General features: G+C 39.7%; 2 protein-coding genes across 2 annotated transcripts; one reads left to right on the top strand and one right to left on the bottom strand.

Annotated features, from left to right (window-relative positions):
* Positions 1 to 24,706: 24,706 nt before the first annotated feature.
* LOC139743242 (spermatogenesis-associated protein 20-like) lies at positions 24,707 to 43,578 on the bottom strand. Its single transcript, XM_071653738.1, has 14 exons — positions 43,475 to 43,578; positions 42,999 to 43,063; positions 42,407 to 42,561; positions 41,565 to 41,708; positions 40,628 to 40,826; positions 33,345 to 33,475; positions 32,349 to 32,453; positions 31,303 to 31,377; positions 30,453 to 30,662; positions 29,695 to 29,887; positions 28,743 to 28,911; positions 27,758 to 27,966; positions 26,724 to 26,923; positions 24,707 to 25,818 (listed from the first exon to the last, which is right to left on the bottom strand). Exons 1-14 carry the CDS (start codon positions 43,576 to 43,578, stop codon positions 25,567 to 25,569), a joined length of 2,211 nt encoding a protein of 736 aa, XP_071509839.1. The 3' UTR covers positions 24,707 to 25,566.
* Positions 43,579 to 50,928: 7,350 nt separating this feature from the next.
* On the top strand, positions 50,929 to 54,686 carry LOC139743240 (THUMP domain-containing protein 1-like). The gene is made up of 5 exons (XM_071653736.1): positions 50,929 to 51,043; positions 51,644 to 51,776; positions 52,389 to 52,525; positions 53,007 to 53,234; positions 53,735 to 54,686. The coding sequence occupies exons 1-5, from the start codon at positions 50,939 to 50,941 to the stop codon at positions 54,299 to 54,301; spliced, it is 1,170 nt and encodes a 389-aa protein (XP_071509837.1). The 5' UTR covers positions 50,929 to 50,938; the 3' UTR covers positions 54,302 to 54,686.
* The last annotated feature ends 5,709 nt before the right edge of the window (positions 54,687 to 60,395 follow it).

Genomic DNA, 60,395 nt, shown 5'->3' with positions numbered 1-60,395 from the left:
TTTGTCTTGAAGCGTCTTTCTGTCGCTCTAAGACAAACGGGTTTTCCTTACCAGATAGATATCTTAATGTCATGTTTTAAAGAGCCTTTCGCCGATATAGTGTCATGATTTGTTATTGTCCATCGCAGGCCCCTGATTTTCAACTTTAAACCTTGTAATATGAATGCTATACATTGGATATTTTCGTGACATATTGTCTACAAATTAAGAAAAATAAAACAGGTATAATTATGTAGCAACTGAATGACAAACTGCCTTTTATCGACGTAAATGAATTATTTTGAATAAGGTATGATATGTAGGTTGGCGCATAATCAATTAACAGTTTAGTATTTGATTCCAGCCGTTAATAGATGAAACCAAATAGCAAATATGGTTCCAGCATCCTGAAATGCTACAATCAAAGAAAAACCCGGTATATTTCAGGTTTTGCTCGTATTCTTTTGGATAGTCACCCTAAACACTAGTGGGATCAATTTTATGATAACATCTCACACGCGTAATTACAAATTAAGTTGATTCCATCTTTTACCTCTCCTGTCATTTGGGATGAGTTGTCAGTTCGTGGGGTTACCCCCGATGGATTTGGGTCGCCACGCGGACAGGTCGCCGTCTCACAGTCCTTGTCATCCCGTTCGGATGAATCCAATTTGTTCTGGCACCGCTCATCAGTGGCCGGTGGAGCAGATAAAACCAGGCCATACTTTGCAAATGGAGAGAGCTGTGAAGAATATGAAGGATGCAGTTAATCAGAGACTATAGTTGGAGTGGTGGATCCAGAATAGGGCGCACCGGGCGCGCCCCCCTTTTTTTTAAACAAAAGAAATAGAAAGAAAAACAAAAGGAGAGGGGGGCGTGCGCCCCCCGTTTAATTTTATAAAGGCGCCTCCCCTTGGCGGATTTCCTGCATTCACCCCTGTACAACTGTAGTTGTTTACTTATTATTGTAGTCACAATGCTCTAAGTTTGGCTATACATAATGTCAAGTCGTCAGAAATGTGTGCTACAGCGGTCGTCTGTTGGAGATAAATCTTATCCTAGCAGTATAATGTCCTCTTAATCGCTGTTGGGAAAACTTGCATGTATGATGCATGTATGGGATGAGGCAAGAGAGGACAAGAGAGGATAGGTCATCTAAGGTTTCAGTGCGCACCTGTAGTAAGTTTATTTTACTACGATATTCTCACGGTATTTACTCTGAATCTTACCGGCCAGTGATCCTGTTCTTCTGATCTATGAGAGACATCGGGCGGGCAAGAGGACATCATTTGACAGTCTTCATACTCGGAGGAATGAAATGATGCCTCTCGAGAGACGGTTGCCATGGTGATCGAGCTCTCAATCTCTGTGATCCAAGGTGGAGCTGTCAGCAATCTCGGCTGTGAAATAATAGTTTAGGTAAATGCTGTATGATAACCTTTTTTATGATAATCGGAGCTCTTGAGAAACAATGTCTACCATTGATGCTATAGTAATGATGATGTAGCTAATTCATGGTTGCAGTAATTGTGATTTGATATGGGATATTATCGTAATTGCCTGAAATTGTGCCATTCTATCCATGAACGTTATCCGTGACGTGCATATAACTCTTTGTTATCCTGCATGCGCAATATGTACAATATAAATCTTGTTGTTTCATCCTTTGCATTTGATAGTACATGCAGGAATTTTTGGTCTCTCTGATGTGTCTTTATTGATATCCGTAAAACATTGCAATAAATACGTTCAATAAATTAAAAAAAAATGTGTAGGGAGAAGTCACACAATGTGATTCCCTACAAATATCACGACTTGAAAAAAAGATAAGAGACGGGATTATGTTTCTGTTGTGTGTTGGCTGGCGCAATTGCTTTGTGGTAGTTGTACGATTCTTTAACATGGCATCAGTCCTTTACGTAAGGCGTTTAGAATTTTGAAAAATCTCCCAAGGTTTTTGTTTGTATGCTAACGGTTGACTTGCGCATTGTCAGCAACCAAAGTGGATGCGACATAGATTACGAGGCAATAGGTACAGAACAGTAGTAACGGACGACAACATTAATTTCTCATCTTCATCATGCACCACCACCTTATGTAATCCCTTAATGTCTGATATAATACAGCGGGTATACACGGTGGAATAATTTCCTGTAACTCAAAATGCTTTTCTGCATTACTTACCTGGCAGGGAGAAGCACCCGGGGTTTCCCCCGATCTACGGAGGACGTCAGGCGGGCAGGATGACGTCTGGTAAACTTCACCCTCCTCGCTTTGACGATATTCGGACCACGTCGAGCTCCCGGTGCTTTCGTCGATGGTAGACAAGTTTCTACCTCCCGGGATTTCCGGCGGAGCAGACTTGGTGGTGGTGGTGGTGATCTGCTGCGGCTAGGTCAAAGTACATCAGAATGACTAATGATAAAATGTTGATTGTCATCACTTTTTTTTTATCGATTGCATCTTGAAGAAAGTAGATTCCATATTCTAATAGTGGGCCTCCTCCCAAGAAGTGCCCACATACTACAAGCGTTGTCTTTCCAGTGGGTTCCTCCATTTTTCGCAGATTGCAAATAGTTCACTGCACTTTGAGTATTCGTTACATGAATGTATCATTACTACAAGGTTTCACGTACTATTGTTGAATAATCTGTTCATTCCCCATTATCATGTTTACGTTAGTCTTCGTTACAAATGAAAGTGAAATGTATGTTATGTTTTTGTCGAAAAAACGAAAAATAAATTTTAATCGAACTGAATTGAAATATTATCAGCAGATAGACGTAACAAAGCTAAGTATTTATGGTATCGATGGATTGAAATAAACGGATCGATATATCTACATATATCTAGATCCGTACGATTAATACCCCTTAACTTGCTTCCGTTAAGATAACTGCGTCGATGTAACCTGCTGCAAAATAATTACCTCGACGCTACCGTTGTTGGTGGTCTCTTCCCGTTTGCGGCAAATATCTGGTGGGCAGCTGGTGTAATCGGCCTCATCCGAACTGACCGAGTCAGATGACACGCTCACAGAGCTGTAGCTGTAGCTGCTGGAATCGGACAAGCTACTGGGATATCCGCTCGAATCACTCGAGTCACTCTGTTCGACATCATCATCATCGGAAGTCGCCATGGGAATATCGGTGGATTGAGCAAGGGATGTGTTGGAAGACGACAACGCCACATCCGCTGATGGTAAGCCTACCAGCAGCGAGTTGAAACTGGAGTCCAGCCGGGCTCCAGCTTGCGTTGAGTGGTCGTTGGATGCCGTAGGCGGCGCATCTATTTCTCCCGCCTGGCGCAGGTCCGGCATCGCTGTCGAGACCGACAGGTCTGGGGCAGACTTGCTGGGAGCATGACGACGGAGCTGTTTAATCTAAGATCGAAATGTATCATCAGTGAAAAGACATGTTCAAGTTATACACTAGCGGACCTGTTATCATAATTTTTAATTCCTTGATCATATACATTCATTTATTACTATCATTCGAGAAGTGTTCATCATGCAGTAATTTTAATGTAAAGTCTGGAGAAAATCATTTTCCAGCATAAAGCCTATATCTTATCTATAAATCTTTTGAACACTTTTTGTTAACTTCATGGGGGTATGCTTCACACACACGCCTCTGTTTGAACGAGATGGAAAAGTTTTTATTAACACCCCTGTCTGTTTGGGGATTTCTACTATGTAACCTACCTTTCCGGCAATCTGGGAACTCTCCTTTTCAATCCCTTGGTCAGGTCCCGCCCCCACAAACTTTTGACCAATCAGAGGAATGTCCCAGGACACACCCCCAGAGCTGACTTGGAAGGCGGACATGCTCTTACTTCGCCCACTCAAGCCAGCCTCCTTTAAGCCGGCGTCCTTGACAGCTGATCTGTCGATGACCTTTGAAAGAGAAGGGGGAGGAGGAGGTGGTGATGGCGGAGGATACGTCGCCATGCAAGTCTCTTTGTTGCGAGGTCGAATCTTTTCATCAGAGGTTCTTGCGGAATTAACCTGTTTTGACGGATAAAAGTTGAGAAGAGTGGGTATCACTTTTATGTGGCGAAGAAAGAAACAACAACAACGCTAACTGATTTTTCCTTTCACGGTGGCGAAAAAATTGGCAATGCAAATAGCAGCATCTTACAATCAGTGAATCCAGGGAGGAATAATGGGCGAATCATTAACGCTTCGCCCACTCTCCAATGTGCCATTAATTTTGAGGTGGCTTTAAAAATTGGCACAGGTTAACAGCATGAAATTGATCATACTGCATCAGAAAGAAACGATCAGCGGTAAAACAACATAACAATCTAGATGTTTCTATAATTGATTCTATTTTAAAGGAAAGGTTTCAAACAATTATATTACTGCTTATCTTTCTTTCTTTTTGAGGGGAGGGATAGTTAATGTGTTATGAAAAGGATGTCATGCCAGATGAATATCATTGCAAAAATCTCACCTCTACTTGGATCTGATATCTAAAAGACTCGAGTCTTGTCAGTTGATAGGTACTGAACAGTATACTTAAGAACGACAACATTAGTTTCTCTTCCTCATCAATTCATTACATGCACCATCACCTTATTTAATCCTTTGTATGTGTGATATGATACAGCGGGTATACACGGTGGAATGCTTTAATGTTACTCCAAAAGTTTATCTGCGTCTTCATCTCTTATACCTGGCAGCGAGAAGCACCCGGGCTTTCCCCCGGTCTACGGAGGATGTCAGGTGGGCAGGATGACGTCTGGTAAACTTCACCCTCCTCGCTTTGACGATACTCAGACCACGCCGAGCTCCCGGTGCTTTCGTCGATGATAGACAAGCTCCTACCTCCCGGGATTTCCGGCGGAGCAGACTTGGTGGTGGTGATCTGTAGCGGCTAGGTCAGAATACGTCAGAATGATTAATGATCAATTTTTGTTGATTGTCACGTCTTCTTTTTTAATACCGAGATTTTTCATTACATCTTGAAGAACTTCGTTGATATTGTTGTTTTGATTGCAGAAATGCATCGGCAGATGAACGTAACGAAGCGATCAAAGTATAAATATCGTGTCGATGGATGATGATAAACGGGGCTAAATGTGTAAAGACCGCGACAGTTAATACCCGTTTAATGGATTTCGTTAGAATAACAGCGTGAGTTATGATCTGCTGTAAAATAATTACCTCGACGCTACAGTTGTCGGTGGTCCCTTCCAGATTGCGGCAAAGATCTGGTGGGCAAGACAAATGATTGTAATCGGCCTCATCCGAACTGACCAAGTCAGATGACACGCTCACAGAGCTGTAGCTGCAGCTGCTAGAATCGGACGAGCCACTGGGATATCCGCTCGAATCACTCGAATCACTCGAACTCTGTTCGACATCATCATCCTCGGAAGTCGCCATGGGAATATCGGTGGATTGAGCAAGGGATGTGTTGGAAGACGACAACGCCACATCCGCTGGTGGCAAGCCTACCAGCAGCGAGTTGAAACTGGAGTCCAGCCGGGCTCCAGCTTGCGTTGATTGGTCGTTGGAGGTTGTAGGCGGCTCAGCCTCGTGGATGGCTTGTGGAAATGCTGTCTGCCCTGTCGTTGTATAAAGGACGAGATGAGACATTTCTCCCGCCTGGCGCAGGTCCGGCATCGCTGTCGAGGCCGACAGGTCTGGGGCAGACTTGCTGGGAGCATGGCGATGGTGCTATTTGATCCAAGATCGAAATTTATTATCAGTGAAAAGACATGTTCAAGTTATACCCTAGTGGACCTGTTATCATAATTTTTAATTGCTTTATCATTTCGTTCATTTGTTACTATCATGAATGTTTTCATTAGAGGTTCTTGCGGAATTAACCTGCTTTGGGGGATAAAAGTTGAGAAGAGCAGATATCACTTTGTTGTGGCGAAAAAAACAACAACAACAGCAACAACAACAACAACAACAACAACTTATTTTTCCTTGCATGGTGGCGAGAAAATTGGCAATAGCAAATAGCAGCACCTTACAATCAGTTAATCCAGAGAGGAATTATGGGCGTATTATTAATACTTCAACCACTCTTCAATGTGTCATTGATTTAGAGGTGGATTTGAAAATAAGAACAGGTTGACAGCATGAAATTGATCATACTGCATCAGAAAGAAACGATCAGCGGTAAAACAACATAACCATCTTGATCATTTGTAAAAATGATCAAGTTGGTTATGTTGTTACAAATGATTTAAATAATCTATATTAAATATAATAGCTATAAAAAACCCTCGAATAATATATTATTTACTCATTACTTATCTAGCGATCCACGTCCCACAAGCTGTGCTTTTTAGTGGATCACTATTTTCCATAATCGAATCTATTTTCCGCACGTCCACGAAGTATATATGTATTGTTCCTCCTAATTGTTGTATGTATATATAAACATATGTTGCTATATAATTCATCTCAGATACTACATGAATCTTTTGCAAATGTTTGAACAATATCATTTCACGACATGTATACTTTGTACTATGTTTTGATTTTCGTTGATGGGAAATTTGTACTATGTTTTTTTGATTTTCGTTGATTGATTGGAAATAAACTATGATTGAATTGAATTGAAGTGATTGAATAGAATTGAATTGAATTGAACCATCTTGATGTTTCTAATTGATTCTATTTTAGGGGAAAGGTTTCAGATAAATCATAGATATTACTGTTTATCTTTTTTTTAGGAGAGGGGTAGTTAATGTGTTAAGAACAGGATGTAATGCCAGAGGAATATCATTGCAAAAATCTCTCTTAATTGATAGGTACTGAACAATAGTAAAGGACGACAACATTAAATCATCTTCAACATGCATCACCACCTTATTTGATCCCTTGAATGTCTGATATAATACAGCGGGTATATACGATGGAATGATTTTCTGTTACTCCAAATGTTTATCTACATCTTCATCTTTTATACCTGGCAGCGAGAAGCACCCGTGCTTTCCTCCAATCTACGGAGGATGTCAGGTGGGCAGGATGACGTCTGGTAAACTTCACCCTCCTCGCTCTGACAATACTCGGTCCACGTCGAGCTCCCGATGCTTTCGTCGACGGTAGGCAAGCTCCTTTCACGAGAGATTTCCGGCGGAGCAGACTTGGTGGTGGCGGTGATCTATTGCAGTTTGGTCAGAATACGTTTGAATGACTAATGACAAATTGTTGATTGTCATAATTTTTTTATTCGATAATTTTCCATTGCATCTTGAAGAACTTTTATGGTGTTGTTAAAGTAGATTGCAGATTACGGGCCTCCTCCCCAGAGGCGGCCACACACTACTGGCTTTGTATTTCCAGTGGGTCCCTCCATTTTCCGCACATTGCAAATTGTTCAATGCACTTTGATTGATTACTTCAATATTCGTTACAATCATTACAACAAGGTTTCACTTACCATTGTTAAATAATCTGCTTCATTTCCCATTTTAGTGTTTACGTTATTCTCTGTTACAAAAGAAAGTGAAATAGATGTTATGTCTTTGTCGAAAAAATGAAAAATAAATTTGAATCGAATTGAATTGAAGTATTATCAGCAGATGGACTTAAGATGGACTTAACGAAGCTAAGTATGTTTATAGTATCGATGGATTGAGGTAAACGGAGCTATATATATATATCAATATCCGTACGATGAATATCCGTTAAATTGCTTCCGTTAAGAAAACTGCGTTGATTATGACCAGCTGTGAAATGATTACCTCGACGCTACCGTTGTTGCTGGTCTCTTCCCGTTGGCGGCAAGGATCCGGTGGGCAAGACAAAGGACTGTAATCAGCCTCAACCGAACTGACCAAGTTAGACGACACGCTCACAGAGCTGCAGCTGCAGTTGCTGGAATCGGACAAGCTACTCGGATATCCGCTCGAACCACTCGAACTCTGTTCGACATCATCATCATCGGAAGTCGCTATGGGAATATCGGTGGATTGAGCAAGGGATGTGTTGGAAGACGACATCGCCACATCCGCTGATGGTACGCCTACCAGCAGCGAGTTGAAACTGGAGTCCAGCCGGACTTCAGCTTGCGTTGACTTGTCGTTGGATGTTGTAGTCGACGCGTCCTCGTGGATGGCTTCTTGAAATGCTGTTAGACCTGTCGTTGTATGAAGGACGAGATGAGACATTTCTCCCGCCTGGCACAGGTCCGGCATCGCTGTCGAGGCCGACAGGTCTGGGGCAGACTTGCTGAGAGCATGACGACGCTGTTTAATCTGAGGTCAAAAGGTATCATCAGTGAAAAGACAAGCTCAAGTTATACTCTAATTTACCTGTTAGTATCATAATTCTGAATTCCTTGATCATTTCATTCGTTTATTGCTGTCATTCAAGAAGTGTTCATCATGCAGTAGCAGAAATGCATCAGCAGATGAACGTAACGAAACTATTAAAGTACGAATATCGTATTGACGGAGCTAAATGTGTAAAGATCTCCTTCGATGAATACTCATTAAACTGTTTTCGTAAGAATAACTACGTCAGTTAAGATCGGCTGTAATGTATTTACCTCGACGCAACAGTTGTCGATGGTCTCTTCCAGATTGCGACAAATATCTGGAGGGCAGCTGGTGTAATCGGCCTCATCCGAACTGACCGAGTCAGATGACTCGCTCACAGAGCTGTAGCTGCAGCTGCTGGAATCGGACAAGCTACTGGGAAATCCGCTCGAATCACTCGAGTCACTCGAACTCTGTTCGACATCATCCTCGGAAGTCGCCATGGGAATGTCGGTGGATTGAGCGAGGGATGTGTTGGAAGATGACAACGCCACATTCGCATCCGATGACTCGCTCACAGAGCTGTAGCTGCAGCTGCTGGAATCGGACAAGCTACTGGGATATCCACTCGCCGAGTCACTCGATTCACTCGAACTCTGTTTGACATCATCATCGGAAGTCGCCATGGGAATATCGGTGGATTGAGCAAGGGATGTGTTGGAAGACGAAAACACCGCATCCGGTGATGGTAAGCCTACCAGCAGCGAGTTCAAACTGGAGTCCAGCCGGGCTCCAGCTTGCGTTGATTGGTCGTTGGAGGTTGTAGGCGGCGCATCCTTGTGGATGGCTTGTTGAAGTACTGTTGGCCCTGTCGTTGTATGGAGGACGAGATGAGACATTTCTCCCGCCTGGCGCAGGTCCGGCATCGCTGTCGAGGCCGACAGGTCTGGGGCAGACTTGCTGGGAGCATGACGACGACGCTGTTTAATCTGAGATCAAAATATATTATCAGTGAAAAGACATATTCAAGTTATACACTGCTTGACCTGTTATCATATTATTTTTTTTATTCCTTTATCATTTCATTAGTTTATCACTATCATTTACAAGAAAGTGTTCATCATGCAGTAATGTCAATATGAAGTCTGGAGATATCTATTTTTCCAGCGTCAAGACAACACTTTATTTATAAATCGTTCGAACACTTTTTGTTAAATTCATAGGGGTATTATTTAACTTTACACACACGCCTTCGTTTCAACGAGATGGAAAAGTTTTCATTAACATCCCTCTATGTTTAGGGATTGTACTACGTACTAGTAACCTACCTCTCCGGCAATCTGGGAACTCTCCTTTTCAACCCCATGGCCAGGTCCCGCTCCCACAAACTTTTGACCAATCAGAGGAAAGTCCCAGGACACATCCCCAGAGCTGACTCGGAAGGCGGACATGCTCTTACTTCGCCTGTTCAAACCAACCTTCTTTAAGCCGGCGTCCTTGACAGCTGGTCGGTCAATGGCCTTAGAAAGAGCAGGGGGAGGAGAAGGGGGAGGAGGAGGGCACGTTGCCATGCAAGTCTCTTTGTTGCGAGGTCGAATCTTTTCATTAGAGGTTCTTGCGGAATTAACCTGTTTTGAGGTATAAAAGTTGAAAAAAGCAGGTATCACTTTCATGTAAAGAAGAAAAAACTTACTTTTCCTTGCATGGTGCCGAGAAATTTGGCAATGCAAATAACAGCACCGTACAATCAGTGATATCCAAAGAGGAATAATGGTCGTATCATTAACGCTTCATCCACTCTCGAATGTGCCATTAATTTTGAGGTGGATTTGAAAATAAGCCTATGCTTGCTTTCCTATCAAGCTGAGCAGGATGACATTGATCATGCTGCATCAGAAAGAAACTATCAGCGGTAAAAACAACGTAACAATATATCTAGATGTTTCTAATAGATACGTTTTATTTTAGGGAAAAGGTTTCAGATATACGTTACCGTTTATCTTCTAACTTTTCTTTTATGGGGGGGGGGTAGGGAGGGGGTAGTTAATGCGTTATAAATATGACGTGAATGCCGCATAATATAAATTGCAAAAATCTCACCTCTACTTGGATCTGATATCTCAAAGACTCGAGTCTCGTCAGTTGATGTGCATCTCTCGAAGCCTTCCATTCGATGTAGGCGTCGGAAAGCTTGTGGTTTCGCGCTGTCCCGGTCGCGGACAGCTCATCCTCAAACAGGTGGAAGGAAACGCCCCCAGCGGTCACCTTGAAATTCGACAGACTCTTGTCCTTGTCTTCCGACAATGGACATTTTGCTTCATCCTCTGAGGCCATGGTCACCTTCACCTGTAAAGTGATGAGGAGTAATTCCATCAAATATTAGTATATATAATATGTACAGTATTATTGAAATGTGAAGGGGTTTCACAATGAAAGCTTAGTGATTGAATAAATCGTGACCCCCTTCACAAAGAAAATGGAATTAGTTACAAGTTTAATTTACAATATTTTGTGCAAAATATAAGGATAAAACAAATCAATATGAAGATACGTTACAAAAAACCGAAAATAAGAAAGTAATATAAATGAAAAAAATAAAACTCTTTTTGATAGAAAAATGGAAAGACATGTACATGTGGCATAATATTAGTAGACACCAACAGACACATTGTTTGTCACCAGTCAATAACAGTGAGTCTGATGCCTCAAATCACATTCCATTCTAGATGTATGCAAAGGAAAATTTCATCGCACGCGTACCTCTGGTTTCAAGGGATCCCCCACTCTCTCCTGACTGCAAATCGATGCCATTCTAGGCGGCGCCCTTTTCAGCCTCTGTCCAGGTTCGAAGATATCGAACGCCATTCCTCCGGAGCGGACCTTAATTGGAGACACGCCTCCAGACTCTCGACCGTGAATCTCGGCCGTTGTCTCGAGTGCTTTTGCCGGGGTTTCGCTGGCTAGCTCCACCGGAAGAAGGTATCTTGAAGTAGAGAGGGTGTCAAGCGGAGCTCCAAGCATGTCTGTCTGCTCCAACGGTAACACGTGACACGTCTGAGAAGAGTGCTCACACCAGTCGCTGTTGTCAGTCTGAGAGGAGGCCTGAGAAAGATTATATTCCAGAGTTTAGAGTAAAATGGTTTCACCTCCATGGTTGAGGCAATTATAAGTCTCTCATTATCTATCTATATAACCATATAGTAAACAAAGTTTACATGGTAGGAACAGAATATTTTCCACGAGCTTTGTTGATGATCACGTATGAAGTGAAAAACAATTATTTCCACGGCGATTTTAGGTTTCAGTTTCTCAATTATACACTTGGGTGTACATGAGAGATCAATTCAGTGCTTATTTACGTCGATGTAGGGCAATTTGTCAGTCAGTTGCATAAAAAAAAGAAATCTCGACGGAAGAAATCCATGAATTGAAAAACAAACAAGCAAACAGTGACATTGTCCTTACGTCCAGATAAATGACAGCTGGTGTAGTTTTCGGAGCATCAGGAGGAGCCCGAGAGAAGACGGCCCTGTCTGCCTGGGTGGATTGATCCTTGCTTCGATTGGTCTCCATCACTGAGGACGGCTGAGGGATGCAGTTTTAGACAAGGATACAGTTGTTTCATCCAAAGTCATAAAAAGGATAACACAATTATGTTCGCAGTTTTCTATCAAAGATTAATCATAATCCCCGTCAAACACAAGACAAGATCGGATAACTATAGTCTTCACTTGCTGTTCCGTGCCTTGCTGTACTTGTAAGTCTTCAAAAAGGAGCAGCATATAGGCCTACCATTTCAAGAAACTTCTTTCCAGTGTTCCATCTGCAGAATCAGTTTAATGTGAACATTTAGAATTGCGATTTACAACTGTAGACATCTACCTATGGCGGCTATACCAGCCAGGATTCCAGGAACGTTTCCGAACGATTTATACACTACGAATCAATCCATCTTCCCTTCTCACGCACATACGGCCTTTCTTACTTTGTACCCTCGCAACTGAAAAGATTAGCATTTTGTCTCAGTCAGTCAGTTGATTCCACCTTGCCGTGACAGAACGTAACATGTCTAATTTGAATGAAGCGATTACCTTATCATAACTGACTTCTGGTAAAAGTCTCTGATCCATGGATCTTTGGACCAGCTGCAGGCCAGTCAAGGTTTTGATGACTACCCGGATTATTTGGTCCTCCTTCGCTGCGCTGGTATCCGTCTGGGACGCCTCCTGTTAAAGGTATTATTAGGCGAGATTGGCATGTGCAGTTTAACTAATCCTTCATTACTACAAATTATCATGAAACTGCCCATCACAGAATACGCACTCTACTCTATATTTCATTTTCATTTAATTTTATTTCCACAACTTGCACAACTAGTAAAAAAAGAATGAACAATATAGGGCAACATGTCAATCATGATATGCAATACAGAGTGTGGAGGAAGAAGCAAAGGCCATTGACCTGTCCAGGCTTCTCGCTATTATCCCTATTAAAAGGTAACAATTATGATTAACACCAAGACGAAAGAACAAGAACAAAAACAAAACCCCAAAAACTATTGATATAATACTATAACATCAATAATAAAGGGTCTATTGCAGGAAGGAACTATTGCACATACATGATTTTACAATATATTTTTATGTTTTCTCTTGAATGAAGACATAGAAACACACTGCTTAATATCATCTGGAAATCTGTTCCACATCTTAGGGCCGAAATATCCTATTGTGGATCGTGAAAACTCGTACTTAAAATTGGGTAATCTATAATCTTCCTCCTGTCTTGTACAATACCTATTTGCCTCATTGTATCAATCTGATAGCATAATTATGACACGCATCTGTAATGCGAATGTAGTCAGTATTTGAGAGAAATCTATGCAAGATGAGCCAGCTCACATTTTAAACGTTTCTTTTCATATACTATGACCTACCAATCAGGTGGAGTTATCTGTGGGCAAAACAATCAACAGTTCCATGGTTCAGTACTTCTGTATTTACGTGGTGCAGAGGGCGTGAGTAAATATTTGCACTCAGGTTGATTTGAATATGTTCATTTTTTTAACGTATACACCATAAAATCTAAAGAAGTCAATCAACATTTTGTCATCTATCAGGGAGGAGCAAAGAAGAAACTAACTTGGCGCTTCAATAATATGGACATTTTGGAGGAGTGAGAACCGACTATATTTCACAAAAGTGCTATCTCATGTTCAGATAAAGCATACTAGTCCCCCAAAGAGTAGATGCGAGTATAAAACAATCAACAAAATTATTGACGAAAATGCTGAAAACAACATTCGAGGAAAGCAATGAAAATAAATGGAAATAAATAAAACAAAAGCAGAAAATCTACGTCACTCTACCTCTTTGAAGAACTTTGGAATGCAAGTCTTGCAAGGATCCGCTCGCTGGTAAAGTGGTTCCTGGCAATGTGCGAGGACCGTGTCTGAGATAAGATTGGTATTCAATCCCCGCCCCCTCGAGATCTCGACCTTCTCAGTCGATCTGATTGCGTCAACCTGAAGGGTGCGGCTGACCACGCCCTTATCCTCCGGTGCCACAGCCTTGCTGGATGGTTTCCGGCGGAAGTCCTTCTGCAGCTCTTCGGCGAGCTTTCCGATCTCCTCGATGTTCCGGAGAACGGAATCCGTCTGTCTGGTGGCTCGCTCCCGCAAAGCTGTGAACGAATCTGACGATGGTGACGGAAATAGGAATCATTTGAAACATTGAATGCAACTCAATCCCTGCATTCTTTATGCGTTTAATCAAAAGAGGTCCGGCGATATAATAATATGTTGCCTAACAGATACAAATCAAAACCTAATGTGTAGTTCATTTAAAACACGTCATTATTCTATACAAGAGTCCGCGAAGTCAAGATAGGGAGGTATCGATTGTGTTTAGACACATACTTTCTCTTCAAATCATTGGTTGGACTACGTAACGCTACGCGTCTTTTTTTTTATATAGATTACAAACCTTCATTGTGATTAATGTTTGTTTCATTCCAAGTAATTTTTGACAGCTTCTATTGAGTGCTATGATATGAAGTTTCTACATGATGACGAAACATGGACGGACAAATTAGACTCAAAACAGTGGCGGATCCGTTGGGGGGGGGGGGACCTTGAAGAGCACACGCGCGCCCCCTTTAATATTGTTTTCTTCTTGTTTAGATTAAAGTATGTATGAAATTGCACGAGAACAGGGCAGATTGCGCTGAAGCCTTTTTTTTTTCTTTTTACTTGTCAGCTGATGAAACCCAGAAGTCGCTCCCTTGCTTTGCGCTCCCCTCTCCCCTTTTACGGAATTCCTGGATCCGTCCCTGCGGAAGAGATTATCATTATGTAAATCACTTTGCGTTCTACCTTTCACTACAGAAGTGGCATGAGACGGGGGATTAGTTGGTCTTGGTCTGTTGATGAAGTTATCAATGCTCCAAGATGAACTCTCCTCTGTTGGGGGGAGTCCCTCTGGACCCACCGTCTTCGACACGTCCAGTACTGGGGCACCGAGTGCTGGGTCCGGTACCTGACCGGGCAAGTAAAACTTGACACCGGTCTCTGGACGAGCTGGATTACCATGTTCTGAAGCGATAATGAAAAAAAAGGGGGGAGACATACGGATTACTATTACTTCTCCAATGAAAATAATGATAATATTAATGATGATGATGATAATAATAAAAATAATAATAATAATGATAATCATAATTATTATTATTATTATTATTATTATTATTATCATTATTATTATCATCATCATCATCATTATTGTCATCATCATTATCATTATCATTGTCATCAGTATCATCATCTCTATTACTCACACTCGTCCCCTGGAGAAGTTAAAGTATTTTTTATGGGGCAATTTTGTTTTGCTGGTTAGTTGGTTGGTTTTCTTTTACATATGCTGCTCTGATACAGCCAGAATGGGTCTTTCGCAAGTACTTTGTACATTATGCTAAATATTTGATCGAGAGTCATTATGAGAAATCATATCACCCACCAATGACATGGAAGGAATTCTCAGTAGCGTCTGATCTTAGCACGCTGGATGTGTGCGTGAAGTTTCCGCGGCGAACGCCTTCTGAACCAGCCCAAGCCTCGTACACCTCTGGCGCCTCTCCGGGCCTTTCATTGGTGGAAAGTTTTTCCGGCCGACCAATGACAGTTGAGGTTATAGTCGGGCTGTCAGAGGAGCAAGCTGCGGTTCCGCGCCGAGCTTCAGAGATCTTGTCGCTCAGTATCAGGAAGTACGCACACTCGTGGTATGTTTCACTCATACCAGTGGGGCTGGACGTGAACCAGGCTGGGTCAACCTGAATAATTATGCATACCATGAATATTCATATTCATATAACAAAGTTTGCTCGGGTCCATCCCAACATTGTACGATTTGTTTTTCTTTGAATCTGAATCGATAACAAACATATGTTATTGGAAATAAGATTTCGTTTGAATTCAATTGAATTGAACTGAATAAAGGATAGAGAAAGAGAGTGTGTGTGTGTGTGTGTGGGTGTGTGGGTGACAGAGACAAACAGACAGACAGACAGACAGACAGACAGACAGACAGACAGGCAGACAGGCAGACACAGAGAGATACAAACAGCTGAATTTACTTTTCCATTTCTCTCGCGTCCCTGCCAAGACGTGATTAGGGACCAATAGCTAGCTGCGTGTCTGCATGCATTTGATAAACTCAGGTGCAATTTTTCTTCAGCATAAATGTTAGGTAGAAGTGGAAATAAGACAATCTTAGCCCCAGAATACGGTTGAGCAGGTGAAAGTCTGTAATTTCAGGAATATTTGGAGGGCTATGGTAACATTTTATCGTGGAGAAATTGCCATTTCTGTTCTCACAACTCCGGAAGCCAATGAAGAAATATATCGCGCGCGCAACACACACACACACACACACACACACACACACACACACACACACAAGCAAACAAACAAACAAACTTATTAACATACATTCTCAGACAACAAAACATGAAAGGAAATGGTAAAGAAGAAGAAAGCAGGACAAGCTGAAATAAAATCTTAGCAACGTTGTACACTGTACAAATATTCCCGTCATATTGCAGCATGCAGACCAAACCAAGTCACAAAACTAAGTCACAAGAAGAAAAAAAAAAGTGATTATAGGCCTATGGCAAGTGAAACAAAAATAACTTTGATCACCTTAAGGAAGCATCCATGAATTTAAATATATGGTGAAGTTCCCTAATTACGACTTCAGTGTAACCACTGGTGTTAAAGAAATAAAAAAAGAACCTTGAAGCAAAGACAAACAAAAACTACGTCATTCAAAAACAAAACAAAAAAAGCTTTAATATTTGCATAAAAACCACAACAGCAAACAGGTACAATAAGAATATTTCATCTGAGTTTGATATTCATTTCAGTATGTGTGTTCGCATGTACATACGACAAACATTTCATAAACAAGCATTGTTTGTCATCAAGATTTCCAACCATATATTTCAGACTTATTGAATTAAGTTCTATTTCTATCAAATTTGTTTGTCAATGTCGTATACTCTTAACCATTTAAAAGTATTCATTATTTCTATTCATTCGTTCACATATTTTGTATCAAACTTTATGAATTTTACTTCTTGCAAATTGTTAGCAATACGATTCATTAAATGTATCATTTGGATATGTATTTCTTGCAGATTGTTAGCAATACGATTTATTAAAGATATACTTTGAATTTGTGATCACCTTTTATTGGATGGAAATAAAGCACAATTGAATTGAATCCAATTGAATTGAACTTACCCGATTTCTCCGCCTTGTAAACAGGCGACTGGTTCGCCGTGCTTGTTGTCTGTCAGCACTACGCAGCCCACTGAAAAACGAGGAAACTTTAGACAATTTTCCACCCATATTGATAACAATATGCTGTTTCAAACTTAAAATCAGTGAAAACTGATGACTCAGTAGTAACACACTGTTTTCTCGATGAACGCTATCGGTGAAAATGATCACTTTAGTACGCACAACGGGTCTACTGTTGTCATTGGTGTTGTTAAGCGCAGGTGGATGCGCGCAAGGTATCTTTGACGTCATGAATAGCTGCGCGCGAGCTGTATATGATGTCATTAATGGTTGCGCGTTCTCTTATGGTAACCTTTTATAATCTGACATACATATGAAGAGTTTTATCGCAAAACGAGCTAATTCCATTCTTGTTAAGTTGAGATATTTGTGATTAAAGCTGAAAAAAAAGAAAATAATAAGAAAATGTTTTTTTTTTCTTTATCATAGCTTCTAGAATATTCCTTGTTATGTTACAAGTGAGGTATCACAGGAAAGGTTTTAGGTTGCTCTGTCTGACGATGAACATACTTTAAAGTGTTTAAAACGGCGCTTAGCCCATTTTGCAATGAAATTCTATCATATACTAACGATGTTCTCTAGCATAATAAATACCGATACATAATATATCTGTATGTTTCGTTCCCAGCGATTCAAATAATGTATTATCGCAAGTATACGGGGTGCGGGACCGGGATTTAAAAAAAAAAAAAAAAAAAAAAGTGGGGGAGGGAGGGACTATACAAACAGAAGCACGAAAGAGCAATGACTTTTGCCGTCAACAGGGGGAGGTATACGAGCGGGCGGAAGGTGCAGTAACCCATGACCCAACCAACCTCAAGCACTACCCCCTCCCCCCCCCCCCCCCCCCACACATACACATAAACACGCCAAAAACAAACAAACAAAAACACACAAACACAAAGAAAAATGTTCCGCTGCCCATGTGTATATTTCACGTAGGTAATTAGCAGATTCGAGTAGTAATCAGAATATGAAGATAATGCACAATCTTGTTTCAAAGAATTTCGTCGCGTAATATATCCTTGCATTCAAATCTTCTCAAACCATGTCAGTGTCCTGTCGAATATTTAAGACATCATGTTCTTGTAGTAATTTAAAAGAAACATGATTTGATCAATTTCAGTAACTTATCTTTCTGAATCGCTACGACGCAGCAGGTATTCTGAACAACTCACAATTAATGGTTCATGTTTTCACTGTCATATCAACACCAACAAATTAGGCAAACTTTCACAGTTTAATCAAGTCTAAAGATTCTTGCGTATGTATCAGTTATCACATGATTTCTCCTGTCAGGGGTACAATGGGTTTTCCAATAATGGGTCAGGGGTTTTTCAAGCAAACTACAGCAAACAAGCAAGCAGACAGATTCACACATAATCACATACACACAGACACTCATGACCAGGCAATTCCATGCTGTTTTTTTTTTTTAATTGTCTTTTTAATGAATCCAGTATACTTCTTGAAATCAATACAGTCCACTGGTTCGGTTGAACTGAACTGAAAGATTTATTGGCAGTCAAAGTGTACATACTACATGATTTCATGGCAGAGGTTACATAAAAAAAAAATGCCAGCCTGTACAGCTTGCTACTATAACATAGCATGATCAACTATTTGCTGTTGCACCTCTTTTTTTCTATTACTTATTGTATCTCCCTCTAGAATAAAAAAGAGAAGAAATAATCTTTGTGAAAAATCTTTGTGAAAACAATAATGGCAAGTGCTGTAGGACTCTTGCTGCATATCTTAATTCTATATCAGTAGCCAATTACCCTTTAATATTGAGATTCATACAGATTTTGCAGGAAGATAAATTTAAAGAACTAAAAAAAAAAAAGAAAATGTCAACACATACAGTGTAGCAGGGACAATGGCTTCCGGTAGCGGAAAATAGCAGTCAAAATTTCGATTACTTTTTTGTTTTGGTTTTAAGATTTGATTCCACATTTTTATTCTTCCGACACCTGTAAGCATCTTCTCTGTTGCTATGAGGGGGGAAAAAAGCTTACACGGTATGTGCAACATTCACCAATTATTAATCAATAATGAGGGAAATGGTAACTTTTCAAGCTAGCATTTCAAGATGAAAAATGAGATAGAGAGAGAGCAGCATCAATCAATGAAACCTTGAATACTAGTGACATCATGACATGCTGAAGGACTGGTGGGGCATGATTTCCTTCCAAACTGGCTCAAAAAAAAAATACAAGAATAATGCTTAACTGCATAATTTACCATTTGCAGATGAAACAAAAACTCAGCATTATTGCTTTAAAATAGCTCTAAAATGTGAGTTAGGGATACAAATAACCGCTGTAAAAATTTGAATCCATATAATCGATGTTAAGTATTGTTAAATACACGAAATGTGAACAATATTTATAATAAAATGTTTCCAGACTAAACCATCTACAGTTATGGTTTATTGAGGAAAATACTGATATCTCCTTATATTTTAGGCTTTATTGCAAAAATTGTATATGGAAGGATGTTTTGTGATATAACAGACCTACACATATGCATGAAATGTGATATCTTGAAAATTTTTGAAATCACTGCTCCCAAAGGTAAACAGGACCTTTAATGTATTAAGTTTCCTTCCATGTCATAGAAGGCATAACAAAATATAAAAACATATGAAATAAAACAATATCGTGTAATAGCCTGCTGTTTCATGCCACAAGAGTTCCTCTGTCAAACTTCAGTGATCTGGATTTGTCTGATTGATTTAAAACAAACCAATGTCAGTCTAGAAGACAATGATGACACAGTACAAAGGAGTAATACAGTATGTATGCTTTGCATGTTAACACCAAGTCACACTCATTTCAATTCAAGCAACTTTACATGCACAAAGACAAATCAAATCTAAGCATGTTTGATATTACCTCTGTGGAGAGCACAAACAATTCTTCCAGCCTGTCTTGCAATATCTTAGACCTCACTGAAAAGCAATGATTATCCTACTACAATCGGTAAGTGTCCAGTTTGATATACTTGACATCAGGCATCATATTTCTTTCCATCAGTGTGCTCTACTTACAACGGCACCCATAAATGGCATACAAAAGGCGTACATAAAAAGCCAAAATGCGTTCACAAAAAACACCAAGATTCATGGTTTTCATAGTCATGTATCAAATACTGCACAAAGTACAAACAACAAATTAAGAAAAAAAAACCAAACAAACAAAAGAGTATAGATGACCCTACATGTTTTTCTTTTGCCATAGCACCAATTCATTCTAATCAAGGTATATGATGTATTTGTGCTTAAAAGAACACACACATTTATATATACATATATATTTTGTGTGTGTGCAAAATTTCTTTACTTGGCTGCAATAATGATGGTGCCTCTCTAAAATCCAATTTTCCTCAACACATAGCTTGGAATAGGGAAGAAAAACAAAGCCCCTTTAAAATCATTTTCTAAAGGTGAACTATTGGGGTCCCTCGTCCTGTGGATATTACATACGTACGCATAACAAACATACTGACATCTGTCATGCCTTTCTTCACACTTGCGCTGCCACAAATAGATTGATTGATTGATTGATTGATTTAATTATTTTCCACTTTGTGTTGACACAAAACATAACTGAATTACAATGATTTTTACATTACGATATCTTATTTTTCATGATGTAACAGTCAAAACTTTAGCAACAAAAGGTGATCCAAAATAGATAGTAGAACAAAAGTGGAAGGACCTAAAATTAAGAGCATTATCAAGCATCATTGAATATCACAGACCAAGCACTAATGTTGAGAACGGTAAGACCTGCAACTCAGATATTTCATATAATGTCAATCAAGCATTTTCAAATTTGTCACTTTTAATATCGCCTTCATACCGACAAATGATTCACTGTCTAGAAAGTCTTCCCGCAGAAAAGGTATTCTCTGTGTTCAGTGTCATTGTGAGTGGAATCCATGATACAACCTTTATATGATTTATTACAAAAGTAGATCTAATTTATCACTTAACTGACACACACTGAAACCATGGAACTGAGAATACTGAAATTGTGGAACATCATTTCAAGCCAATATAATCATTGAATATAATACTCACAGACAAAGCATCTTTTTCAGATGGAAAATTTCAGATTTTCAAAATTTCAACATTTTAGAATTTTCAGATGGAAAGATGTCTTTATGGATTGTAATATGAGACTCACAAGAATTCTGTGTCTTGTATGTACATTAACAAAAGTTACAGTTCTCATCTGCATAAAAGTCATTTATTAAAATATCTATTAAAATGTAAAATCAAATATGCTTTAGCCCAGTCAAATGATCAAATCACTGAACACACTTCTACGTGACTAACTTTCCACTGATTCAAAGAGGTATCAATACATATTGAAATCACAGAGTCTTGATTCTAGGAATTGAAAATGAAAGCCACAATAAAATTCTGTAATTTGTAGACAGTGCGACAGAGAAATACATTCTTGCATGGTAAAGCCAGTCTATGAAATCAAATTTCACAATGAGCTAGACATAGCAAATAAGAACATAATGGCATCAAACTAATGCTGCTTACTGGCAACTCAGCAACTAATGATGAGTAGTGTATGTATCAATCTGGATATATATTCATTACACCCCAGACATATGTGTTTGACTCTTCTTCAGTTACTGCATTTTTGATCTGCAGCAAATATCTGCCTCATTGTCACTTATACTGGTTTGCAGTGTGTCACACAGTTAACTGTATGAACAAATATATACACCGTATGGACAAATATATACACGGTAGTACCTTCACACAGACATATCATACTTAAAGGGACTGTACAATACTGGTTGAGGTGAGGATTCAGGTTTCTAACATTCCCAAGTGAGATAATGAGAAACCTCTTATGAAATATGAAAGAGCATGTCATTTTAAGTAGGATTCAATGTTTATTTGATGAAAATTGGTTTTCAAATGGCTGAGATATCAAAAAAAAAAAAAAAATGATAACAATAAAAGGCGACAGGCCATGCCTTTTATTAGGATCTCTTTCTTTCACCTTGTTTTTGGATATCTCAGCCATTTCAAAACCGATTTTCATCAAATAAACTTTTGATACCCCTTAGAATTGCATGCTCATTGACATCTCATAGAGTGGTTTCTGAATATCTTGCAAAACATTAAAAGCTAAATCCTCACATCAACCAGAACTGTACAGTCCCTTTAAAGGAACAAGTTTTACACAAACTCTAATATCATTGTACGAGTCTTGTTTCTTAATAAGAAAATGTTCCCTTTTCTTTATCTCTGCAAAAGTGGAACTTTGAAGAGTCATCAAACAAGGATCACAAAACTACTGATACTACGACTGAAACTTGACGATATCTCACAGAATATGAGGGGTTGGCTAGCTTTGCATTCCACATGTCACTAGTATACACATTCTTCAACACAGACATCACAATTTTCATGATGACATTTTATTCCATGAATTAAACACATCCATTGATTCATTCAAATCATCACTGGCTATTGGGCAGCAGCTCAATAGTCTAGTGGTTCCTATGTCTGTCTAGCAATTAGGAGGTCATGGGTTTAAATCCCATCCCAGTATGTACGCCAATGATTTTTTTTTAATCACACTACTAACGAAAATCTCAATAATCAGTGTTCATTTCCGTCGATGAAAGGGCACTTTGTCAATCAGTTGCAATCCATTTCATTTGTTTTCCAACTCTCTCATCTTTGACTTTTAGTAACATAGGAGAGTTGTCACATCTTACTGGATGGCATTAGTGGACCAGATAGAAACTGTACAAAACTGAAAACATAAGCAAGCTTTTAATGATAAATTGAAAAAAAAAAGTCATTTGCACGGGTCACTTGACAAATGGGTATAATCTGAAACATCAAACACCAAAATGCATGTATCACCTTCCAGCTCACATTGGCTCAACAGCTCCACATTACCTCTCCTCAAAATGGCCAATGAGAAAACTTTAATGCCAGGAAAGGCAAGGCCATGGTAAGGAGGATGGTTGCCAGGCAACCCGTCTCTTTCCTCTGTCAGTGGAAATAAAGCAGGAGGAAAAGGGCGGTCCCAGGACAAACTTTGCATGATCATAACAGGAAGTCACACTGGCAAAAATCCTAAAGTTCTTGACGAGTCATTGGAAGGGGACCTTCCTTGTGGCTAAATAGATTTCCAGCAAAAAATGAGCCACCTCTTATGGTTCAAGTTATTCTTTGTTCTCACCACAGCCGACCAACAAGCCAAGTAAATCACAGAAGAAGACAAAAATCCACAGAAGTCCTGTCAGCTCTAAGAAGAGCAGGAAGAAAGCCAAGACCTGGGATTTGTTGACGAGCATCCATAGCTTTGGAATTTGAAAACTAAGAATGTCAAAAATTAGGCTAGGAAGAGCAAGTTCTGGAAGAAAAAAAGCCAGTAAGCTTGGCTTTGATGATAATCTCTGATAGATATTTTCAGTAAATGTCAGAATTGTCTTCATCATTGCAATTTGTTCACTGTCTTGTCTTGTCTGGACTTGTCTCGTCATCAGACATGTGTCAATGCTGTCCTGCAGGATACAACTGCTGCATAAGTAATAAATATGCAGTGCTGGCAAAACTTATTAAATACATCTACATTTCAATAAATGTACTATGTCTCATACACTGCATGTTTTGAAAAAAGAAGAAGTGTGATTTAACTTTCCAGCGATCAAAACTTGTTATTTCACTCAATCTATCAGGTTCAGCAGTACCTGCTTGTTTGAAACAGTCATCCTTTTGAGGTGATTCCGATGCATATTTGTAGTTTGCACACCATAGTGAATTCTTAACATGAAATGGTGGACCAGCACTCAATAGATAATTGCACCCTGTACAAGTGAATGAATATACACATCAAAATGCCATACATCATGATATGAACAAGAAACTTGTAGTTTGTAAACTACCTTGACATATATACATTTGTACATAAATGTTATGTGTAGTCTATGACTTAACTGCAGTCAACATATGGCATGACAGATTGACACCAGTAATTACTCTAACTTCTATTTTTCATGATTTGCAAATTTACCCTGTAATCTTTTCTTTGAATATATACATTCAATGGTGATTTACTGTAGGTAGCAGCAGTGACTAGTGAAGCCTCTATTCAACACCCCATACATTCAGCTTGCTTGGAATACAACATTAAAAGACAGAACATGATTAATAGGATGAAATAGGACCATGTATTTGAAGAGTATCTCTCTCGTTCTGAAGTTGCTATCAAATATCACAGATTCATCAGTCAATCAGAATGAATGCACATGCAGCAAAGCATCACCGTACTTCAAGTCAGTGAAACCGCCACAGATCACTTGAAGAAAACCACTGTTGATGACGAACACAGAGTCCTTATTTCATGAAACTTGAAATCATCGTAAGCAGCGGTATCAGCTGCTACTAGAGCGGTAACTGAAAATACACATGGAACTCAGAAGAGAAGTTTGATGTAGAAAAGAACCCTCCACTATTACAAGGCGGAGCATGCCACTTCTACATGAGAAGGACCATGCAGTTGCCATGACTGCTGCAATGAATAATCTTCACGAGGAAACAGACAATGCAGCAGAGTACACCACTACCGGTAATGCTGGAGGAAAAATGCACACGTTGGTGAATGCAATGCATCAGAGATGCCTGATGATGGCTTGATGCTTGAGCTAAACACACAATCGATCACTCACTGCATGGAGCAGCTGAAAAGACAATCTGTCCTTGTCGTCATGGAGCTGTATGGTCTCTGACAGCGGAAGTTCACACATCAAGAGTAATATAGGAATATAGAAACTTTTAGCATTGTCCTGTGTTACTACATGTAAGCCATAAGGATCATATACAATATCTATGAATAGTATTGCATAAGTCTTTGCATGTGAACTGTTCTTAACTTTCTCTAGCATACATTAATGAAAGAAATGCAAAAGGTAGTCACATGGCAATGCCTTCTCTATGTATCTCGTACATATTCATATATACACCTGTACTGAAATGATGGGTTTACAATATGAAATGGACAGAATTTGAGCTTTAATTATGTTGTCACAGTTGAGGGCAATGATGGTGGCAAAATGCATTGCACGTAAAGCAAACCTCCACTTATCAATGGTCATTGTCTATGCCAGCAGGCATAAAAAGATGACCTCAAAATGGTCCAAAAAATTTGAGCATGATGCATATCATGAATGCACGGAATATTTATTGACTTATTTCCCATTGTATTGCTTATATCGATGTTTTGTCTCATGTTTCGCGCACAAATTTTCTGAGTAGTTTGACGTTTTTCAAATTTTGCGCGTTTTTCAACATGTTTGGTTACATTTTATTTTGAGCGTGTCACAAATTCTTGAGGATGTTGCATAGCATGTTGCTAGCTTTTGAGGATGTTGCACAAGAAATTGAGCATGTTGCAGTGACATGCTCAAACCCCTCTTGGACCACCCTGTGACTGTCACGATGTTCACTTTCATGTTCAGTCCTTCAGCACTGTCTCCAGTTCGGCCACGCCCACCGCTGGAAGCTGACACTGGTAGTTCTCGCACACGTAGGCTGTCGCTTTTCCGTCGATGCACTTGAGAGACTTGAGGATGTCCAGGCGCGAGGCAAGGTAGGAGTCGTCGTTGCCGTCGGCGACGATGAGCACCTTGTTGGGAAGGTAGTGGGAGTGGACGCACCTCAGCATCTCCTTGGCGTCATCTGCTGATGGATCACCACAAACTATGATCTAATGGGGGATGAAGGCAAGACAGCAGCAGAAAAGAAGGAAAAATTAAATATTCGATAAACTCATACGCAAAGGGGGAAAAGGGTGTGGAAAATAGGAAAGGGAAAGAATTCTGAAATCTCTGCATTTCACACACATGAAATCTCTAATAACATTTATCAGCCGACTCAATCGACATCAAAGGAATGATTTCATGCTTTAGCGTAGAGTTCATAGAGCAGCTTCTTAAGCGAAATTAACATACTTTTTCTTTCAAAGCAGAAAAAACTGTATCTAAATTTCGATAGCTATACCTTTATTTATTTCTCTTTGTTTGACTAAGTTGTAGTATTGTGTCTGAAATATCTGCAAACATTCTTCATTATCATCACATAGCTCATGGAAAAGCTGGAAGATATTCCTGTGTTCCAACTGATCCTAGCTCTTTAGAAAATGATTCATAACTTCAGTCAGTGGTACAGTGTAAATTCCTGTCACTTTTTGTTTTTTAATATCGATAAGAATGTAGTCTCTAAAAATGTACACACTGCACTTAATCTTTGACCGCAGACATCTGTTTCGTCTAATCCATGGTCACTTTCAATTCAATTCAATTCAATTCAATTCAATTCAATTCAATTCAATTCAATTCAATTCAATTCAATTCAATTCAATTCAATTCAATTCAATAGTTTGTTTATTTCCATCATCAAAAAAGAAAAAGAAAGCATGATTCAAAGCGGTACAAGTTGTCGATTTGTCTTCCATTCATTTGATAAAGACTTTTTCCAATACAATATAAAGTATATGCCTGAATGATGTCATAAAAAAAGAAACAAGTGTAATAGATAAAGAGTTGTAACATGACTTTTCTACTGAACAATGTTTTAAGGTGTCTGTGTCAATCCGACTTGATCCTTCCCTACCTGTTTGGCTGTGCTCCTGAGGAAGACCAGAGCTGCAGCCATCTCAGGCAGAGCCACAGGAATCTTCTCCAGCCGCTCCCTAAAGACGGAGAAGAGCTTCACGGCCTGCTCCTGGTACTCTGGCCTGTTGAGAAAGTGGGAAAGCCTCAGGAGATTCATGGCAGCCACAGAGTTTGCACTGGGCTCGGCTCCGTCTTGGTCTGTTGGGGGAGGGGTTAAGAACGCATGCAGAGAAAGAATAAAAAGTTACGGGCACTCCATTGAAACGCTGCAGAAAATTCACTGTTAGAGGCACCTAATCCTACAGGTTCCTTTGTTTAATATGACCCTTTGCTTCAAGTTTTGCAAAATTCAATCAACCTATTTTCATTCATGAAATGAAAAAATATCCAAAAGGAAATTTCTTATTTCTAAAGATGTGTTCCTGTATTCAATGAGCCCACTTGATTGCATTCTGTAAAATGTTAGATATCATCAGCAGTTCAGAGATGATGATGACAATATGACGTGATTTGCACTCTCTTGGAAAGGTATTGGGTTTTCCTTGGAGGATACGTCAAGCAGATTGCCGACATTTCTGACTGAGAGGCATGAGGACACTGATGTCACAAAGTCAATAGAGTCAAAGCCATTCTTCTTCTGAACAGCAGGGCTGCTGGTATTCATAGATTGAAAATAGGTAGGTTCCAATATTCTTTTAGGAGGGTATTTGTGTGTGTCACATGTATCTCAATAAGCAATGATGATTCCAAAATCAGGAAGGGTGTTATAACCATCTGTGTTGATGGAAGAATCAAAGTTGATTTTGAAGACAGTCTTCTGCAAAATCGGGTGGGGCATGAAACTTGCAGATATTTGTGACTAGCATTCAATGCATGGTGTAGACAAAAATAACTTTCACATGCATATTACTTTCATGAATCTTGGCTCCTTGCCCTTGCAAATTTCGTGAAAGTTTCATGCCTGCCATAATTTCTGATTTTACAGTACATTTACATGCGATGGGAGACTATGAATGCAAGAATTTGACTCACCCTCCTTGAGTCTGAGCAGAATGGACGAGTCCTTGTCCGTGGTGGAGAAGTAGGCTCCGTTGTCCGAGTCCCAAAGGAGCGTGTCCACTTTCTCCTGCAGCTGACCGGCCCATTCCAGCCACTGCTGGTCATAACTGGCCTCATAGAGGTCAAGCAGGCCCCTGATCAGGAAGCAGTAGTCATCTACGAACCCCTCGATTGGAGTTTGACTGGTGGTCAGTCGGAGAGAGAGAAAGAGAAAAGTAAAAGAGAGTTCATTGCTACAACACATTTGCACTGAAATCTATGTGCAGATTGATCCTATACAATCTGCTACTCCAGGAGAAAATGTAACTCAAACAGAATTAGTGTTTTTCTTCTTCGCTAGTGATGGTGTCAGGTTCCATAATCATGAAAAGAAAGTGCACAATTTTCATCAAATGACATGCAAATATCTAAATGCCTTGCCTTTGAAAAACTCACAAACTTGAAAAGAAAACAATTTGAGGAACCATACCATACAATTTACAAAGCATGCATGTAACAGAATCATCATCCTCTTTATTATCATTGCTCATATCAAATTTAAGCCTAAAAAGATGAAGTGACACTATCCTATTGTGAAACATGGCTTATGACTGACCTAAATAGCTCCCTTCACAGTAGCAACACTATATCCATTCACTACAATGTCAAATGGCAGAAAATAAATAATTTCAGTCTTGATTTTGAACTTCCACAATATTTTGTGGGTTCAAAACGTGAAGATGGACATTTATGTGACTGTCCACAGAGGTAGCACTCCTCGTAGATCAGCAGTCCATCTTATTAGGATTTTGCCCATTGTTGCAAGTTGCAATAAGTGAAGTTGTTGCACCAACAACACACATACTTGTGACTGATTGGTTGTTTTCTGGCTGCTGTCATAGTAACTAAGATTATTTCAACATCTAATTACTGCACAACATCGAGATGAAATGGGCGGTCACTGTCGGAGGAGACTCACATCTGGCTGATGTTGCCATCTGCACCCCTGTAGCAGCTCCTGAGTAGACAGCCTGTGGCCGGGTCAAAGAGGTGGTCCCTGATGAAGGTCACAGCCTTGACCGCTCTCTCTGTGTACTCTGCCCGCTGCAGCACTTGACCAGCTCGGGCAAAGCCAGACACCATCAAACCTGTCGGCAAAGATGCCCCACATTTACTAAATATCATTTTTTACCTTTATTACCCCACCGAGAGCTGCATCTTAAAACTCCACTGACACTTTTTCCTGTATCAAGCATCCATATATAACAGAATTAGGCACAAAAGGTTTGCAGCTGTAAACAACTCTAAATGTTTGAAATGTGATCAGCTGGTAGCTATATATTTAAGCAAGTTAAACAATATGTTTTTCATTGTATTGATGAGTGACTAACCTTGTCATCCTACGTGCAGTGGGAATGAATGATTCTAACACCATGAGGTGACACAGTGATATAACACAATTTTGATGAGGGACTGAAATATAATTTACAAAATTGACAGCATGATTTGGTAAAATCTTGGCAAAATTGATAAAATCACATGAGCCACAATACATAGCAACTAGACAGTAATGAGGTGCTATGTTTTCACCTTTACCTAACAGCACATAGTCTCTCAGTGTGTCATTTATTACCCTGTAATGTGCCACTAGCACATCACCTGATTCTTCTTCTTCTTCTTCTTCTTCTTCTTCTTTTTTTTTTTTTGGGGGGGGGGGGGTCACATTAGTCTTTTGCTGCGACAAAGAAATACAGATTGGCGTTTTCATCGACTTACAAGGAAGCACATGAGGGCAAGACAAGACTTACTCTCTCTCTCAACAAGCAAGGAGGAGTGATAGTATGGCAGATAATTGTTTGTAAAACATTTCATTGCAAGGAGGACTATCTAAACATTGAAAGACAGCATTTGGTGACAGTCAGTCCCCTTACCATTCCAAGCAGTCAGCATCTTGTCGTCAAGGTGTGGTCGAGGGCGCTTCAGCCGTTCAGCATGTAGAATGGCTCTGGCTCTCTCCAGGGCTTTCTCTGCGTCGGCGACACTGATCTTGTGCTGTGTTGCTATGGTTTCCAGAGACCCTCTGCATATCTGGACATTCTGGTCCTTCAGCTCACCATGCGGATCCTGGAATTCACAGGATACAAATTTTATGATAGTTTAACAAGAGACCTGCAAGTCTATCACTCACCTGAGCATGAGCAGTCCACTTTGCCTTGATGGCACTCTGTATGAGGTAAACTCTTTAAAAATCTTGAGATTTGGGGATTGCTGCCTTCAGAGACAAAAATCTGCAGGGAAATCTAGTGAAATTAACTTCTTTTTCTCAAAGATTATCACAATGGATGCCATCAAAACCTCACCCTACCTCATGTTATAACATTTCAAACTTTTGGGAAAAAAATTCAAATGTCACAGAAACAAATACAATCACCTAAACCAACCTTGGCAGGAACAAATACTTTCACATACAATATGGCAATAACTTAAACCATATGAATTTGATTAAAAAACTATATTTTAGTTGGAAGTGCTACACAGCCCCTAGAAATGCTTATACAAAGACATGAAAAGGAATAGATATACACATTACATATACTGGTACATGTATTTGTGCCAACCATTTTAAAAGTTACAAATCTGCATAAATTTGCATACATTATGGGCATCTGTAATCATCATCAACCATCACCTGATCAAAGTCGACATTTCCTCCTGCTTTCACTCCATAGTGTGATCTAAAGACATCAGCCAGAGTGACGGAGCCGGACTCCACCACCGTCTCACTCAGCAGAGTTCCAATCTCCTCGTCGGTCCATACGCAGAAAGCACCCTCCTTCTTGTGCTTCGCGTCGTGGGTGGGAAGCGAGTCCGCATCCTCGGCACTGTAAAATCCTCCGGCCTGTCAACATGAACGACAGAAACTTTATCACTTTGCCGAGCCTGTCGGAGTGTACTGACAGATGGGTGATTCATAACAATTCTACAGTGAATCATATTCTAGTGCTCACCCTCGGGCGTAAAATAGAATTTTCATTTGCTTAATCACTCAAAGGAAATCCTATTTCTCAGGTCTCATCTTTAGTAGCTGCAGTACATTTATCAAACCTTCATGGATGTTTACTCAGCCATCATACTAATGTTTAATCAGATATCAAAATAGCATGATGACGACAACAGTTTCCAGTCTCACTAAACACATCCGACTAAAGTAATAACTATTAAGTAGCACAGCTAGACATGCACACACAAAAATCATTACTCAAAAGTCCAAGTTTTTGCTCAAAGGACTTCAAGGAATCTAATTTGGCAGCCTGTCTTAACATGTGGCCCCCCCATATCAAAGTGTCTGCTAAGTTCAACCATGAAAATGAAAGTGACATTAGTAAAAGTTTTCATTCGCTATCATATCTCTCCAACATTAATTGGTCAGCCCAAAGGCAAAAGAATTTTAGGCTAACTTCAGACAGAATGCATCATTCTCTTCCACTAAGACCACAAGAGAGATAATAATGGAAAGAATGATAGAACAAAGGACAAACCTGGTCACTGAGGTCTCTGTTGACATATTCCAGAATGTCTCTAGCAACGTCAGCAAACACCTCTTCCTTGGTGATCTGATAAAAGAAGAATATTGGTCACACAAAAAAAATAATAATTTCGAAACAATTGCCATGAAGAGAATATCAGGATATGACTAACAATTTGTTGCACATGCAAAAGAAAAGAACACACTACACAGAAAGCCAAGAGATGCATAATGAAACTTTGAGCTAGAATTAAGTTACATAGGCACATACTACTGCAAGTTCATGCAGGAAATACATTTTTTTACTCAATCTTCTATGTGCCTAGGTACTCAGTTGAACTTGCCAAGCATTTTCATGAGTAATCCCACCAAAAATTGACCTAATGGTAAAGATAGCAAGCCCGTTCAAGTGTAGCAATGAGCCTCAGTCCAACAGACAACGGGATAGTCAGGGTGACACGAAAGGACTTCGACAGGGAGATTGGGTAATTGGGTAATAAGTTTCCACAAATCTCTGCCAATTGGCAAAGAACAATCTCCAGTGTGCAAGCCGATTGGCAAACGAAGCACAGTAGAGGTTAAGTCAGCAAAACAAGCTTGCAGATGCATTGGAAGTGTGATGACACAGATGATATTTATGATATTGAATGACAGTTGCCAAACATTGATCATAGTCAGTGTGATAACTGACATGCAACAAAAGCTGAAGACAATTTGATAAGGGAAATTTGACAGGAACTAGGAAGAAATAAACTCCATAGATTGTGTGTATATGTAGAAATGAAGCCTAAGAAAGTCAATGAGCTTAAAAATAGTCCAACAAGTGGTTTCACATGACTAGGTCAATCACAACATTGCTCATAACTGCTGGCCTCAAATTAGTTGAGATCCAAAAGAGATGGAAATATGCTGTGAATGGATTTATTTGACATACATATTTGAGCATGGTATAGATTAGAAACATAAATCCTTTGATCTGGATAGATTCAAGTTTTGGTGACGTTGAGTGTACGATAAAAAAAATGACTGGTTGGAGTGGAGAATTTAGTAACTATGTACCTGATATGCATCGAGGAAAGCAACGGCTAGCTGTCCCTGATCGTAAAGCATCTTCTCAAAGTGGGGGACATGCCAGAACCTGTCAGTAGAATACCTGTGAAAACCCTGCAAAGACAGAGCTTAGCAGTTATCTGGTGCCTCATTGGTAGAGTACATCAGTCAATGAGATGTTCCTTTGCTATTAATGCTATGAACATGATTTTTGCATTATATACTGGTACTCTCTTTACCATTACTACCACAAATGCAACAAAAAAATGAAGATTTGGGACATCATGGTCATACACAAGGAACACACTTGTCATCTTATGTTGCTATCTACATGCATCATCTGTCGGACCACGGAGAATAATCTAAACAAGGAAATTTCCTCATCAGCTTTTGGTGAAAAACACATGATGGGAAAATTTTATATGATGAGAATGTTGCAGACTTTGTCTGATATCGGGGTAATTCCACCAAACTCTACTTACTCACATTCAGAGAGAGAGAGAGAGAGAGAGAGAGAGAGAGAGAGAGAGAGAGAGAAAAAAAAAAGATATGATACAACAAAGTTCTGATGAGGACTTTCAAAAAACAAGGTTATAATATCAAGTCTCATGTTCACCTTAATTGGTTCACAATATAACTAAAGTAACATCATTCCAAATAGCTACGGAAGTTTTACATCAAATATACACAGATGAACAAAATCAACTGAACACACTGGACAATAATATGGACGCAACTAAGTGGGATGAATTCTATTGGGTATAATTTTCTCTTCGGTATCTGAAATCTACATGTGCAATTGAAATGTAGTTTTTGTGAGCACTACTTGTTCAAACCTCACCTCAAAATAAGACTTATTCAATATTCACAATTGGCAATAACTACAAAATAGAGGGACACAGTTCAATGCTCTTCTGAATTTTGACAGAAAATTACAATACTCTGGCATGTTTTCACCAGTAAACTAGCAATTTTTGACATACATGGAAAAATCAGTCAAATTACCTGACTGACATGATCGTGGATTCCTCCTTTAGCCATCATTTTCAGTGTGTGTACACACATCTCCAAAGCCTTCTGACCCTCTGGGCTGTCTTGCTTCGTTGAATACAGTCGGAACAAGAAGTTGAAATTCACTTCATGTTGAGAACCATTTATGCAAGGGTGCCGGGAAGGAACAAAAGACACAATTACATCGTTTGAGGAATGTTTTGTTTTGTTTTGTTTTTGTGCCTGAGACACACCAAAATCAACATGTTGCATATCATCTCACTTTGCCAGGGACTTCATGTAAATATCTACAATTTTCCTTTGCCAATAATGTTAACAGATAGAATATCATGACCTCATTCCACTTCACTGTTGATTTCTGATTTTAGATAAGTTTGACTGCTTTCTTGTACACAAATCCCACAAAAGAGCTCTAAAAGCCTCTGATTTAACTCATCCCATTTGAGATTAAGAAATCTCCATAGCCTCTGTGCAGGATTGACCAGGTACCTGTATAGGGTGTGCAAAAACATACAACAGGTAATTCAGGGGCCCCTGCATCTAGGAGAGTTGCAAATCATGCTAATCAAGTGGTTGGCTGCTACTCAGAAAAATAATTCCAGAAAAGCATAGCTAAAAATGAACAAACAAACTAGCCAACAAACAAGTGTTAGCTCTCGATGTGGCAAAATTGAAGTAAGCAGAGGAAGAACTCATGGCTGGAAACCCATGTGAAGAACTATGCCCTACCAGAAAAAAAAAAATAAACAAACAAACACAACCAGCCTTACTGCACTGTTCTCTGGCAGTTTAAGGATCAAGTCCAGCCAGCTCATAATTCACAAGTGCTCTAGTAAGCTTGGTGATAGACCTATAGAACACAGTGAGTCATCCAGCCACAGGTATCATCCTCCTGTACTAAGAAGATGCGACATAAAGACAACCTGCCAGTCCTTTAAAGACAGGTACTGTATGGAGTCACCTATCAAGTGACATATGCTTGTTGACTTGTTGTTTGAAAGATTGTAGACCATCATTTTTCCTACTCCGAGTCTTACTGTAAATATTTAAACTAAGAAATGACAGATGAGTAAAGATGCACAAAAGGATATACTCTGTCAAAGTCTAAATACAACATTGAGGAGATTGATGAGACAAGACCCAATAAAAAGATAGTGGTGATGTGATATATAGTGCAACGATAAGTGTTCCAGCAAAATATCTCTGGTTACAGAGATTAGGTTAGGGTCATGATTGGTTTTGGTTTAGAAAAGGCTGAGGATAAATTTTAGGGTTTAGCAATTACTGCTGATCCTTTTTTAATGATAAATTACACTCCACATCTCCATAACTTTGGAGTCCTTTATTAGTGCAATTAATGTTGCAAATTGATGTTGATTTTCTTTTCTCCCTTCCTTTCTTTTTTCCTTGTAAGATATGAGGAAGGAATAACAACTTAATATGGCTATAATCATTTTCTTGCTATTGGACGGGAGTAGCAACAGCAGTCCTGCAAGACAAGAGCAATCAACTAACTGGCTTATTCTTTCAAGATACAGGGAAGCATCAAGTCTATCAGGCCTATCAGGAACTTCTCTGCATAGATGCAACATACAAACTGAACAACCTCTGGATGCCCCTCTTTCTGATTCTTGTGGAAGATGGAGGTGGGAAAAGTGAGTTAGCAACTACAGCAATCCTTGCAAATGAAAACAGAGAGAGCTTGAAATGGTTGTTTGAAAGTTTCAAGAAGCACGATGAACACTGGCCACAAACAGTGAACATTGTGAGTGACAAAGACATGAATGAATGCAGGCAATAGCAGATGCTTTCCCTCAAGCAAACATGCATGTTTGTTTGTTTCACATGCTGCATACCTTCCAAAGGGAGGTGGTGGAAGGGAAGCTTGGTATCACCAACGGACAGACAATGACAGCACTGAGGATACTGCAGAAAATGGCACAGAGCAGGAGTAAAGAAGAGTACCATGAAAATCTAACATTTCTAGAGGAATCATGCCTGTCTTCTGTCGCACAGTATGTCAAGGTAAACTGGGATCCCATCAGGGTAAAATGGGTCCTTGGTATGAAGAGTATACCTACACTCTCCTTAATAAAACTAACAACCGCCTGGAGTGTTTGAATCAGAAACTGAAGAGTGTTGTAGGTCGCTACAGCACACTCCCAGAATTCATATCGAGATTCTTTGTGTAAGTGCATTCTTTGAGAGGAGAGCGAGACCAAGATGCAGCAGACATTGTTCATAAGAGGAAGGAGGTAAAGCTGCCAGGGGATGCACCAGAAAGGAAATACTCTGATGTTTTCACCCCTTATGCAGCCTCATTAGTGCATCAGTAACTCAGCATCAAGATTGGCCAAACTTCTACATGATTCTGGGGGACAACGGAGATGGGAAAAGTGTTTAGCAGCTGCAGCAATCCTCGCAAATGAAAACAGAGAGAGCTTGAAATGGCTGTTTGACAGTTTCAAGAAGCACGATGAACACCGGCCACAAATAGTGAACATCATGAATGACAAAGACATGAATAAATGTGGGCAATAGCAGATGCTTTCCCTCAAGCAAACATGTATGTTTGTTTGTTTCACATGTTGCATACCTTCCAAAGGGAGGTGGTGGAAGGGAAGTTGGGTATCACCAATGGACAAAGAATGACAGCACTGAGGATACTGCAGAAAATGGCACAGAGCAGGAGTAAAGACGAGTATCAGAAAAATCTAACATTTCTAGAGGAATCATGTCCGTCTGCTGTCACACAGTATGTCAAGGCAAACTGGGATCCCATAAGGAAAGAATGGGTCCTTGGTATGAAGAGTACCTACGCACTCCTTGATAACACTGAAAACCACCTGGAGTGTTTGAATCAGAAACTGAAGAGTGTTGTAGGACGCTACAGCACACTCCCACAATTCATATTGAGATTCTTCATGTTGGTGCATTCTTTGAGAGGAGAGCGAGACCAAGATGCAGCAGACATTGTTCATAAGAGGAAGGAGGTGAAGCTACCAGGGGATGCACCAGAAAGGAAATACTCTGATGTTTTCACCCCCTATGCAGTCTCATTAGTGCATCAGCAACTCAGTATCAAGATTGGCCAAACTTCTACATGATTCTGGGGGAAGATGGAGATGGGAAAAGTGAGTTAGCAACTGCAACAATCCTTGCAAATGAAAACAGAGAGAGCTTGAAATGGTTGTTTGAAAGTTTCAAGAAGCATGATGAACACCGGCCACAAACAGTGAACATCATGAGTGACAAAGACATGAATGAGCGTGGGGTTTTGGAAGATGGCTTCCCTCAAGCCAGTATGGACATTTGCTTGTTTCACACACTGCGCACATTCCAATGGGAGGTGGCGGAAGGGAAGCTGGCTATCAACAATGGACAGACAATGACAGCACGAGGATACTCTGGAAAATGGCATACAGCAGGAGTAAAGAAGAGTACCAGAAAAATCCAACACTTCTTGAGGAGTCATGTCCATCTGCTGTCACACAGTACATGAAGACAAACTGGGATCCCATCAGAGAAGAATGGGTCCTTGGTATGAAGAGTACCTACACATTCCTTAATAACACTAAAAACAGTCTGGAGCGTTTGAATCAGAAACTGAAGAGTGTCGTAGGACGCTATAGCACACTCCCACAATTCATAACAAGATTCTTCGTGTTGGTGCATTCTTTGAGAGGAGAGCAAGACCAAGATGCAGCAGACATTGTTCATAAGAGGAAGGAGGTGAAGCTGACAGGGGATGCAGCTGAAAGGAAATATTCTGATGTTCTCACCCCTTATGCAGCCCCATCAGTGAATCAGTAACACAGCATCAATATTAGCCAAACTTCTACATGATTCTGGGGGAAGATAGAGATGGAAAAGGTGAGTTAGCAGCTGCAGCAATCCTTGCAAATGAAAACAGAGAGAGCTTGAAATGGCTGTTTGACAGTTTCAAGAAGCACGATGAACACTGGCCACAAATAGTGAACATCATGAGTGACAAAGACATGAATAAATGTGGGCAATAGCAGATGCTTTCCCTCAAGCAAACATGCATGTTTGTTTGTTTCACATGTTGCATACCTTCCAAAGGGAGGTGGTGGAAGGGAAGTTGGGTATCACCAATGGACAAAGAATGACAGCACTGAGGATACTGCAGAAAATGGCATACAGCAGGAGTAAAGAGGACTACCAGAAAAATCTAACACTTCTTGAGGAATCATGTCCGTGTTCTGTAACACAGCATGTCAAGGAAAACTGGGATCCCATCAGGGAAGAATGGGTCCTTGTCATGAAGAGTACCTACACACTCCTTAATAACAGAAACTGAAGAGTGTTGCAGGACGCTACAGCACACTCCCACAATTCATATCGAGATTCTTTGTGTTAGTGCATTCTTTGAGAGGAGAGCGAGACCAAGATGCAGCAGACATTGTTCATAAGAGGAAGGAGGTAAAGCTGCCAGGGGATGCACCAGAAAGGAAATACTCTGATGTTCTCACCCCTTATGCAGCCTCATTAGTGTATCAGTAAATCAGCATCAAGATTGGCCAAACCTCTACATGATTCTGGGGGAAGATGGAGACGGGAAAGGTGATTTAACTACTGCAGCAATCTCTGCAAATGAAAACAGAGAGAGCTTGAAATGGCTGTTTGAAAGTTTCAAGAAGCACAATGAACACCGGCCATAAACAGTGAACATCGTGAGTTACAAAGACATGAATGAATGTGGGGCAATAGCAGATGTCTTCCCTTATGCAAGCATGCACATTTGTTTCACATGTTGCATTCCTTCTGAAGGGAGGTGGTCAAAGGAAAGCTATCACCAATGGACAGAGAATGACAGCAAGAGGATACTCTGGAAAATGGCATACAGCAGGAGTAAAGAAGAGTACCAGAAAAGTCTAACACTTCTTGAGCAGTCATGTCTATCTGCTGTCACACAATATGTGAAGGCAAACTGGGATCCCATTTTGTTTGTTTCACATGCTGTGGACATTCCGATGGGAGGTGGCAGAATGGAAGCTTGGTATCAACAATGGACAGACACTGACAGCACTGAGGATACTGCAGAAAATGGCATACGGCAGGAGTAAAGAAGAGTACCAGAAAAATCTAACATTTTTGAGGAGTCATGCCCATCTTCTGTCACACAGTACGTGAAGGCAAACTGGGATCCCATCAGAGAAAAAAGGGTCCTTCGTATGAAGAGTACCTACACACTGCTTAGTAACACTAACAACCGCCAGGGTTGTTTGAATCAGAAACTGAAGAGTGTTGTAGGATGGTATACAGTACACTCCCACAATTCATATCAAGATTCCTAGTCTTGGAGTACTCATTGAAAGGGGAGTGAGACCAAGATGCAGAAGATATTGTTCATAAGAGGAAGGAGGTGAAGCTACCAGGGGATGCACCAGAAAGGAAATACTCTGAAGTTCTCACCCCTTATGCAGTCTCATTAGTGCATCAGCAACTCAGCATCAAGGGTGGCCAAACTTCCCAGTGTAAGACAATAAACTGACTACATCCCACTTCAACCAACCGTAGGTCAACAGTAAGATGAAGTGCTTTTAAAAACTGTTAAAAGCAGCATGTCTATGTACAATCAAGTTTGGTCCTGTCAGTCGTTAAAAAAATCAAGACTGTGGACAATGTACACCACCCTGAAGATGCACATGGAAAAGGCCTGCAAGGAAGTCTATGAAATGTACATCAATAACATCATATACCCTGACCTCTGGTCAGATCCGAAGTGGTTCTGGAGTCCACATCTCTAGCAAATGCCATGACAACAATGGAGTTGCCCCCTTCAAAGACCATCCAGAGCCACCTTCATTGGAGACACAGACAGAGCAGACCTACAGACTGAACAACCAAATTTGCTCAGTATTAAACCAGGCCACAGACTCCACAGACCTTCCAGGTCTTGGACCAAACTCATTTCCACCAATACCAGACAATCACGTATCTGGAAACGGTGTGACAAAGCTGCTAAAGAAACTTAATCCTTACAAATCTGCAGGCCCTAACACCATCCCTGCTTGATTCCTGAAAGAGCTGGCAGATAGTCTTGGACCTGCACTTAGGACCATCTACCAAGTCTCAACTGATACAAGGATTTTGCCAGATATGTGGAAATCTAGTCTGGTAGTGCCTGTACTTACAGAAGGTGATGGGAACAAGGCAGCCAACTATTGTCCAATCTCCCTGACAGTCATATTATGTTGTAGATTACTAGAACACATACTCCATAGCTGAATTATGCGCCACCTTGACTCACAGCATACTCACTGATGTCCAGCATGGGTTTTGTAAGGCTTGTTCAAGCAAAACACAGCTTAACACTGCTGTTGATGACATTGCCCACAACTCAGACAACAGTCACCAAATCGATGTTATATTGCTTGACTTAGCAAAGGCTTTTGATAAAGCTGAAGTTCTATGGCATCTATGGCAGTCTCCTAACATGGCTTGGCAACTTCCTACAAGGTAGAGTAAAGAAGGTAGTCCTCAATGAAGAGTCAGTAGACCAAATATTTGTAACACCTGGGGTGCCACAGGGCACAGTGCTAGGCCCTACGCTCTTTCTCACATACATCAATGACTTACTGGATTGTATATCTGAAGGTACTATAGTCAGGCTGTTTGCAGACGATTGCATGGTATACAGAGTCATAAAAAATGCTGAAGATGCCACACAGTTTGACTGCAACTCTCTACAGTAAAGGGAGCAGAAGTGGTTGATGAGTTTCACACAGAAAAGTGCAACATCCTTAAAATCACAAGGTGTCATAACTTTCTTGCTTCCTCATACTCAATCAACAATCAACCCTTAAAACCAGTCTCCTCAGCCAAATATCTAGGGGTGGAATTCACCGACAAACTATCATGGAACAAGCATATAGACAGCACAACCAATAAGGACTGAAAGTACTTGGTTTCCTGTGTCCAAACATGAACAAGTGTCCTGGAGACATCAAAATGATGTGCCATATCACACTTGTCTGACCTATCCTGGAACATGCCAGCTGAGTGTGGGATCCCAACAAGTTGTAAACTGCAGTTTTAGTAGTCATAGCAAGTAAGGCTAAGGTGGAGTCATTTCAATGTAGTGTTGCATGATACATCAACAATGACTTTTCGAGTGAAAGAAGTGTCACCGCCATGCAGACAGACCTTAAATGGGATACCCTACAGATCTGGAGACTTTCACAGTCCCTTGCTGTCTTGTTTGGTAGTTGTACACACCAGTTTCAGTAATCATCTCAAGTATGCGTACATACCCGGCTGTGGAAACTTGGGAGCACCGCCAAAGCCTCCGTATTGATCATCAAAGCTGTCATTGAGCTGCTTGTAGCACTTGTCCATGACCTCTGACCCCAGGGGTGAAGGGTCACTGGATGACTTCATCTGGACAGCACTCTGTAGGGCCTCCAGAATCTTGTTGCTCTGCTGTTCCAACGCTGACTTGTTGTTTCTCCACTGCAGTCAAGGATACACTTCAAATTATTCTAAAACAACAACATAATTCCTGTAACCTGATTGGTCGATTTCTCATCATGTGGCCTGGCCCCAGTTTGCCTTGACAGGAGCTGACAACATTCTCATCCCATTGTGAACTGAACATGCAAGATAATCTAATGTGTAGGTGAATTCACTGTAGCAATGCATAGTAATGGAATGAGAAGTATTATTCATTTCAGGAGAAATTTTAGTGATCTCCCATCTTTGAGACAATATACTGTGCATTGGACTTAAAAATTTTCAGTAAATGTTGTTGAATATTGGATGACTTGCAAGATTTGTGAAAGTAAAAACACCACAAAATATACTGCATACAGTAACCTTTCATGTGCTGTTAAAAAAAGCATGATCAAAAGAGCACTTGAATAATGCAGTATGTTTCTATATAGCTGAAGGACAAGACACATTACTTGCTTTGACTGTGCAGTGATAGCGTATGAAATATGGTAGGCTCATTTGGTATGAAATAATCTATAATCATAAATATGGCCACTGTTTGCTTCAAATAAGTCTGAAGACACGACTATTCATTACTGGTGATCATGCTGATATTTTGAAAGCAAGAAGTAGATTCAGAAATGAAAGGTTAACTTTATTACACTGATTAGTGAACAACCCTCATTCTCATTTGTGTTTCAAGTAGAATACACATTTACAAGTTATGCTTAAAAATGTGTTTTCTTTTGCACAGCTCACCTGCTTTGCAATGGTCTGTAGGATGGTGCCAAAGCCAGGACGGCCAAATCGATCGTGGGGAGGGAAGTATGTGCCCCCCATGAGGGGTTTGAGGTCAGGGGTCAACCAGACGCTCATTGGCCACCCACCTCCTCCAGCTGTAGCCTACACAGTAAAATGATAATATATCATACTACATACATACATAATATACATTTCTTCAAATTGGAAATATTTGTGAAAACCTTGTATGTGTGAGAAAGGTCCACTTGGCATCAGTAAGTACTATTTCTACATGGTCTCTGGCATCATATACAATTTTGTAAGTGTGTTACCAATCAGAGAAAGAAACAGTTTGTAGATTTTTTATGAGGTGTTCTATTATGCATCAAGTGTGGATTATTTTCACACAAGACACGGTAAAGTTTTGAATGAAATTTTTCTTGGGACAGTTTGCAGGTTGTAACATTGGTGTAAGCCTTAGAAAATGTGATCGTAATTCTGGACTTAGTTCAGAATTGATGTTTGGTTGGGAAATCTTTTCAGCTTGGGTGCAATAAGAGATCTTACAAATGCCAAGATTCTGCAACACTGCATGATGTCATGCTTTGGATCATCAGGCATGTGTCAACTTGTAATTCTTCTAGCCTAAATCCCTCCCTCATTGAAAACAAGAATAATGACAGCAGAAAGAAGAGGAAAGTGCAAGCCAAGGTCAACAAAGGCAATAAACCCAACTGAGTGATATAGGAAGATTCTAACCCTTTGTTGTGCTTTGGGTGCTGATTGGCAAAGAAAACCCCATAGAGATGTACATGCCATCCACAGTCCCTAGCACAGAAAGAGTTAAATCTGGTCCTTACCTGAATAAAAGTCATGTACACTCGGTCCACATCGGGCCTCTCCTCTCGGTCCACCTTGATGCTGACATAGTGCTCATTCATCAGCTTACCGATGTCCTTGTTTTCAAAGGACTCTCGCTCCATCACATGACACCAGTGACAAGTAGAGTAACCAACTAAGCAGGTCAAGAAAGAAAAACAACAACCATATGAGGCATTAATTTATCGCCTATGTTAGTACGAGAGCAATAGGTGACGCGTCGATGATAATAGTGAAATATAATGTACAATTCTGTATTATACTGTCAAGATTTCTCATGAACTTGGACACCTTAAAAGAATGGAAAAAGGGTTAGAGAAAAGTGAGATCAAAATATCTGACATGAGTGTGAAGACTAGAGACTGAGCAAATGAGTTATCTCATGTACCTTCGAATTATAAGGATCGAGTATTCCTACAAACAAACAAAAAAATATGTAAAAATTTTAGGACTTTTAAGAGTGTTCAAGTATGGCTTGCTTAAACAGCTGTGCAGACATGACAAGGAACATTGTCAAAGATGGATAATTTAGACGCACATGAAGAGGTGACGCTATGAGAATGAGGTGCTCACCTGATAAGAATATCAATTTATTTTCAGCCTTGGCCTTGTCAAAAGCTTCCTGCCCCCATGGAAACCTGTTGAGAAGAAGAAAAAAAAACCCACATCACAACACTCAGGAGTCAATTTAGAAGCCATAGACCATCTGCTCACAAAATGTAAATAAAAGATAATCTCGTAATATGGCAATCATGTTCACAATGTGAGCATTATTTCTTTTTTTTTAAAACAGAATACAAAATATAGCATCAGCATGTGAATAAAATTGAAGCACCGCCAACAGTATGGCATAAAGAAACCTTCCCCTGTCATTTTCATAAGTTTATCAGAAATAAACACTTTACTTTTGATTTGTTTATTTTGTGCTGGATTGATTGGCTTAATAGCCTTAATACAGAACCATACAGGACAAGACATCTCAGTATATTTCTATCTATTGCTCTTTGTATTAAAGTATTGAAAGGAATTTAGGAGACAGCAGTATTTACCAATCAACAGGATTGCTGGCATGCTGTAGCAGGTAGGGAGACTTCTCCTGGGCCAGTCGGTTACTGACTGACTGTGTGTTGCCATCACTGCCGCCCGATGCCATCCTGGTGTGCCACAGACTGGGAGAGAGGGAGGAGGGAATAGATTAAGGAGGGGCATTATTAATACTATACTGCTTGTTCTTGAGGGTAACAGCATGGAGTTGAGATCGGGATGGGGGGCGGGGGCAATAATACTTATCACGATGCCCCAAATAAAAGCAATCTATATCTGGTTTATATACCCAATAGCAAATGCATAAAATATGTATAATAGAAACAAATTTTACTGGGTCAATAGCAATCTCACTAGCCAATTCACACATCAGGCACTGACTCAGACGTTTGCTAGTGTAGCACAGGACACGTATCATGCTATGGAAGCCAAGCATTTGCAGTATACATGTCCACATACATACCCCTAAATAACAAATAGAGGGCAGTTTATCAAAAGCTATGAAGGCCATTTTGTACTACAGAGGCAGTTGTGTACTATGAGGGCGTGTACCCATATGCAATTGCTGAATTTATGCACCTGAATTTGACCAATCAGAATGGAGGCTTCATCAAATGAGGTATATAAACATAACCTATATCTAGTGAGACAGTGAGAGAGAGAAAGAATATTCAAATGTTGTCATACAGATGTGGCAGACAAGAATACATCAGTTGTATGTCATCACCGACAATGGAAATCTCACAGTGTCTTTGTTGGACGAGTGTGCTTCAGCTGGGAGTGGTGAAGAGTCTTCTGCAGTTGTGAACACAGCCTCACTGCCTTCAGACTCTGACCGGCTAGATGTCTAAGCATTGAAAGATTGAAATCTCCTACCACCTAGCAATTGTCTGGTGAAAAAGAAAACACACACATGTGCACAGAAATATGAGGCACATTAGCATTGAGAGTATAAACCCTTTCATCTTTAAAATATTGTACAGTGCATATCAAAAAAAAAAAAAAAAAAAAAAAAGAAGAAAAGGTACCTCGTAATCCAACTTTGAAAGTCTATACTTCTTAATTGTCATGAGGGGAGAGGGTAAATGTCATTATGAGCTAACCCGACTAGACGCTTCGAATGGTGTTGAATGGTGTGTCTCCGTGCACCAGCACACTTGTGTAGTCTACTACAGCGACAAGGAAGGCTGGGTATGAGCAGGAGACCCCCCCCCCCCCCCCCCCCCATTCACATGAGCAGATTTCCTGCAGCTGCACAAGCTACTTCTAGATCCAGTCCCTGAACTGAATTTGACCAAAGGGTCACGTGCACACTAAAAATTCTGCAGTAAAACTTACAGCACCAATAGTTATACATGGGACCACGTACTTAAACTCTCTGCCTTTCATTCCTCTCAACCGTACCACGTACACCAGTCGCAACACCTATAATAAAGGTCGAAAGCTCGAATAAGCATCATAAAATATAGACTGACAGGACGTGTGATTTGAACAGACCATATACATCTCATAAAGTGTCCTGTGACTACGGAAATGAACGATAATTGGTTCACACTTTGATCAATTACCTGACGCTCCTTCAACAATGAACACAGCAGCATTGACCTAGTCCCACATGTGCTAAACGGTGTAGCTCGGATCGACGCTCAGGCAAGTCTTTTTGTACAGTCAAGTTGGGTACGCATTAACCCCGGGACGCTCCGTATACACAGTTACACACTGTGGGAGCGTCCTGAGTCAATAGAGTGCTATATCGGTAAGCTTGAAAAACATACACAGTCTGTCACAGATTTTCGCACCTCCGTAGGTTTCGAATATCACGAGGAAAAAACATACTTTTATAGTATACATAAGATTCTTATCTAATTAATACCCTTCGTTCACCTTGTTCTTGTTCACACTGGTCCAATGATCTTGAAAAAACGTTTTTTTTCACGGCCATATACGGGTCCGCAGTCCTAGCTCCCCATCCCATTCACCATTTTCGAAATCAGTATGCAGTACACTGCGCACGTAAATATTCATGTGCTGGCGGAGTCGAAATGCGTTTAGCCTTCTGACAAGGCGTGCGCGCGCGCACCCACCCAGAAAGCAACGTAATATACAGCGAGAGGGTTTGCCAACAGTATGATAAGGCCTTGCCACAAAGCTACACGACTGACGGCCAGCGCATGCGCACAAATCTTAAATCCATTGACTGTATAAGATGTAGTTCTCCCGAGTTCCTCTCGACCGAGTCGCATTTAACTCATCAAACCGAGCAGAAAGGGACTATTGCCAGAACCAAAAGTTGAACGCAGTCAGTCTTCAACATTACATCTTCACCTGTAAGTCTTCATATTGCAGAATTTTTGCGATTTCATATTGATTTTTAGGCGCTATACTTCGCCTGTCATGATCATGTCTGCTACAATGCGCAGCCCCAACACTGCGTGTTGGGGCTGGTCGCAGTTAGGTACGCATGTATGCATGCAGTAGACTAAACGTTAGTGGATGAAAACTCGTAGTGCACGTTGTACTGTAGATGGGCCTGTGGGTCTCTCCCCCTCAACTTTCTTGACCACAGATATCCAAGACGAACGAAAACGTACAAAGCTGTTCCAGAAAGTAGTACTAGTAGGGGCAAGCGAAGCATGGTATTACCTAACTGCGACCAGCCCCAACACGCAGTGTTGGGGCTGCGCATTGTAGCAGACATGATCATGACAGGCGAAGTATAGCGCCTAAAAATCAATATGAAATCGCAAAAATTCTGCAATATGAAGACTTACAGGTGAAGATGTAATGTTGAAGACTGACTGCGTTCAACTTTTGGTTCTGGCAATAGTCCCTTTCTGCTCGGTTTGATGAGTTAAATGCGACTCGGTCGAGAGGAACTCGGGAGAACTACATCTTATACAGTCAATGGATTTGAGATTTGTGCGCATGCGCTGGCCGTCAAGTCGTGTAGCTTTGTGGCAAGGCCTTATCATACTGTTGGCAAACCCTCTCACTGTATATTGCGTTGCTTTCTGGGTGGGTGCGCGCGCGCACGCCTTGTCAGAAGGCTAAACGCATTGCGACTCCGCCAGCACATGAATATTTACGTGCGCAGTGTACTGCATACTGATTTCGAAAATGGTGAATGGGATGGGGAGCTAGGACTACGGACCCGTATATGGCCGTGAAAAAAACGTTTTTTCAAGATCATTGGACCAGTGTGTACAAGAACAAGGTGAACGAAGGGTATTAATTAGATAAGAATCTTATGTATACTATAAAAGTACGTTTTTTCCTCGTGATATTCGAAACTTACGGAGGTGCGAAAATCTGTGACAGACTGTGTATGTTTTTCAAGCTTACCGATATAGCACTCTATTGACTCAGGACGCTCCCACAGTGTGTAACTGTATACGGAGCGTCCCGGGGTTAGGTATTACCGGACGCATGGTATTACCGGACACGCACATTTTTGCGTACTAATGACATTCTGTACGCGCGAGACTTCGTAGATTAGCCTCACAGAACTTTGTGTGGACCGAAATCGCAAAAAACGCCACATACAAATGTAAAAACACGAAAAAATTCACATTTTACCTCAAATTTATAGTTGAGTGACCCGCACCTCGTTTATAGTTATTATTTATGCATGTTTGAATCACATTTCGCGACTGAAATTCTATGAAATCCCACTCACATGCAGGAAAAATGCTGAAGATTCTATTAGAACCAAAAGTTCACTGATCAATATCGGAAAAATTGTAGCTATCGTCCTCAAACGCAAACGATGCGGAATAGTTGTGCGCTAAGGGGCACGCAACTCATCACCCGCGCGTGCAGCTCCCATAGACAAAGCACGTAGACTTCTATACTCTAACCAGTTGTCGATTTCTCACAAGGTTTTATTGCGTGAACTGTTCGAAATGGTCAAGACAGACATTTTACTGTAAAATACGAAATTTGAGCCTCATTTGCCGATTTTTTTTTTTGTGTGTGTCATCCGCTCGGTGAGAATGTGTACGGTGACTTGTGGGATGAATTGTGATTCTGGTGCAAGGATTAGGTGCGAAAGACCTCGATTATTCGATTACGAAAATCGCGTCCGGTAATACAATGCGATTTTGCACCGCGCAAAAAACCACTATTTTTAGAGGGGTATGTTTGAAGCATATTTTCTAAAAACTGGAACGAAGAAATGACGTAAGTTGGCTGAATTCGTAATTTCCATGAGTCTGTGAATAAGTGGTGTTGTTTTTAGCCGAAATTTCATTCTATGAGTACGGAATTCAAAGCCACAAAGAAAAGCGTCCGGTAATAGGATGTTCCACCCTACTAACAGTTAGTACAGTAGTAGAAGGTAAATGTTCATTTTGTTGTGAAATGAAGTAGAAAAGACTACGTTACCGGTCTTCTTCTTCTTCTTCTTCTTCTTCTTCCTGTTCAGTACAGTCCACCTTTGGTGTATTGTCGTACTGTTGGCAGGCATGGTGTGGAGGTGTTTATGTACAGTGCAGGTTAAAATGACTACATTTTCTAGAGTGCAGCTAAAAACATCCCATTCCCTTCTAGCGGAGTTGAATATCCTGCACCACTTGCTTAAACTGAGCTAAAGTGGTGCAGTTGAAGGTATCCTGGGGCAGAGCGTTCCATAGTCTGGTTGTGTCTGGGAAGAATGTCCTTTGGTAGCTAACAGTTCGTGCATATGGAATAAAGAGCTTGTGAGAGTGTCCGCGGAGTGATGTTGATGAAGAAGGGTGTATGATATCTGGGGGTATGTCAATGAGTGAGTACTTGATGCGGTACAGCATTACTACCTTGAATTGAGCCCTGCGCTCTTGAAGTGTAGGCCAATGTAACTGGTGGAGCATGGCTGCAACACTGCTTGTTCGTCTGTAGTCATTGCAGATGAAGCGAGCATAGCGACGTTGCACCATCTCGAGCTTGTGTATATTGTCTTGAGTGAACGGGTCCCAAACGGTGCATGCATATTCCATTATGGGGCGTACCAGTGCTTTGTAGCACAACTCCTTCGTGTTTCTTGGACATGACCTGATATTGCGTTGTAAGAAGGCGCTGGTTGAGTTTGCTTTCTTTGTTATGACATTGATGTGATGGTTCCAGTTCAAGTTTTGAGTGAGATGGACACCAAGATACTTTGCAGTATCAGCTTGATCAAGGGTCTGACCATGGATGTTATAGGACTTGGTTATCGGACGTCTCTTTTTGGTTACATGAAGAGTTTGGCATTTCTTGGGGTTGAATTGCATGAGCCAGTCTTCCTCCCATTGCTGTAATGAGTCAAGATCCTGTTGTAACTTGACTGTGTCTGCCTCAGACTTGATGTTACGGTACAACATGCAGTCATCTGCAAATAAGCGTACAGTGGTATCTGGGGATATGCATTCTGGTAGGTCATTGACATATAGAAGAAATAGCAAGGGACCAAGGACACTACCTTGTGGAACGCCTGAAGTTACATGGCCTGTGGTTGATGAAACTCCTTCCAGGGTGACTGGTCATGCGTAGCCGTAGAGTAAAGTAGAGAGTGAGTGTTTCACCATGTTCACAAAATCAAAAAAAAAAAAAAAAAAAATGTATTTGTACAACTAAGGAGGTTCAAGAGAATGGAGTCACAACCGTCTTATTTCCTTTGCTAGATGTTCGATGCCGCCGCTCAAAAATATTTGAAGCATGTGCCAAACAGGATCTGCCATAGGAAGACAATTGACTCATGTCTCATTTCATAATCACCAGCCGCAGCCACTACGGCTGTTCAAATCCAAACTTCAAACTTATCTGTTCCTTTCATACTGAGGACTGTAATTGCTGTATGTCATTATTATTGGATCAATATTGTATTTTTAATTGGTATATGTTGTATTCTTTATTTGGTATATATTTGTTTTTGTTTACCATTTTCTTATTTGTTGAAATGTTTGAATATGACACTATGTATATGCATGTAAATATATGATATCTTTTAATTTTTGAAGCGCCATGAGCACTGAAAAGTGGACCTGTGCGCTATACAAGTAGCCACTATTATTATTATTATTACTGTTATTATTAATTAAGGAAGATATATGTCTTTGTGATGGTACCGGTAATTACTTTTCGCTATCCCTTTTTATAAAAGGTAGGTGGTACAGACACGAGGATGCGCGAATAAGAATTGCGCAAAAAATGCTGAAATAAAGATGAAAATTACTCGACTGGGCATACCCAAGCACTAATCTGATATATCTATCAATAAAGAATTATACTTGAAGATTATTCCATATCAGTTTTATTTGTGGAAATTAAGTGGAAAAGTGATAAAACCGGCTTTCCAGGATGGTACCAGTACAGTTTGAAAAAATTTCACATGATACAGCTCTGATTTACACTTCTGCACAAATTTCTGCAAGGGATCGACTTTTGTTTTACATGCTTTTATCATTAAGTGAAATTTCATTTTATTTAATAAATAGATAAGCAAAATATGGCCAAAATGAATCTTCAGATTGCTCAGCAAGACGGTGGCGTCGAACATCGATCATCAAAGGCACAAATGCACCTGTGGAATTCTTTTGTACATCAATACAAAATGACAACTGTTTGAATAATCATAGTCAGTTGGAACTCCAGCTATGAAACCTCCTTGGTCTGACTTCCTAATGAAAATGAAAATTTTGGGGACTTTTTTCATGCATCCATTTAAATATGCAAGATCATGATGACTGAATGAGTGACAAAGGATTTTTTTTAAATTCTTTATCTGTAATAACAATCTAAAGGCAATTTTAATAACTTTGAGTGGGTGCTGATGTGATGAAAGGGTAAGTAATAATGCTACTTGTAGGCCCTAATTTAATGACACTAACATAACAACAACAACACAACAACAACAAAAACCAAAGGCAAACAAACCATAATTTTAAGGCGATCTTTATTTTTAACATTGAGATTGACTTACCGTTATCTTGTGAAACACCACCCAGCCAGGGTCTGTTAACATTAGATGTAGACCAGGCCTATAGTCTATAGACCTTGTCCTGTAATGAATTATTATTTAGAATGATATGTTACTAGAGTAGATGATAACTTGTATCACAGAAAAGGCAAAATATTATACAATCAACATCTCGACTTAGCTAGAATTTAAAATGTCCCGAGATCATATAATTTTCAAAGTGAAAATGAATGAATGAATTTAGACTCTACTTATTTAACTCCTGCTAGATTGCCCTGTGACATGTTTTTCTTGTTGTTGTTGTTGTTGTTTTGTTCTCCTTTAAATGCAGAATATGTGACTGTAATTGCACTTTGTTACTATTAGGTGAATTAGGTTTAGTCTGTTACGTCTTGCATGAACTGCTGTGCTACATTACAAACATTGTTTTCACCCATTTCTATCACTTCCAATATTTCATTTTCCTCCTGTGTAGGTTCAGATTAAACACTCAGTATCTGCCAACAACACCGGTTCTCCAGCCCAGCAGGTACACACAATGGACAAAGGCAAATCATGGGGGAAGAAGAAAAATAAGTCCTACTACCGAAAGTGTGGTAAAAATATCTCCAAGAAAGATAACCTGCTTCAAGTCGGTATGACGGTAAGCCATTAAAATCCACACATTCTCTGGCACATACTATGAGTTCACAAGTGACAGGATTTTGATCTCAGTCTCACAGAGTTCTATTGTAACAAGAGGATGGTGGGAGTAGTCATGCTAATAGTTATGATGAAAGTGTTGATGGTGCACACATTTTAAGATGGAATATTCAGGAGTTTGAGTTCAGGATTGGGACATCATTAGTAGAGGTTTTTTTTTTTTTTTCCTTTCTGAGATTGGACATTTGACTTAACAAATAAGAAAGTGTTTGAACAGTATAAATAATACTGGTATGTCTTCTGCCCTCAGTATTTAGCAAGTCCAAGTTATTATCAAGTCAAAGTAATCAACTTCAGCTTATGGACCCCTTTTTCTTTAATCACAACCAGTGATATGAGACTTTTTATACTTGATTTTTTTTTTTCATCTGTCACAATCGGCTGCAACAATGACAATGTCTGTTACAATTGGCATTTGTGCAAAACATCATCATGCATGCACCTAGTATTTGATTTTGAGCTGTGCATCTGCATATATGTGTATGTGTTTACTTTGCCATTATTTTATTCGGTGTTTTGATTTATGTCAATCTTTCTTCAGGGAGTTCTCATCACTTGCTCTGGATTTGAGGCCAAATGTGTCAAAGAGTCATACAATCTTCTCAATGAATATGCAGATCGGCTGTATGGACCTGAAAAGGCAACTGAAGAAGAAGAGGCTAACCAGAGTTGTGGTAAATCGTGATCAATTTTACATCGACCTACCTTGCAACTCTTCAGATGAGTGTGCACAGACTTATACTGAACATGCCACAAGTTTTGATGAGCACAAATTCAACCCTTGACCGTGTCTGTGAAAGGAATGCGCACTGAATCATAGTTTTGCTGAAAATATCCTCTGTTTTCATGGGAAAAGTTTAGGCAGTGACAGTCAGTGGGATCAGCATGCATTGCATACTGATCAATTAGGCTGTAATTTACGACATCAGTGTGCTACCAGTTTTGTTACAAATTTGATTGTAGTTTCATCTTGATAAGATACCTTGAATTATCAGCATGCATATTTTCATTACCATGTATTTTTTATGGGCTAACATCTCTTGATTTCACAATGATGTCACAATATCATCTACCGACAAGATTGAGAAATGTAGAACATTGAGAACATTAAGCAGCATAATATACATTAAGTCACTGTACTCTGTCAGAACAAAACAACAACAACAAAAATCATCTTAAAGCATGCAGTGGCGCTATAGGTAATGAAATCTGCAGGAAAACTGAAAGCAAATTGATTTTTATCTTTATTTATTTATTTGTTTATTTATTTATTTATTTTCATGTAGAAGAAGACAGTGATGAAGACATAGCAGAGTCCTTGAGGAAAGAAGTGAGTGAACTCAACCAGCAGTACGGCAAGAAGGACAGACGTTTCAAGTCTATTCGCACTGGAGCCAAGAATGTGATTTTTATTCAGACAAAGGTCGGTATTTGTATGACTTGCAAGATATTCACACTAATTGTCTAATTCAAGTTTGTTCAGAAAGCAAAATTATGTCTTGAGCCAAAGGTATTCTACTTTGATATAATAACGTCTAATACTATCAGGTGACAAGGTAGAAATTGCAAAGTAAGAAGAGAGAATTGAATAACCTCCACATGACCACTTGAAAAAGCTGTGTGATAATCTTTTATTGATTACACTAAACTTTAGAACTGCTATCTTGCTAAAAATAAGTTGCAAGAACAGCTCTCTGCATTCAAAAGAAATGGATTTCACAATCTTTGTAAAGTTGTATGGCACTGAAGATTCGTTTTAAGTACATGTAGTTTTATGAGTCAAAAAATATAAAAAGCAACAACATAGGGCCTAGTTAAATGCCCTTGCACAGACAGTGGGCAGAGAATCGGTGGAGACAAAATGTTCTCATACGAGCGGATGGTATATATTGGCACACGAACAGGGCATAGATCCACATGAAGTGGTGTACAGTCTGCTGGCAGACCTAGAGAAGAGCAAGACCCACAAGGCGCGGCAGATCCAGCGCATGCTTCCCGTCTCCCACACCTGCAGGCCGTTTGAGGAGAAGATCGAGGCTACAGCAAAAGACATGCTCTATCCCTTCTTCCACGGCCCCGATGCAAAGGACTCCACCTTCTGCGTGATGGTCAAGTCAAGGAACAACAATAGTGTAAGTTGAAACTTTTGTTTCCCGTGGATAAGATGTCACTTCTTTAATAGTTACTACCTTACTGAGGAATGTAACCCTTCTAATATGAAATCAAAGTATCTTAACCCGTTGAAGACTAGTCCCGAGTATGCTTGGGCAGATGTCTATGGGAAATGTGTGTTATGATAAAATCAGCTCATCCTCAGTGCGTTAGAAAGGCAGCTAAGAACAACAGTGTAAACAAATGTGTATTTGTTTTCATATTGTAACATGGACCAATTAAGGTAGACTTTTTTTGATACCTCCAGATAGAAACGCCTTCTAGACTTATTTTGAATTGAAATTATCAGATGAAGAAGAATTTACAGAAGTTTCGTAATGTCTCCAAATGAAAGGCATCAGACATCTCAGTGTAAAACTGCAAATGATTTGTGTGTCATGCTGATTTCATCATAGCTTTGAAGAAGAGTTAGATACTAATTTGCTGAGGTCAATTTTACTGCACAATCTGACCTCAATAGCTGTCGAGGAATAATGTCATCCGTGTGCTGGCATCCATGGCGATGGAGGGAAGCCTGCACCAGCACAAAGTCAACTTTGACAACCCGGACCTCACCATCATGGTCGACGTCGTCGGCAAGGTCTGCTGCCTCTCTGTGCTGCGAGACTACCAGCGATTCAAGAAGTTCAACCTCTACCTCATCGCCAAGGGAACAGAGGAGTCGGCAGCAAATGGGAAGAGGAAGAGGGAGGATGAGAATGTACTGGAAGAAGACGAGGAAGGGAAGAGCGGTGTGGATGAAGAAATGAGCAAGAGGTTACGAGCAGAGGAACCGGAGGAAAAGGGCATGTCTCCCGTTGGACCTCCTGCAGAACCATTACCGGTGTCAAGCACTCCGCCCACGGCACCCCCTGAAGCAGTATCTTCCGCTCAGTCACACCCATCAGATGAGACATCGTGCCCAACAAACAGTAGTGAGCCACCTGTGGACTCCACCCCCATATTAGCCCCTGAGGCAGATGCCTCCTCCGAGCCAAGATCAGAACCATCAAATCAAAATGATGCAGTAATAGGAGAAAGGGACTGACGCAGTGACAGAATAAGGAAATAATCAGACCATGGATGATGAAGATCACGAGCGAGTTTTGTCTCAAAAGGCAAAGCAAACTTTTGTGGACAAAAGGAAGAACAAATAGTAAACTGTTTCCCCAAGCTGCCTTCAGACAGAAATTGAAATCACGACTATATCTCCATCTTGTTGAATTCTGAAGTGAAAAGATATTTCTTGGTATGTACAGACATGAGTATGTTTATCCTACAAGGTGCTCCCATCACAGCGACATGTTTATAAGGAAATTTTGTTACAACACTGTTAAAATTCAGCATCTATATTTATCCTCACTAATACTATGATGCAAAATTCCCTTCAGTCATGACGAAATTTCGACATAACAAAAGAAAAAACTATTGGTCGTGAGGACTTCGTTATAACAAGAGTTCACCTGTACTGGTTCAGTGAAATTGGAAATGTGACATAGTGCTGAAATATTATTTTTTCATGAAAATCATCAATGTACACTCAACATATTTTCTAGGTCGTTTGGAGTTCTGTTAGACAGGAAGGGATAGCCTATGAAGCTTTGGAACAATTCCCTCAAAATAAACATGCATTGTCATTAGGCGATGCATTCCAGTGTTGGTTTATGTCAATTGTGCTTTGTGTCTGCTGCAACAACCATGACACAGGATTGAAACATTTTCTTTTTCCTTAAGTCAAAAGGCTTGAGCATAGCTGAAAGCTCTAATAAGTTATTGAAAGTGCGCTACAATATTGTGAGTACAGTGCTTATCAGGGAAAGGTAATTGACCTTTTGACCTTTGCCCTTACCAGACTTCATCCATGATCAAACATGACCACCATCTTTTCTATAGGTGATGTACCTGTAGTGTGAGTTTTGTGGTCATAGCTCAAAGCTGTGGAATGATATTGAGGGTACACTGCAATACTGTATGACGCTAATCAGGGAAAGTTCATTGACCTTTTTGACATTGTTAGCAATTTTAGGTTATGTTCCTGTGGTGGGGTAAAAAGTCATATCTCAAAGCTCACCAAATGTTTGACGATGCTGCCATTGTAGCTGCGAACCACAGAATACATGTACATTCTTTGTAGTGATGCCTATGTCCGGCTTCCACAAGAAGTGAAATTTTGGAGAAATCTCTTTATTTTCTTTTTGTACTATTGTTAACCTACTGTGATATTATGGACTGTTGTAACCTCTTATCAAGCCATGCTGCCACATGGATTTAGCCAAAACTTTGAAAATTAATTATATTTCAGTGGATTGTCCGACTTCCTGAAACTTCCCTCCTTTGTTCTTGTGAGAATTTTGCATTCGCTGAATCCCCTATGTATTTGGAGTAAATTCTATGGAAATTCTCCATGTTTGTGATGGATGGTATGAATGCTTTGTTTAATCACACTCAACACACACACACACATACACACACAGGCACATTGACAAGCAAATTTTACAAAACTTCTTTCAGTACATAATACTGACAAAAATCACAATTTCTTCCATTTCTTCACTCTTTATTGCAGTAATCCTCACTAGGTAGCACACCACTATTCCAAGTTATCTACTTTTACTTTTAATATTTACAACACATTTGCACCTTCTTAAATCACAATAACCAGTACTGACATCAACATTCCTGACATATCCAATACTAATTGACAACATTCAGAGTAATTCTTGAATTCACCTTTTATCTTGACGTGAAAGTCATGTTAAAGTGCATTTTTAAATGGCATAACCACTTCCAACAAAATAATAATGCTTTTTTTTTCTGAAAATTTGATCATGCTGGGATTTGGAGTCAAATGCTGTCAGGACGTGGATTCAAACGTATGTGTTCTGTCAGCTGCCACGTAATGGACATTGTATTATAAAGCACTGTGTGTGGAAGAAGTACAAGTGATTTGTAAATATACTGATGAAGGTGTCATAAAGATGAATGTTACCCACTGCACATACAGATAGAAACATTTTCTTCCTAACAATATTTGAGAAAAGACAGGACATCGTTATCATGGTACAGAACACTGATCATCAGCATCAAATGATTTATGAGGTTCATCACAAGTCACATTCTGTAGCTGTCAAAGACACTGACTGAATTTAGACACACCTGTGGGTGTGCTAACAAAATCCTTGACCTAGGTCACATTTGCAAGGTAATTACTAAAGAGATGAAAATGATATTGTGCATGGACTTTGACAAGATATCTTCATGAGACAGTGGGAAACAATCTGCTCCACCAGAAACTTTTTAGACATAAACCCAGACGTCCACATGCTTAGAACTTTCACAATACTACAAATTATTTTCTATATAGTGGAGGAATAAAATGGCATGTCTGAATGAAATCTGTATAGCACAACATGCACATTCAGTTTTCATTTCCCATAAGACAATGGCTTATTGACAGCTAACATTGTTAGCAACACAGAATCATTGTTTAGATTATTTCCTTTACACCCCTCCTCATTTTCAAAGAAGACATTGAAAGTATGTCATGAATCAATGGACAAACCTATTATGCCATCAGCCAGACAGCACTTATGACCACTCTTTTATATATTTTTGAAATATTTTATTGCCACTCTGAGCAGATGAACCATAAATAACATAAGAACACATATATAAATATAAAAGTTGCAAGTCTGGTGTGAATGACCATGATGAAAGAATTATTATTTGAAAGTTGATGGGTGTGAGAATGGACACATATTATTATTATTATTATTATTATTTAACTTTTTAAATCTGCCTTCTGTAAATGGACGTTAAAATGCACAGAAAGCCGTATTGTTTATAGCATTAAAAAAAAACCCCACATCTACCGGTAATCACCCCAAGTATCATACACTACACAGCATCACATCAGCTTATCCAGTATCCACATGTTTATGAAATACCTCCACAAAGTATGACATTCAGAGATAAAAAATGTGCATGCATGTCATATCCATCAAAATCGGTACAAATTATAACTGTAATCCACAGAAACAAATTTTCTCTGGCTTAAAAGAGGTACTGTGTACAACATATATTTAGCAAGTGTAACTTTTTGATTATCGGACTTGCCAACAATGTCGTGATGGTTAAAACTTGTGATCATGGAGTACAGTAATGTACAGAGACATGTACATGTGCACGTCACATTCATGTTGATACAGTATTAGAGATCATTATTTCACTTCTCATAAAATTTGCAAATGGCATCTGACTCGCTTCACTGGCGAAAATAATAATCTCACGAAATATATGGTGTATACAGTAATGTACAATGGCCCGGCCAGACTGATGTAGAGTGCACTCCCCTTACAACGAACACGGTAATAACGAAATTCCGGTTACAACGAAGTAAAAATTCAGGCTGCAACGTTATCCACTCTTTGTTGTTGTTGTTGTGTTTTTTTTTGTTTGGTTATAACGAAATTTTGATATAACGAAAGAAAACTGACAGTCCAGAGGACTTCGTTATAATGGGAGTCCACTGTAGTATCCTAGCAGGACATACAGTACTGTTTACTTCCTCTCTCATATTGCCACATACCAAACAACTGTTCTGGACACCACCTAATCTATGGCAAAATAAGAACTCCAGCACACTGCAAAGACTTACTAAGGTATCAACAACAAAAACAACATAGGAACATAGCCATTCCTATTGGTTAAGACATTAAAAAATATGCTCTACTCAGCATAATTGACACACACTCCACTAGCAATAAGATAGCTGTGGACACAGCCTTATCTAAGATAGCTGTGGACACAGCCTTATCTATAGCTGTGCAAATCTATATTGTAAAGAAATCCAGCACACTGCAGAGTTTTTGTGGTAACAACCAAAAAGAACATAAACTTTCCTATTGCTGACAGCTGACTGCTCTACTAAGCATTCAATGTATCTGTCACACACTCCACTATCAAAAAGGCAACCAATTTAATCACACACCTGTAAAGCACTGAAAGCGAAGAGCTAAGACCTTCACACTGCAATTCAAACTTACTATAAACATGATCACTACGGAACGAGAATAATCTACACCATTTTCGCTCGGCTACATAGTCAACAAGTTTGACAAGTGTGTAACTACTAGTATTAGTCCTACACCTCAGAATTTGGATGTCTGCATCTGAAAACCCGATTTGGGCCCTTAGAAAGAAATCTGCAACAAGCTCAAAATGAGATCATAATACAAGGTATGTAAAATATTCTATTCATGACCATCATCTTACTCCAAGCGTTATACAGTAATGCCCATAGCTGAACCATCACCAAGTTGCTGTAATACAGTCTGAATATCCTGTAGCTGGAAAAAAAAAATCAAATGAGGGGATTTTCATAAAGAATATAAAATGACTGGTCTGTTCAAAAGTACCTTCCAACAAAGTTCCACTCTTCATTATTTTGTGCCCAAATTCACAGTCTAGGAACACCCTGAAACTTAAACAAGCCGAGTTTTACTGAAACATGTTGCTGTGGTGTTTCTAACCAGCCCATTGAGTTTGAATTCCAATTCCATGGCATATTTGACTGCATTCACACTTGACAGCCAATTTTCTCAAAAAGCTATGATTACCTTGTGGCTGGCTTTCATGCCATTTCTGTGATGAGTTTTTTAAAAATAAGTTATACATAAATAATCAATATATCTTTGGATAGCTTGCAGTCGGGAGAATACATGTAATTTCAAGATGCCAAAATCAACAATTATAACATATTAGTGGTATACCGGTAATCAGGTGCATGGTGGCTGGTCAAACATTTTCTTCCTGTTTGTAAACTGGAAGACACCTATTAAAGTTTCTACAATACAGAATAAGCGAGATATCCTTCCGCACCCTTCTCTACACGGCCTGGTGAAGTTTCAACATTTTTCATCAGCTAAGACCCAGAAGGACGTAAACATTGTCAAAACGATGTCAACACTTCACAGACTAAATTGAGTTACACCATCCTGGCTCTCAGCAGACAATAGTACTTGCACTCCAGTTCTTGTTTTGAGTAGATTTGTTGGAAATTTTGTTGTTCTCTTTTTTTTTATCAGTGGCCTATTACCTGCTAAAACAATGACCAATTCATATAGTCTTATTCAAAACTATTTATGGTAGTCCTATATTCAGCCACATGTGCTTTAAAACAACAATGTAGGTATATTTTTGTTTTCAATCCTTGCAGCAAGTACTGTATATCGGTTTACAAGCGAGTATAACATACACAACGCACATAATTTCAACTTGTTGATACGTATTGGAGGGATTTTGCATAGTACCACAGTGTTGACAGCTCAGTGGTGGGTAGATATTATTTATCTGCCAATAAAAAAAATCCCTGCACTTGTATCACTACACAATGTTTGTCTGAGAAGTTACATTCTGCACCTCAAAGTAACATCCCGAAATACCCGATGAAGTCATATAGGCCTACTCAAAAAGTACCTTTAGGAGTGTAACAGACCTCTAAACCTTTTTAAAATTGCAAAGAAGAGTAACATTTGTACAAATGAATCTTATAAGATATATTTCTGTGTACTGGACAGTTGTGCCAAAATAACAGTCACATTATGCATTGTTATAAAACGAGATAAAAATAAAATATTTGTACATTATCACATCTCAAATGCTGACAATCAAAGAGGAAAATTATCGGCCTCAGGTTATCGTGGATATTAATCTGTGGCCGAACATCAAAACTGCAGCTGCCCAGAAAGCTTTCACTGTAGTATATCATAAATGCCAAGCGATGCAGATTATTGCATGTAACCCATGATAAACTAAGGATAATCATTTCCTCATTAGCTGGAGCACAACAGAATCCACTGGTTCCGGTGCTATTCATATAAATATACACTTTGTGCTCTGCCAACAACATTCTATATAAAAAAAATAAAAACAAAAAACCAAAAACAAAACAAAACATAAACAAAACCACAAAACAAGTTGCATTTTTCTGCAATTATGGCCACATAGAGCACACCCAACTTAAATACCTTGCTCTTCATTTTTTTTTTCAGTTTATGTTAAATGTATTGAAATCTGAAAAAAAAACTAACATTACTCTAATCCATAAAAATATCATTCATACAACTCTGATAGAAGTAGGG

This window comes from Diadema antillarum, unplaced genomic scaffold (genome assembly GCF_040938485.1).
Source record: "Diadema antillarum isolate AM-2024a unplaced genomic scaffold, OU_Dant_1.0 seq00001060_RagTag, whole genome shotgun sequence".
NCBI classification, from domain to species: Eukaryota; Metazoa; Echinodermata; class Echinoidea; order Diadematoida; family Diadematidae; genus Diadema; species Diadema antillarum.
The sequence above is the reverse complement of the archived record's forward strand: the minus strand, read 5'-3'. Positions and strand labels throughout refer to the sequence as shown.

Bases quoted from the DNA above. Each gene is read 5' to 3' on its own strand.
- LOC139743242 (XM_071653738.1), bottom strand. From the start codon at position 43,578: ATGGCATCGGGCGGCAGTGATGGCAACACACAGTCAGTCAGTAACCGA. The intron at 42,562-42,998 runs GTGAGCACCTCA...TGACCTGCTTAG, and splicing joins TAAATTGATATTCTTATCAG to TTGGTTACTCTACTTGTCAC. The intron at 26,924-27,757 runs GTGAGTCAAATT...CTCCCCCAACAG, and splicing joins TCTGCTCAGACTCAAGGAGG to ACCAAGACGGAGCCGAGCCC.
- LOC139743240 (XM_071653736.1), top strand. From the start codon at position 50,939: ATGGACAAAGGCAAATCATGGGGGAAGAAGAAAAATAAGTCCTACTAC. The intron at 51,777-52,388 runs GTAAATCGTGAT...ATTTTCATGTAG, and splicing joins AGAGGCTAACCAGAGTTGTG to AAGAAGACAGTGATGAAGAC. The intron at 52,526-53,006 runs GTCGGTATTTGT...GCACACGAACAG, and splicing joins TGATTTTTATTCAGACAAAG to GGCATAGATCCACATGAAGT.